General features: G+C 41.7%; 1 protein-coding gene across 1 annotated transcript; it reads left to right on the forward strand.

Moving 5' to 3' along the window:
- The first annotated feature begins 16477 nt into the window (after positions 1-16477).
- LOC146672971 (uncharacterized) lies at positions 16478-55233 on the forward strand. The gene is made up of 16 exons (XM_085401369.1): positions 16478-16581; positions 22917-23032; positions 23227-23313; positions 23396-23506; positions 23596-23733; positions 24381-24551; positions 24636-24737; positions 25131-25319; positions 27980-28058; positions 28221-28407; positions 33733-35551; positions 42334-42507; positions 43826-43999; positions 46267-46440; positions 51280-51326; positions 51502-55233. The coding sequence occupies exons 2-16, from the start codon at positions 22944-22946 to the stop codon at positions 52026-52028; spliced, it is 4068 nt and encodes a 1355-aa protein (XP_085257495.1). The 5' UTR covers positions 16478-16581; positions 22917-22943; the 3' UTR covers positions 52029-55233.
- Positions 55234-72089: the final 16856 nt, after the last annotated feature.

Genomic DNA, 72089 nt, shown 5'->3' on the forward strand with positions numbered 1-72089 from the left:
ATTGGGAGAATGTCATGTGGTCAGATGAAACCAAAGTAGAACTTTTTGGTATAAACTCAACTCGTCGTGTTTGGAGGACGAAGAATACTGAGTTGCATCCCAAGAACACCATACCTACTGTGAAGCATGGGGGTGGAAACATCATGCTATGGGGCTGTTTTTCTGCCAAGGGGACAGGACGACTGATCCGTGTTAAGGACAGAATGAATGGGGCCATGTATCGTGAGATTTGGAGCCAAAACCTCCTTCCATCAGTGAGAACTTTGAAGATGAAACGAGGCTGGGTCTTCCAACATGACAATGATCCAAAACACACCGCCCGGGCAACAAAGGAGTGGCTCCGTAAGAAGCATTTGAAAGTCCTGGAGTGGCCTAGCCAGTCTCCAGACCTCAACCCCATAGAAAATCTGTGGCGGGAGTTGAAAGTCCGTGTTGCTCGGCGACAGCCCCAAAACATCACTGCTCTCGAGAAGATCTGCATGGAGGAATGGGCCAAAATACCAGCTACTGTGTGTGCAAACCTGGTAAAGACCTATAGTAAGCGTTTGACCTCTGTTATTGCCAACAAAGGTTATGTTACAAAGTATTGAGTTGTATTTTTGTTATTGACCAAATACTTATTTTCCACCCTGATTTACGAATAAATTCTTTACAAATCCTACCATGTGAATTCATGGATTTTTTTTTCACATTCTGTCTCTCACAGTTGAAGTGTACCTCTGGTGCGAATTACTGACCTCTGTCATCATTTTAGGTGGGGGAACTTGCACAATTGGTGGCTGACTAAATACTTTTTTGCCCCACTGTAATTACTTCGCCGGCTACAACTGATCTGAAGCAGCCCTATTTAACGGTGCAGTCGAGTCACAACCAACGCTGGAACGTTGAACTAAACCGGGTAGCGTAATCGTGGCTAGTATACTCAGCTTGTGAAAGAGAGACGGTTGTATTACAGTGCGTGTGCTTTTCTCATCTGCCCTCAGGATTCAGAGATCGGAGGAGGAGCCGGCACAAGGAGCGGTTTTGGATTATTACAGCACTGTCACTGCGGGGAGAAGTCATCGTATAACTGCACTGCTCTTTCTGAATTACAGACTCGAACTATTGACTCACCTTTTCACTGTGAATAAATTCACTGTCACTCTGCAAGGAGTCTCGCACCTGAGTCCTTTAATTCCATTTCATCATGACACTTTGACAATTTCACTAATGGTTATCTCTCTATCAATTTCTGTTCTGTCATTTACAGATATTTGTGGAATCGGTAATCTATCAAGCGTTTCAGCAATCTTTTTTTCATCAACCGGATCTGAAGTATAAAGACTGGAACAGAATATTTTAAACTGGTCATTAATGGTTTTCGGATCGGACGTCTTTTCTCCAGAGGTTTTACAGATTTCAGAAATCATGTTAGCTGATATGGATTGCTTAGTTTGATGTGCCAAAAGTTTTCCGGCTCTTTCTCCATGTTCATAGAACTTTTGCCTTTGTTACACCCTGGACTAGGCAACCGGGGTGCAACGTAGAAAAACAAAGATAAGGAAAATAAAACCACGAGGAAAAACACTAAGGCTCTCCACCAAAATCCCAAAACGAAAGTGTCTCAAAACGAAAGTAGTGACAAAACCCATTTACAGCTATTTACAACAAACTATTTATTTACAACAAAACACCAAACTATTTACAACACGGGGAAGATCGCAACCATGACACACTGAAACACAAGGCTTAAATACATAGAAGGAGCAATCAGGGAATGGACCACAGGAGGGAACACAGATGGGGCAAATTAGACCTGACGAGACAAGGAAATGTAAACTGAACACACTAAGATAACACAGACTTTCAAAGTAAAACAGGAAATACATGACAGTCACGGAAAAACAAAACACTGACAACACCGAAACGTAACACCTTGATTTGAAAAATTAACGTTCTGTTTGCTGAATGGACCGAATTTTGTATTCTGAATTTAGTAATAATTTTCTCTTATAGAGGTCTGGTGTTGGATTTTCTGCATATAAGCAGTTTTTAAGCACTCTTTTATACTGTTGGCTAGGTTGTTCATTTGTTGTAAGTATTTCTTTTTTGAAATGATACATATGAAATTATCTGGCCTCTAAGATAGGCCTTTAATGCCTCCCATACAACAGTCATTTTCATCCCTTGGGTTTGATTTGTCTCTAAGAAAAACTGTATTTGCTCAGAGACCATTTTTTTTTAAATGAGTCTTTAGTTAGGAGTAAAGGATCAAGCAGGCCAGTTTTTGACTTGAGCGTTCATAAAAATTTACATCTAATTGTACTCGACTATGGTCTGAGATAACAATAGAGTTGTATTGGCAATCTAAAACCTTGGGAAGAATTCTATTATCTAAACTATTATCTTATATTATCTATATTACTATTAAACTATTATCAGCATTGTAGCAATAACTGCCGTAGGTTTCCCGGTGTTTTCAAAGCCCTCCTTCACCCCTACAATACGTGCATTGCACCGGCGTTGTCGCCCCTCGATGTTGTCCAACTTGCTGGTCAACTTAGCAACGTCCGATTTCAGCTTGCTAACCTCGTTTTCCAACTCCACTGTCCGGTCTGAAGAAGTATTCAAAGCAAACTCAACACTTTCCAAACGGGTCTCTTGCTTCTCCAGATCTTCTTTGATTGTGTCTATTTTATCATTTAAATCTTTCGTGCTTGAATCGATACGGTCCAATATCCTCTTTTCAGAGCTAGCAATAGCTCTCATAATCTCACTCATGTCATGGGGTGGTGCCTCCGGTCTGTCCTCAGCATGGTCCTGTCAGGATCTGACGGCGCCCTGACCGGTCGACCTGCCAGTGTGTGTATATCTGTGTGCGTGTGTGTGTGTTCACCCAGAGATTGACGGAGGATTTACGGACACTAAGGAAGCACTTGGAGGAGAGACGGGCACTCACTACCACGCACAGGCTTACACGGAAGGAGGGACGCACTATCACCATTGTTGCACATTTGAGCTGTTGTCACCTTGCTGCACTGTAAATAAATGCACTGTCATTATTTCTGAGCTCCGCGCCTGAGTCCACTCTTTAACAACCGTGACAGGTCCGAGGCTTTTGCGGCCTGCTCTTTCCCCGATCTAGTTTTGCTCATATTTCGTACACCGTAGCCTTGAAGATGTAAAAAGTGCCTCAGAGCAGCACACGGGCGTGTTATCGTACTGTTGTTAAAAGTTCGTTAGTTTTGGAGCAATGGAATTATGAAAAAAGTTAGTCCATTGAGGAGCCCTGTACAACACGTCTTCACATGGCTACCAGACACGCCCCCCTCCAATCTGAGTGGGTGACTTTTAAGTCACTCAACATTTTTAAATAATAGCCTTTCTTACTTCTTAAACACAGACTACTGTAATTTATGATTTTGCCAGTTTAGCTCACTATGCACCAACCTAGACCCCAATTTAAGACAACCGGCGCCAGTTCGAGTCTCACCTGCTTGACTTTGTTGTTGAAGTCTTGAATCCTCTCTTTTAGAAAATAAAATAGTATGAGCAGCGATAACCTTTAGAAGTTTCTCTTTCCCTTCGTGCTCTGTTTGTGGCAGCACTCAGCAGAGAACCAGTGTCAGGTTTCCTAGTAGGCAGTGCAGAGCAAAATGAAACTTCAAATCTCTGTCATCACAGCGACTTGTGAGATAACGACTCAAAAATACATCTATATGTGTACAGTCAGTGGGAGACTAATACATTGTTCTTCTCACAGTTTCAGTTTGGTAGAGAAATGTTTCTCTCTGCGTCATTCAGACCCGCCCCATTTTTCAACTCTGCCGTCACCAGGTTCCTCATTTCACATACTGACGCTATCACAATAATTTTAGTAAAATTCTTTCACTTTCGTTACATAAAAGAAAGAGGAATTTGGTTATCTTGGCCCATGAGAAGTCTAAAACAAATAACAATGATATGGATAAATCTCAAGTTTTTAGGAAAGTAGGAGACTGTTGTCATAAAGTGGATTGAGGAGAGTGGAGCTATGCACTTGCAAACAGAGTTCAGTTCCTTGCAAAACAAACAAGCTTAAAACAAGACAAAATCTGTTGTTCTGCAAATTAGTTTAAGAATTTAAAAAGACATGGTGATTTTTTTTTAACTACTATACTAACCCTTTTTAGTTTTGCAATTATTTGCTATATTGAGAGGGTTTATTTTATTTTTACTTTATTTTGCCCATTAATTTGCAGTAGGCCATTCAAGGATGAATTTGTTGGTGTTGGGTGTAAAGATCTGGAGGGATATTTTTGTTTTATTGTATCTTTATTTTTTATTCTATTTTTCAGTTTTATTGTTTTAAGGCTTGATGAGAGAGTTACTCCATTACACCTTGTGTCACTTAAAAATGTGAATTTGATTGATGGCTTTGATGTTTGACTAACACTTTCTGTTCTATCACATGACCAGGATTTTCCCAGTTACAAGAAGTGTGAAGGGACATGTGCAGTGAAGTGTGCCAGGCGCGTGACCAGGACATGGCCTCTCCTCTCAGACTGATGAAGTACAATCTCTGTGCATCTTAGCTGTGCATAATAAATGAATGAAAGGCAGGTTTGTGATGATGCCTGAGGTACAAAAGAAAAACAAAAGCTCTAGACCTGGGCTGCTAATTAAGTGAAGCACAACATACAGACACATTTGACTGCTTGCATCACTAAAAAAACCCACTGATACAAATGAAAAAGAGCGATAATGAAATCAGCTTGTTAAAACTCTGAAGAGGAGATGTTTGCTATGATGCAGGTAAGTAACAGCAAGGCATACCTGAGGTGATGTTGCAGGAAGTTCTGGGTAATACAGCAGATCAGTGATGTATCAGAAGCTCCAGTCAAAGCACTTATGGCTGTATATAGACCGATTGATCACTGTAGTTAGTTTACCTGCCTTCTACTTTAATTCTGTGTAATTAAAAACAGATGACAAAAAAGTAAAGACAACAATCGCTTTTGCTGAGCTAAATGAAACAAGTAATCAATCAGTAATTTAAGCTTCTTTCTGTGGAGAGTAAAGTGGTATTATATTTATTATACTATATTGCAACTAACCTTCCCACCTCTCTCTATATAACTGTATTTACCACAGGGAACAAACTCTCCCATTACCGGGAAGAACCCCAACGTACAGGCAGCAAGCCGAGGGGATATTAGGTATATATATATATATATATATATAGATAGATATATATATAGATAGATATATATATAGATAGATATATTTAGGTCACGAGCAGTTGTCCAAGCATTTCACTACATATCGTACTGTGTATGACTGTGTACGTGACAAATAAAAATTTGAATTTGAATATTAGAAAACCCAACCCAGCCCACCGCCTCTCACCAGGGGCAACTCCAGACTGAGACAGAGTCCAGCCCCTCTCCAGGAGACTGGTTCCAGAGCCCAAGCCATACGTTGAGGTGAGCCCGACTATATCTAGCTGGTACCTCTCAACCTCATGCACTATCTCGGCTCCTTCCCCACCAGAGAGGTGACATTCCGTATCCCAATCACCAGTCTTGGTAGCTGGGGTTCAGTCCTCCAGGGCCTTTGCTGCTGCCGCCACCAGGGAAACAATGCACCCGACCCCTACGACACCTCCTGTGGGTGTTGGGCCTGCAGGAGGATGGGCCCACGTCCCCTTTTCGGACTGTGCCCGGCCGGGCCCCATGGACTAAGGTCCGGCCACCGGACGCTCGCCCTGGGGCACCCTACCCCGGGCAGGGTAGACTGTTCCCTCTGTGATATTCCCACAAGGGTCTTCTGAATCGCTCTTTGTCTGGTCCCTCACCCAGGATCAATTTACCATGGGGGTTCACACAAATGCCTCCAGCACGATAAGGTAGCAATTCGCAGAGGGAATAATCTCTCTATGTAAAAGTCTAGAGCCTCTGAGGGTTATCTGAGTGCTTCTTACATTACACAAAGTAAAGGTTTCCATCATGGTGTTCATGGAACATCTGCCCACTTGTCTCTTGTCCTCACACAGTTCTCAGGGTATTTTACATCATTTGGCTCTCCAGCTCTCCAACAGGTCTTATTTTCAGTGTATTCCTCCCCCGGCAGAGACCAGTGCCACGTCCTGTTGTCTCTTCCTGGCTCGCTGTACAGTCCAATCCAGGCTTGTGTTTGTGTTTCTTTAATAAAGTGGTACTCATACAGCTGACATGTGATGAAGACACACTGACCTGAAACAGAAGAAATACTGTTGAATATCTGCTGATACAAGCAGGAAACTCATGTTCCCATCAAACTGTCCAGTTTACAGGTCAATCCTTGATTTTCTCAGTAAGAGTTCATTTGTTTAATGAGTCCTGATCAAACTAAAGGATTTCAGGTGGAAACAATCAGGAGCCCTGGTAAAATGATCACTCACCCATCAGAAGAAGCAGAAACAGACTCCACTGCATCGTCGCTCTGTCACATGAAAATGACTTTTCTTTCATTTGGAGGAAACAATGAATCCAGCAGCTCTTCAGTGTTTGATGGACACGCAGCACTTTATATTAAACACATATCTAGTTTGTCACACACTGCTGTAAGAAATATATGATTGTTCTTAATAAATGATCATCTGTTTAAAATTGTCCAAGAAGAAAAAAGCAACAGTTCAAATGTGGTCCACACAGCACCTCTGTACACAGACATGAAATGAGCCTGCAGGTTTGAAACTTACATCTGATTCTTCTCTGGTGTTCATGCAGACAGCTGTGCAGTAAATAACCATCTGTACTAACACACACTGTCTTTGTACTCAGTATTTCAATATGAACATACAGTTTTTACCCCTGACTCAAAGACACACTGTTAATATGAGTTATATACAGACTCATTTACATATTGCTATGGAAAGAAGAAACACTGGACTGTCCAACAAGCAGAAAGAGGAAGTTTCTAATATCCAAACGTGACAGCAGAGGTACACCTGAACAGGTCACCACTCTGTGACAGAAACATGAATATGAGTCTGTTGATTTTCGAAAATATAAACATAACGCTGCCTGTACTGATCAATATTGCTGGATCGCTCTGATGCTGACATGATCTTATAAACCTATCAAAGACTTTTTGCATGTACTGACGCAGCAGTCAATCCTGTTCCAGCTCTCCCTCCAAATTCACCCATCATCAGGTTATCGTCCATCGTTGAGTTAGTTGAGAACGGTATTGTAGATGTAAAGATGCATCTTAATTGAAGCAAAGGCAAAAATCTGGAATAAATTTGATGTGACTGTTCATATAAAATCCAACAAAGATGTGTGTGTGTGTCTGTGAAGGTTCTCAGTCATCCAGGTCATCGTAGTCAAAGGAGCTTGCAAAGAAAAGCGTCTGGACTTCTTTAAGTTACTTGAAGACGTTTCACCTCTCATCCGAGAAGCTTCTTCAGTTCTAAGGTCAAATGGTGGAGAGTCCCAGATATAAATCTAGTGGGAGTAACCCCCCACAGAGGGACAAAAGGACCCCCTGATGATCCTCTAATCACCTGAGCCAAGGTGTGAAACTGGGTGTGGGCCCCAATCAGACAGATTTTCGGGTGCGTTCATTGTGAAACCTGGCCCCACCTTATCATGCGAATTCCTGAGGTCAGATGGCCCAGGATGTGAGTGGGCGTTAAGGCGTCTGGGAAGGATCTCAAAACTGGATTATAGATGGCAGAGAGTTGGTGTCGTGTGTGTGTGTGTGTGTGTGTGTGTGTGTGTGTGTGTGTGTGTGTGCGTGTGTGTGTATAACCCAGTCATAAATTACATATTGTTATATTGGTGCAACCCTATAAATACAGTGTACCCCTTTGGCCTTGCCCCTTTTCTACAATTCCCCTGTGGGAGAGGTTGGTGTCATTTCTTTCCAGACACTGTAAAACACACATATAATGTATATTTAGTCACCCTGATATTTCTGAATGTGTGTCTTTAGTTCAGTTATTGTCATCATTGTGCCAGTTTTTATTAGATGCTATAAATGTGTAGTATGTGTGTGCCACAAATGTGTTTTAGGTGCCATTAACGCTAGCATGAATATATAATTCCGGCTAGCTTGGGAGTTGTGGTGGGTTGAGCTAACCCTCTCCCCCACTGTTTGTGTAGAGCGAGCAAGTTATTTACTTGGATGTCTTTCATACTTTTACTTTTACTTTTACTCTTTGTCAGACACAACGCAGAAACACACTGGTTACACGTGTGTGTGTGTGTGTGTGCGTGCATGCTCGCAGAAGGAATGTCTCGACAGGAGCCTTTTTAACCCTTTAAAGCCGGTCGGAGCGGCACGCTCTGTTTTGCGTAATTATTTTTAAATCCTGGTAGCACTGCAACTTCGTGAGCTAGGGCAATAATTTTTTTTGCATATGAAACCAGAGGAGTTGTACTTACATCTTATGCCATCAGCTTGTCCTCGGTCACGGTTTCCTTCCACATATAACTTTGCAAAAACTGCATAAAAAGCACTTGCAACAACAAAAACATAATATTCCAGAAACACGCTTTGCCGATCAGCTGTTCGTAACACTTCCTACGTTGGAATAGACGTCAGCGCGAACTTTTGCATGTCCGCCATTACCTGCCCGAAACCGGAAGTGACGTAATTTTCACGGAAATGTAGTTTTTTTTTTACAATCAAATCAAATCAAATCAAATCACTTTTATTGTCACATCACATGTGCAGGTACATTGGTACAGCACATGTGAGTGAAATTCTTGTGTGCGAGCTTCACAAGCAACAGAGTTGTGCAAAATACAGTAATGTAAACAAGCAAAATACAAGAATGGCTACATCTGAAACTAATAAATATATGTACAATATATAATAGTGTATGCATTTCTGGATGTGTATACTAAATATTTTCCTACGTGTGTGTGTGTGTGTGTGTGTGTGTGTGTGTGTGTGTGTGTGTGTGTACACATATTTTACAAATTAAATAGAGTAAACAATAATAAATATATAAAATATACAGAGTTGAATATGTGCAAAACAGTGGCATTACTGTACAGTGTGTAGTGCATAATGTTGAAGTTCCAGTAGTGGAGCTGAGGTGTCTATGAAGTGTTCAGCAGTCTGATGGCCTGATGGAAGAAGCTGTCTCTCAGTCTGCTGGTACGGGACCGGATGCTGCAGAACCTCCTTCCTGATGGAAGCAGTCTGAACAGTTTATGGCTGGGGTGACAGGAGTCCTTGATGATCCTCCCCGCTTTCCTCAGGCAGCGCTTCCTGTAGATGTCTTGGAGGGAGGGAAGCTCACCTCCAATTATCCGTTCAGAGCACCGCACTACTCGCTGGAGAGCTTTGCAGTTGTAGGCGGTGCTGTTGCCGTACCAGGTGGTGATGCATCCAGTGAGGATGCTCTCAATGGCACAGTGATAGAAGGTCCTGAGGATGCGGGGGCTCATGCCGAATCTTTTCAGTCTCCTGAGAAAGAAGAGGCGCAGCTGCGCCTTCTTCACTGTTTTGTTTGTGTGTACTGACCACGTAAGATCCTCAGCCAGATGTACACCAAGGAACCGGAAGCTGCTCACTCTCTCCACAGCAGCGCCGTTGATGGTGATGGGGGTGTGTACTTCTCTGCACCTCCAGAAGTCCACTATCAACTCCTTTGTCTTTGTGACGTTGAGGGTGAGATGGTTGTCTTGACACCAGTGGGTCAGGGCGCTGACCTCCTCCCTGTAAGCCGTCTCATCACCATTGGTGATAAGACCCACCACTGTAGTGTCATTCGCAAACTTCACAATGATGTTGGAGTTGTTAGTGGCTGTGCAGTCGTAGGTGAAAACCTATCAGGGCCTCATGAGCCTATACTGGTGTTTTTAAAAGTTATGTTTGAGTTTATGACTTTCTGTGTCGTTTCTGGGATGCTTAGGACTCATATTGCACTGCTGGAAATAGTTTATTTTGATGCATATGCTGCTTTTTTGCAAATTTGCACAATAATATTTATTTTAGTTTTTCCTGCAGTGTATAAAAATTGGTGTATTTCAAAAATAAAACTATGAAGACACTCAAAATAAATTTCCTGTGGTGGGAAACTATTTTGTGCAACTTTTTTGTACTTACAGTTTTGAAGGATAAGCCTCTTAAATTTCTCTAACTAGAAATATATGTTAAAAAAGCAAAAACGATTTTCAATTTTTTTGTAGTTTATTGCACTTTTTTGCAATTTATGTAATTACTATGCACTTAATGCAGACATATTATTAAAATCTGGGCTATAATTGTTGTATTGATGTATAGCAACTTGAAATGCTCCCAAAAATGGCACCACACCATTTAAAAATATAATATAAGCTCTGGCGGACTTGGTTCTATGGTAGGTCTTAAAGGGTTAAATGCATCCAATCAGCTTTTTTTTTTTAACAAGAGGTGTAGATCATACATTGTAATAAAAGTCTTCTTTTTCATATTTTATAAACATGAAACTCAAAAGATTTTGAATTCATGCTCTTGTGAAAAAATATATATCTCTGTGTCACAATGATTTCTATAAAAACATGTTGTTTATGGGGACAATATGACAAATCTTTCATGGCTTGAACCCAGATTCTTTCCATTTTCATAAAAAGTGACAGCTCAGACATCTGTTAATGAGAGAACATTAACATAACGTTCCCCTTAAATCCAGGCAACATTAGAGCAACCAAAAAGCAATAGCACAACCTACTGAGCAAATGATGAAATGCACTCTCGATATTTTGCTCTTTATGAAGAAACTAGAAAAAAAATCACTGATGGAAAAAGAGGAATTTATTTTTAAAAAGTGGATGGAATGGATGGATGGAAAATACACCCATTTTATCTGAATTATTTGCTTAATTCAGATACTGTAATATTCAATTCAATTTTATTTATATAGCGCCAAATCACAACAAAAGTCGCCTCAAGGCGCTTCACAGATACAGAGAAAAACCAACAATCATATGACCCCCTATGAGCAGCACTTTGGCGACAGTGGGAAGGAAAAACTCCCTTTTAACAGGAAGAAAGCAGAACCAGGCTCAGGGAGGGGCGGGGCCATCTGCTGTGATTGGTTGGGGTGAGAGAAGGAAGACAGGATAAAGACATGCTGTGGAAGAGAGACAGAGGTTAATAACAGATATGATTCAATGCAGAGAGGTCTGTTAAAACTGTCTATTAAAACCGTGTTGAGTCAAATGGGTTAGGGCCACATTACCATGTCAAATATACCATTCAACATTTGATGCTTTTACAGGTGTTTAAGAGGGAAAATGCTCTTACATTTTTGTAATGCAGAGCCTTATTCTGGTTGGTAGTGAAGTATTTACGTTAACCTCTTAATAGTTTTTTATCTTGTCCCTTTCATCTTACTTCTCTCTATCACCTTTTCTATTCCTTTGAAGAAATGAGGCTCCATAAACATAAACCATTACATCTTACACCAGCTGACAAACTGTCAAGTCAGCTTTAAACATTACTTTAAAGTTGCTGCACCGGATAAACGGTGACCATTGAAAAAGTGAAAAAACAATATTAGACAATATGCAAGTTACTTATATCACTGTCATATAATTGGTGCACATATCCTACACTGACCCATGAAAGCGTCTCCATGACAACGCGTGCTTGGCCCAGTTTGTTGGTCAATGTTAACATAATGTTTTCATGCAAAGATAGTGGAGGTAGTGGATGGGCCAGATGATGCACCGGGTGATCCAATTGAGCAGGAGGACAGGCAGGTGGCAGACGCTGAACTCCGGATCGAAACCTAGACACAAGTAGGCAGATTTAACGCAGCTCCAACAAGATATTAATGCAACACTTTCGTGGGAGTCTCGTTACCACAGAGAGTTGATTAACGGACTGGCGTGGAGCATCAGTCAGCACCGGGTTAAGTAGCTCTTCAGGTAATCACCCCGATGGAGAGCAGGTGTGCCGGTGATGGCCCAGACTGGGGGTGTGGCTACATTCCACACACAGGACCACGGACCATGACAAATTCAGAGGCTGCTTGTAGCCCGATTACGACACAGCGGCACGACGAAGGCTGCCCAAATTCATAGTAGACTCCTCTAAATGCGTCCGAGAAATACGTCCTCCTTATAATAAGCATCTCTTAAAATGTTTGCAATATTGTAACATTTCAATATAATATAGAAAAAAAAAAAGGGAGAAAAAAAGTTACCGATCGGGCTCCCCGATCCTTATTGCGCATGTGCAAAGTTGGACCGTACAGATCGGGTCTACCTGTGGAATTAGTTTTAATATTACTCTTTCTGGGTCACAAAATAAACTTTTAAGATATTTTCAGGCAATAACGTAGCTGTGTAAATTTCTAATATCTGTTCAGTTTATTAAGACAACACATATTTGCAAAAGTGCTCCGACGTTTTCGGAGACGTCTACTACCCACCAGCTCGATAGCTAGCTGGGTGGGGTGGGGTGGGGGGTTTCAATTAAGTCACTTAGATAACTTAAAAATGCTATTGTTGGGCTTTTTCAGTGTTTTACTAGTTCCATCCTCCCGGGTCCTCAGGAGGATGCAGCCTAGGCGCTTGTAGAAAATCTTAATAACACATGTAGTTAGCTTACCTGCTAGGGTAAATGGTCGGCAGCTCCCGCACTTGTCCAAAAAAATTATACACTCCAACTGCAGAAGTGAAAATCCTCAATGGTCGAAAAATTGCAATTTACATCCAAATCTAGCCACGATGGTTCAAATTTTCTTAGGAGGTTTTTAGTCTAGAACACATGGTAAACCACTATCACTCAGCTCAGGTCTGCTCAGGCTCAGTTGAAAGTCCGTTTGGTTTAGTTCAAACTTGTTCAGACCACATGTGCCAGTCATCAATGGGGTTTTCCACTGGTTCCCAACTTGACTCAAAAACTCTGCTCAAAAGTTGATAATCTTTGTTATGCTGTCTAGAAAATCTTAGTTAGGACAACAATGGGTAGACAAGCTTTTTTAGGTTGTAAATGGAAAGTTTTTTTTCCAAGTCAGTTTAATTTAAAAACTTTAATGAAATCAACAATTACTAGTTATCGTTTTTATAGTGTACTTTAATGTTATGAGCAATTGTAAGCTTTTTATTTTGAAGTTACAAGTATAAACAATGCTGTTACATTTACACTTAAAGTTTTTACTATAAGTATAGACATAGAAACAAGTTAACAACATTTTGTAATAAGTTTAATTGGAATTATGTACAATGGGGGAAAAAAAAACCCAACAACACATAAAAAAACACAATCAAACAGCCAGTGTCTTCATCTGTTCATTAATTGTCAAACCTCGCATTGACCCATAGTCCATGCTCGTCAGCACATGCTTTTAAAAAGAGGTCCATGTCCTCTGCAAACTGAAAAACAAAGAGGAAGAAGTCCCTCTACACAAAAACACTGCAGATGACAGGCCAGGCAAACATTTATTGACCTGTTTGAATGCCTCCTCATGTGAGCCTTTACGTTTTTTTAAAGAAGACTAAGACGACAGTGAGGGCATTTCATTTTCATGGACTTTCTATAAACCGCAGTTTCATTTAGCACAGAGGGAGGAGCACATGAATGTTCTACTGAAGATTCAGAAAATGGTTTAGATGCTGGAGACAAGACATTGAGAGTGAAGAGGGGAGCAGTCCTGATTGTGGTGGCTGACTTGACATTGAAGAATGCTGACATGACAATAAATGCCTTGCCATATCCCCATGCCGTATGATTGTAATCTTACAGACAAGGCAGTGAAAGTGTCCTGTCATCCTACATGGCAGCCAGCACTGGCATATCATTTTGTCTGTAAGAGTGGAAAAAACCCCCCACATGTAATCTAAATGTAGTTGTATAGAATGCAATCAGTTTATCTAACAATCAGATTGTACATATTAACAGAAAAAAACAACAGATTGTACATATTAACAAAAATATCGAAGCCATCTTCAAAGATTAAAGCAAAATGGTGTGGATCACAAGAGCTGTCAAGAAATGTGGTGAACAGGAAAAAAAAAATTATGAAAAAACGCTTTTCTTTCTCTCGCTGATGAATGCACTGAACTGTAAAATGTGAAAAGCAACTTTTAAGTCAACAAAGAGACTGCAGAGGTGCTGAAAAGAAGTGCGTATTTATAACTTTACCTATGATATTTAATACCAACATACCTTTGAAGGCAAAGCATTTTTAATGTGTCCATTTATTTGCTCCTCAATCTTTGCCCTGACAGTAGGGCTGAGAGTGGGGCACAGAGGGCAGTGAAACAGCCAACACGTGGTGCACTCCTGCAATTCTGGCTTGGAGACAGAATTCCAAATTGATATGTGCATCTAAAACAGAGAGAAACAGATAAACACCATATACACATTTAAGTTCAGGATTTAGCAGAAATAACACGATACAGTTAGCATGTAAGAGATTTGGGAGACAATTCTTTAAAATAAAAAGTTAAAGACACTTTTATTTGTGACATACGTATCTATTGACATATAACAGACAATTGAACAAAGGCTAACTAACATCTGGGCAATAAAAAAGCAGAACAGAATGGAGAATATTAGTATTTATAAATCTCTTCTTGACAAACGTTACAATGTTGATGCAGGTGGAATGAGAGACATGAATAAAGTGCAATATGCAGTAAATGGAACAATGTGCATTGATGTTACTGACAGTGAAAAGTAGTGAAGTGAATTTGTTCATAAGAAGCAAAAATCAAATACGTGTGAAACTGACCACTAAATGCTAACCAGAGGTGTTAAAAGTGCACACATTCCTTACTAAAGTTTAGATACCTCGGGAGTATGACCATTGTTGTAACGCTAACAAAGTGCCAACGTAATCAGTGTAAGCAAACTAGATGATTCCTAAAATTAAATAATTATTAATGGAAAATGTATACATGAAAGACTCTGTACCAACCTTTACAATCCACTTGCAAGGTTTCCACAGTCGATGATCCATGCAGGTCGTCACCACTGCCCTCTGCGCCTCCGGACCTGTTTCGCCTGCACCACCACTGCCTGGCTTACTGGAAGCCAAGGTCACACCATCCTGGGTAAATATCTGGTTAGAATACCATATATGTCCAAGGGGATTCTGTGTTCGCATTAACAAACTGGAGTCTGTTGGACAAATATGATTCAAACCACTGCAGGGCAGTACCTGTAATGCCTGCACCATGCTCTGATCAGTCTAATAACATATTATAGTTAACGGTATCGAAATTAAGATGAATCCACTATCAGAGGCTGTAAGAAGATCATTTTTAACTTTTACCGAAGCTGTTTCTATGCTGTGATAAGCTCTGAAACTTGACTGAAACTCTTTAAATACGGCATTCCTTTGCAGGCGTTTAGGTGGCTGTCTTGCAACTCCTATATTTGGGATTTCTGAGATAACAGGAAAGTCAGAGTTGACCTATAATTGGCTAAGATAGCTGGGTCAAGAGATGTTTTTTTGAGAGGCAGTGTCTCAGCTAGTCGTTGCCCTAAAGCTCCCTATGCTGTGGCTGTGATTAAATCTTGGTCATCAGAAAACAGACACCTTAAGAGTTAAATGAAACAGCCTGGTAGATGAGCTAGCTGAGTGAGCTATTCTAGGTATGCTTGTGTCAGCTTTATTAGATACTCCCTAAATTGATAGCTATGTAAAGATGAGTAAAGCTTTCTCTCTCTAACAGCATGAGGACAACATTTGTACTGTGCTTCCCAAACTGAAATAATTGGTGATGTTGCTAAGGAGAGTGGTGAACAGGTCAACTGGGTACAAATATTATTAACTTTGGCACTAAAGTGCATGCAGTCACAAACTAACAGAACTAAAGAACTAACGCTGCATGGGATACTCACAGGGATCCATAGATCAGTGCTCATAAACGGCCTGTACAGGCGCAGTGGGAGCTGTCAACACAACTAATGCAGTCTGCAAGGATTTTTCTGCAGGTAGAGACAGCATCTGGGTAGCAGACGGAGATGCAGAGGATCTGGTGTAGTTGGCGGCAATCTGATCATGGGAGCAAGGTGACATCAAAGTGAAACTGACGGCTCCAGGCAGCCACGCCCAGTCATGAATCATCCAGCAGTTCTAGAAACTACTGCAGGTTCCACAGTCAATGTGAAGCCATCCAGTGCTGCTTTTTTCCCTGTCTGTCATTTCGTGTGTCTGGGCTGTTTGTGCTTAAAGGCTCTACGATTTTGCTTTTTATAATTATTTTGCTGTAAAATGTACGATTTTGCTCTTCATGATTCATGATTCTGTGTATTAAACTCTGTTCCAAGAATCCTGCTGTTTTCCAGAGGATCTTGAGTGATTTGATTTTAATTGGATCCGAAAAGCTGGACCTTCACATCATGACTTAATAAGGTTATCATATTGGGTTCACAATGTGCGACCACAAGTTAACTTTATAGGTTTCACATTGCAGGAAAACAGATCAAGCAGATCAAACCAGTTTGTTCCAAGAAGTCAACATTCAGGTTTTAAAATGTGAGGTGGAGCCTGCTTTGCTGGACAGGAAGTCCTGGCAGTCGATGTGTCAGTGTTTGCAGGTGAAGTGAAGTCAGGTGAAGTCTTTAGCTCCACTCTGCGAATTCTTGGATCTGTGAGGAGAACCAGGACTCAGCGTCACTGCTGTAAGTCTCACTGATCATTCAGTAAAGTGTTTCTGTTATAAAGGGAGCAAACATTTTCTCCTCTTTTCTCCTTTTTACTGCACAATTATCTCACATTAAATGTCCTGTTGTTGCTCTCACACAGTTTGGCATCAGCTCTGATCTTTGGTTGATGATGTAATATGTTACAATCAGTGTTGGGAAGGTTACTTTTAAAACGTATTCCACTACAGATTACAGAATACATGCCCCAAAATGTATTTTGTAACGGATTCCGTTACGTTACTCAATGACAGTAACGTATTCTGAATACTTTGGATTACTTAATATATTATCATTCTTTTTACAACTACATGAATGTACTATTGCTGTGTGATTTATTACTGTTACTGAAGGTTACTCTCCAATACCAACTAGATTTTTAAATCTTAACCTGTTAGGACCTGGCGTCCACATGTGTGAAAATCACATTTTGGGTTATTTAGACCAAAATACCTAATTTTGCTCTACAAGGGCCTGATATCCATTTACAAGGACATTATACTGCTACTGTTCTATCAAAATTTTAAATGAATATCCTCATATGTGGCTCTTATTTTTCTTAAAAACAAAAATAAGGTAAAAGAAAATCTAGTAATTCTTTGTTTTTACATTCATTAGGCCCCAATCAGCCCAAATATCAAAAAGAAATGAAAAATGCATGCCGTGGAAGAGTTCAGGTCTTAGGAGGTTGATATAAAAGATATATAAGTAACAGTAGGTGGACATTAGGTAAGGCTGCACTTTTTGCAGCGATCTCGTATAGAAAACTATTCCGCACGCATATAAAACAGGTCTGTGGCTCCAAAGGGACCTCTGGCTAATGCGCCTGGTTCCGTGTCGGGCTCGTAGCCAAAAACTAGCTTTACTTTGTTGTCTGGGTCAACTTTGCTTGCGAGAGACAGAGAGAGGCATTGAAAGGCTGCTCCAATGGAACTTATTGTTTCGGAGGAAAACACAAAAAAAGTGTACAGCCGGGTCTTAGTATGTTTGCACTGAAGCACCGCAGCAATTTCCTAATGTTGTAAACCTGCTCAACATTTGGCAATAAAACCCTTTCTGATTCTGATTCTGATTCTAACAGCTTACTTACAGCTGGGCTCGTCAGGAATTCTTTTTGGCTGCAGTGGTTATTATTATATTTACATGCTTCCAGCTCCCGTTTCTGCTCGGTGATAACTCGACTTTTCCACTCTTCTTTTTCTCCCTCCTCGCTCACAGACACATAACGGGTATGGCAGGCCATTCTCCCTGCAGCACGGACTACACTGCCCATGAGGCTACATTCTTTAGGGCGATGCCTGTAACACTCTGCCTATTGCCTTCTTATTAAATCATTTTTAAAATTATTTCTTCACATCATTATGAGATGCAAGATTGAGACACAGGCATTAGAGCCTCTTAATGCGTGTTTTGTTTGGGTTTTCACCTGCGTGGAAAACCAAAAATAGAGAGGGCAACACTTAACATGTGAAACAGGAAAAGACAGCTGCCTAATCCCTTTATTTCAACAAAGCAACTGTATTCTGAATACCACCTTTTTCAGTGGTAACTGTAACGGAATACATACTCATATTTTGTATTTTAAATATGTAAAGGCGGTATTCCGTTACTCCCCAACATAATACATATATGTGTACATGATGATCCAAATGTTTCTAATCATAAGGAAGAACTGTATTTTGATGCACATTAGTGTGTTATAAGATAATCTGTGTGAACTGTAGGGGTTGTTGGTGTATACTTTCTTTGCACACTTCAGGCTGTAATGTGAGTGTGTTTGTGTTTTAGAAGCAGGTACTGTTGGAAAGAATTATTTTGTATTATAGAATTATTATGAACTCGAGATTAATTTTTTTTAAAGTTTGTAGCTACATCGTCTCCTAAAGATCGGCAGAACTGAGAACTTTAAATCCAAGCCCTAGAAACACTGGACTTGATTTTCTGGTTTAGACATGCAGATTGTTCATCATGCAGTCATGCAGTTATGTGAAAAGGTATTTCGTCCTTCCTGGATTCTAATTGTCGCACCTACATGTTTCAGATCATCAGATACTTTTTTGGGTTTTTTCATGTCATACACATAAATGTATTTATTTATTTGTTAGGTTATAATCAGAAAACTACACAACTTGAACTTCAGGCACAAAAACGTACTTTTTAAAATACATGGTGTCAGTATGAGATGTGCACTTATAATTCATTATATAAAACTAAATTAAAGACAAATACCTTAAAACAGTCATAGAACTCCCTATGAGCAAAATCCATTCTGGATTTAACAGGAAGCCAGTGAATGGAAGCCAAAACAGGAGAAATCTGCTCTCTCTTTCTAGTCCCTGTCAGGACTCTTGCTGCAGCATTTTGGATTAGCTGAAGGCTTTTCAGCGAGTTTTTTGGACATCCTGATAATAATGAATTACAGTCGTCCAGCCTGGAAGTAATACATGCATGAACTAGTTTTTCAGCGTCACTCTGAGACAGGATATTTCTAACTTTAGAGATGTTGCGCAAATGGAAGAAAGCAGTCTTACATATTTGTTTAATATGAGCGTTGAAGGACATGTCCTGGTCAAAAATGACTCCAAGGTTCCTCACAGCGTTACTGGAGGCCAAGGTAATGCCATCCAGAGTAAGAATCTGGTTAGATACCATATTTCTAAGATTTTCAGGGCCGAGTACAATAACCTCAGTTTGATCTGAATTTAACAGCAGAAAATTAGAGGCCATCCAGGTCTTTATGTCGTTAACCCTTTCATGCATGAATTGTGACAACTTCAACCAGGGTTCTTTTTCTCAAGTATTATTTTACATCTTTAGGCATGAAAAAAAGATTTTTGAACTTCATTTCATTTACCATGTACTTTTCAAAGTGTTTTTTACATGTCCACTTAGGTGGACAACATACGTTTTGACTTATGAATTTGAAAAATGAATAAATAATACACACTGTGTGAAAATAAAAAAAAAATGTAATTTTTTTCATAAACTAATGTGATAATACAACTTCTGTTGCTCTCTATTGCATTGAAAAAAAGTTGAAACTTATTCATGACTCTCAGCCCCTCTCCTCTCTATGCATCATTAAATTTCTTTCAATAGAACAAAAAATATATATATATTGTCCATGACCGTATGAAGTGACACATCAGTTTACCATCAACACTGACACAAACACAAGAAAACAGCCTTTGAGTAGCTGTTCACTGTAGTGACCACTATGCATGAAATGGTTATGAAATGGTGTAAATTCCCGCAGTTTAACTAAATGGTGTGTGTTATCTGGCTTCATGGACAGATAGAGCTGGCTGTCATCTGCATAGCAGTGAAAATTTATGCTATGTCTTCTAATGATGCGGCCTAAGGGAAGCATGTATAATGTAAACAGAATTGGTCCTAGCACTGAACCCTGTGGAACACCATAATCGACCTTAGTGTATGAAGAAGACTGTCCATTTACATTAACACACTGGATTGTGGTGGGTGGCTTCTTTTGAATTTTGAATAAGGGCAGTTGAGTCAAATAATAGATTAAATGCCATGCATTATATCATTATCAAGCTGAGGTTTTCCAGCAACGGTAGAGAAAGCAAATAATCAAGCTTTCAAATGAGTTAAAACTCTCTCTGAGCCTGTGGTTGATAAATAAATTGAATTGGAAGATTGCTGCCTCTCCCCCTCCTCAGCCTGTACTGAGGAAGGGGACTTTGAATCTCTCTCAAAGTTTAGGTGTTTATGCTGCTCATTGATTGGGTGGTTGAAGTCAGCTCTGCTTTCAGTCTTTACTGTACAGGCAAAGATAGGTAGTGTGACTAGATCTAGTAGACTGTATCTAGAAAATGAGATTGGTGAACATTTGAAGCTTTGCAGTAGAAATGTCCATATTCCATATAAAGCTAATAGTGTGGCTTTGTCAGAGCTGAGATGTGATTAGCGTGTTCACACTAGCAAATACAGCAATGTTTCATGTCTTCACACGTCAACATGTGAACTTTACTCTGACTTAGACTCAGTCTGAGCAGTCAGACGGCATATTTTTATGAGGAGTTTATCTCCAGGGTAGGTATGACACAACAATGCTGCACAGCCTCATTGTTCAGGTGTGATTCAGAGAGTGTGTGTGTGAAAAAATGATGTGTTTGTTCATCAAACTGCTTCACAGTTAGTTCAAATGTCTTGTTGCATGCTCAATCATCCAGGTAAGTAAATCACAAAAGTTTATTCTGTTCATCTGGATGTAGAGTTTTCAGTGGGAGAAATGTTTTGTCACTCATCCAAGTGGCTTCTTCAGTCTCATCTGACTGCAGGTTTCCCCATATTTATGAACAGTACATTTGCATAATGACTGAAACTAGCAGCTCTGAATGAACAATGGGTTGTGAGGTCAGTTCCTTGATCATTAATACGCAAATGGTCATGACCGTTGATCATCAACTGCTGATCAAAGACCATTAGTTAATGACAACTGATCATTTTGTCACTCCTGAGTGGCTTCATTAAAACTCTGAGTGTCATCTACACACTGTGTGCTCTACATCCTCACCAACACACAGTTAAATCTAGTGTGAAGTGAGAGTCAAAGCTCAGTTTGTACACAGACAGTAAAAAGATGCATTTAAATTAGTGAAAAGCTCTTAGTTGATTTATTGGGAGTTTGTTTATTGGGAGGGACATTTTTTCTGCATTAGCTGGAGACTCCTTAAAGTTTTAAAAACCTGCTTAATGTTCACAAACACATAGCGTGACACACTCAGACATGAGGAAGTGTTCAGTTAAACATTCCTCTTCTGACAGCTGATGATTCAGGCATCACATACACTGATTAAGCTTATGGAGCAGAACAGGAAGTGAGACATTTATTCACTTTACATAAAATAAATCTGATTTATGATCTGAATTAATGTGTAATTCAACCTCCTGATATGTGTTAGTCTTTATACAGGTCTGTTAAATAAGGTATTGTTACCGTTGGTGCTTCACAAAGATCATTGTGCTGCCAACTGAAACTATGCCCCATGCAGTTTGTAGTTTTTCTAGTTTGCTGATGGAAACTTTCATGAAAAAGTGAGTACACCCAACATCATTAAAAATACCTCTTTTTCTCTCTTATATTATGATAAAAGGCAGGGCAGAGAGCTAAAACTGTCTTTAAGCTCTGGAACCACTTCTGACCTGACTGTGCTCATGGATCGCTATAGTATTTATACCTTTAAGATTTTCGATATATTTATTTTTGAGAAAGTGATTGAGAAACGTATTACAATCTTCATCAGAAAGTAACACAGCATGCAGAGTTGTAGGAGAAATGGTATCAAATATAATTCTTGGGTTATTCGTATTCTTTATAAGATTATTAAAATCTAGTCTCTTTCACTGACTTATTGTATAAGTGAAAACGTTCTTTAAAGTATTCACAATGGACAAACAGACCAGTGGAGTTCCACAAATGCCCTGCTTTTTGACAGGAGCGTCAAAGACCACGAGTTCGATTTTACCAGAGTGTGCAGGAACTAACAGAGCAATGCCTAGTTTTGAAAAGAGCAACCTGATTGACAATGGCAAGACAGTGTTATTTACAAGAGTTAACAGGGAGCTCAAAATCATCAGAGTAAGCTTTAAAATTAAAAAGAGAAGAAAACAATAGTCATCAATAAAGTGTTTGTGCCTAATAAAACCTTGGGGAAGAGACTGAGTTGAGAGATATATTAAAAGAGACTGACTTATGGTTGCTAAAACCAATGTCATTTAAATATCTGACACTCTCCACCATTTGGTTTTTGAACTGAAGAAGCTTCTTGGATGAAATATCTTCCAGAAACTGAAAGAATGCAGTCACTTTCTTTCTAACCTCCTTAGACTACAATGACCTGGATCACTGAGAACCTACAAACACATTTGTCAAATGAAACACACACACAAATGATCTGCAGACATGAAATAAGACATGTCTTATTTAGAATATGGCTGGATTACAGAGAAGGTGAACTTAAAGGGAGAATTCACATAGCTTGTTTCACATAGATGATGATTCTACATCAGTGTCCTGGATTTTACAGAATCAAAGACGAATGCGGATGAAAACAATGCTTCAAAATCACTTCTAAGCAATGTATAGACTTATATTTACCTGATATTTGATAGAAAAATAATCTATAAAATAACTGACTAACTAAGCTCCTTGAGGCAACTGTCAGTGACTTGCTGTGTTCAGCTGACACTGAGATGAAGCAGGAAAGAAGCAGCTGATATTTGGACAACACGATGGAAAGGAGGGTTTCAGTTGATGTGCACATGAATGATTTGTGTTTCCTCTGCAGGTAGAAAGTGTGTGTGAGCTGAGCAGCATGGATCAGTGTGAGGACAGAGAGGAGGGAGTCCCTCCCTCTAAAAGCACTCTGTGTGGGGAACATGAGAGCCAGACCAAAGCTCAGAGGTGAGATGACCATCTCTAACTGTGCATGACTCTTCTCCATGTCACAGCTCAGCACTCACGTCACTGCTCCATCATTATTCCTTCTGCTCATGCTCAGCCTGCAAACCAGTTTCTCTTTGGGCTGATGAAGGTATTCTACATCTTCATCAGCTTCTGTGGCTCTAAATGAAAAACAAATTTTTCTTCTCTGACAGGATCAGACCTGCTGGACCTGGACCCAACCTTGTGTCCTATGACAGCAAAAATAGTAAATTTGGAGAAAGACAACCAGTTCTAAATAAGTATGTTAAGATCAGCTTTAAAATGTTTAAAATGTTTAATATCTGAAGTGAAGCTTTGATTTAACATATAAGCATTTTTTAGGTTAAATCAGGAATTCAGGCCTAAGTCTGACCCCCCTAGGTATCTGCTTTTGAACAAAGACAAGGTGAAAGATGCCATTAATAAATTTGAACAAATAAACGCAGAAAAGAAGTAAGTGAACGTCAGTATTAAAATATCTAAAATGGCATCCCATTGGTATATGCAATGAAACTTTAACTTATAATTGAGCTTGCTTTTAGGATCCATCAGAGATTCAAACCTGAACCTGCACTTGAAACAGGGCCTGGAACTCAACAGGGCTCTATACCCTTGAAAAGTGACTGGTGTAAACGTGTCTCCACTGATTTTAAAGGACAACAAGACTCTGCTGCAGAGAGGTGAGCTGTTAGTAAAATGAACTGATTTAAGTAAATACTGATTCTGTTCATCTGGACGTAGCATTTTCAGTGGGAGAAACCTTTCATCATCATCCAAGTAATTTCTTCAGTCTCAGCTGACTGTAGATTTTCCCAGCCTTATAAACAGTACATTTGTACATTTGACTGAAACTAGCACCACTGAAGTAACAATGGGCTTTGAGGTCAGTTCCTTGATATGTAAATATCTTTTGCAAATGCCATCACAATTGATCAATTGATCAACCTTTTGGGATTTACTTACCTGGATGTTTGTGCATTCCTCAAAACATGATTTAAATGAACTTATTGATGTTGTTTTCTGGTTTTTTTTTTTTTAACTGCATCTCAAAGGACGTCACTGATCGAGGAGTTCCTTTATTCTATAAAACATGTCCAGCATTTAAACTCCTGCTGCTCACAGTAGGACTGTCAGTAGTCCTGCACAGTGTAAATGAGTGTTTACATCTGGGTGGCGCTCTGTTCTTACACTGCCAACACTAGTCTGGATTTTCCTTCTGTTCACGATCAGCCTACAAACCAGTTTTTCTTTGGGATGGTGAAGGTAGTCTACATCTTCATCAGCTGCTGTGGCTGTAAATGAAAAATTATTTTTTCTTCTCTGACAGGATCCATGAGATACCTGCTGGACCTGAATCTGAACTCGGACCTGAATCTGGAGTGAGAGATGGAGCTGGAGGTAAATCTGCTCCTGAACCCATCTGTTTGTTGCTAAAGAATGATGGGCCTGACAGTGGTTCCTCTGATTGTAAAGTCCACCATGCATCATCTGCAGAGAGGTGAGATGACCATCTCTAACTGTCCATGACTCTTCTCCATGTCACAGCTCAGCACTCACATCACTGCTCCATCATTATTCACAGGAACCAGCCTGGACCTCCACCCAGCTCTGTGTCCTGTAAGAGTGTTGGGGCTGAAACTGGTTCCACTGATTGTGAAGGACAACAAGGCTCACCTGCAGAGAGGTTAGCTGTTAGTAACGTGAACTCTTTGATGTCAGTTTGGTGTCTGATTTAAATGAACTCCTTTATGTTGTTTCCTGGTTTAGAAACTGTGTCTCAAAGGAAGTCACTCAGCGAGGAATTCCTTTATTATTATTATTATTATTATTATTATTATATTGTTTATTCTGTAATACATGTCCAACATTTAGACTCCTGCAGCTCACAGTACGACCATCAATAGTCCTGCACAATAGTCCTGTAAATGATTTTGTCTACCTGCCATCACTAGTTTGGAGTTTCCTTCTGCTCATGTTCAGCCTACAAACCAGTTTCTCTTTGGGATGATGATGGTATTCTATGTCTTCATCATCCTCTGTGGCTCTAAATGAAAAACACCTTTTTCTCGTCTAACAGGATTGGTGGGAGTCCTGCTGGACCTGGACCTGGAGCTAAAGCTGGAGTAGAATATTTACCTGGTTCTGGAGCTGGATGTGCAGCAGAAGCTAAATTTGAACCTGAAACCAGCTGCCTGTCCTTAAAGAGTGACTCGTCTAAAGAGCCGCCCCTTAAATTTAACAACCAGTATACATCTGCTTTGGAGAGGTGAGCTTTTAAGAACACAGACTCAAGTGAAAATCAAAATCAAGCGCCTTTATTGTCATTTCAACAATATGCAGTGGTACAGTACGTAAGTGAAATGAGACAACATTCCTCCAAGACCATGGTGCTACATTTGACACACAATCAACACGGGATTACATAAACTGCAATTGTGGAAAATTGCAAAAAGAAAAAAAAAATGACAAAAAATGTGCAACATCAGACAGTGCAATAGAAATGTGCAACAATGTGCAACAATGTGCAACAATGTGCAACAATTACACTGGTGTGTGTGTGTGTGTGCGTGTGTGTGAGAGAGAGAGAGAGAGAGAATGTGCACATAAGTACTTTATGTGTTTTTCAGTTCTGTCACTGAGTGTTTAGTGTCTGACGGATTGGGGGAAGAAAACTGCAAGTGAAAGTCCAACTCCGCTTCCTATCTCCAGAAGGCAGCAGGGTGAAAAGTGTATGTGAGGGGTGTGTGGAGTCCTCCATGCTGCTGGTGGCTTTGCGGATGTAGATTGTGCGATAAGTGTCTGTGATGGAGGGAAGAGAGGCTCCAGTGATCATCTCATCTCCTCTCACTATCTGTTGTAGGGTATTGCAATCTGATACAGTGCAGTTACCATACCAGACAGATAGCTGCTCAGGATGCTCTTGATAGTTCCTTTGTAGTAGGTGGTGAGAATGGATGGAGGGAGATGGGCTTTCCTCAGCTTCCACAGGAAGCAGAGATGCTTTTAAACCTTCTTAGTCATGAAGCTGGTGTTGTAGGGACCAGTAGAGGTTCTCCGCCAGGTGGACACCAAGGAATTTGGTGCTCTTGATGACCTCCACAGAACATCCATCGATGTTGAATCGACAGTGATCTCTTCATGCTCTCCTGTCCTGAAGTCAACAATCATCTCTTTTGTTTCTTCCACATTTAGAGACAGGTTGTTTACTCTACACCAGTCCGTTAGCTGTTGCACCTCCTCTCTGTATGCTGACTCATTGTTCTTGCTGATGACACCCACCACAGTCCTGTCACCGGCAAACGTGATGATGTGGTTCGAACTGTCCATGACTCCACAGTCGTGAGTCAGCAGAGTAACCAGCAGTGTGCTGAACACACAACCTGGAGGTGCTCCAGTGCTCAGTGCGGTGGTGTTGGAGACTCGGTCACCAATCCGGACTGTCAGACTCTCCATCAGAAAGTACAGGATCCAATTGCAGAGGGAGGTGTTAAAGCCTAGCAGGCTCATTTTGATAGTTTTCTTTTTTTTTTTTTTTTTTTTTTTTTTTTGGGGGGGGGGGGTAATTTAAATGAGTGTATCAATTATTTCTCAAAATTTTGAGTTACTTTTCTCGAAACTTTGAGAAAATAACTCAGAATTTCGAGAAAAGTAACTGTGGCTTCTATTTCCTCCTTTAGCCAGCCTATTATCACATCAGCGTACCTAATCACGGGGAGGGCGTAGGTGTTGATAGCCTGGATCTTGTTCTTACAATTCAGCTGACTGCTCAGGACTTGGTGGTTGCAGATTTCCAACCTTCATTCACTGTCAATGTGGATAGGCCTAGGAAAGCCTATTTCCAAAGAACACAATATATAAACATGAATAGGAACATGTGTAAGGTGGAACTGTTTTGTGACAGCATTTTTTGCATTTCTTGTTGTGTGGTGTCAACAAAACAAAACAAAAAACATCCTCTCTTAAGAAATCTTCTTAAGAGACAACATACATGATGATTGAGGTGGCATTTTTCAATATATAAGACAGAAAGAAAAAAATACTACATTAAATCCACTGAAGTAATTATTCTATATTAAACATAATAATTAAGTAGGATCTCTCACATATTTTGTATTATAATAAAATATATCTACCATTTTCATAATGACCCTGAGTCAGCTTCAAACATTATAACAAGAATAATTTCTCTTGCCAAACTGTAAACTGCATCTCTCACTGTTAAAGCTAGGTTTACATCATCAGTTTACACACTTTTGTAGCTGCTGCAGAAACAGTCATTTAATTCATCCATTTCTCCTTGGATGTCCTTGGACATTCTGTGTGATATTATATTCTCGTCTCTTGCCCATTTCTTCTCTTGTTCTCGGCGAAGGCGGTCGCACTTTTCTCCTCCTCCTCCTCTCCCTTAGCTTCTCTGCTTAGCCTCTTGTGTCTTTGTCTAGTCTCGTGTTTTTTAAGAGTTTTTTCATGTGCTATGTGCAGAGGTGTTTTTTTCTGTTCTCAAACTGATCTCCCTGTTGCAGCTCAGTCTGGGGGTTGTTATTTTTTTCTCCTTATCTTTCCTCATGTTGTGCTTTTTCCATGTTATACCTCTCTGACCTGTCTTCCCCATGTGATGTTTGTGTAATGTATGTATGGTCGGAAGGGTAAGACGGCACTGGCACGGCTGGCAGCCTTAACCCAATTTCCCTCTGGATGAATAAAGTACGATCAATCAATCAATCAATCAATCAATCAATCAATCAATCAATCAATCAATCAATCACATGATGCTAATGTTCAAATTTTAAATAGATGAAATTGTCGTTAATAACATCAACATTTTTGATTTTGTGACACTTGAAGAAGGTTTACAGTTGGTTGGCTGCAGTCACTTACTGGACCTGTGTCCTGTTGAGGAAGTCAGTTTTCCCAATTCCTCCACAGGGTGGATCAGGAGAGCTCAGAGGTTCCCAGTGGTCAGTCTGCCCAGCAGCATCAAACACAGCTGGACTCCATATTTATGGTCTGTACATGTACAACAACTACTTTTACATCTATTCTGTTCACAGTCATCTCCATGCTGCTCTTTGTAGACCAGTGGATTGTCAGTGTGTCCAACATGGATCTGATGTTTGGCTCCATGATTTCATTCTAATTGGGTCATTTATAAAGTTTTCTGTTCCAGCTGCTGGAGGACAACATCATTGATTTTGTCAAGAACGAGCTGAAGAAGATCCAGAAGGTTCTGAGTCCAGATTACCCAGAATGCTTAGAGAGCCACAGGAGCAGCACCAGAGAGGCATTTGTGAAGATCACAGTGGACTTCCTGAGGAGAATGAAGCAGGAGGAGCTGGCTGATCATCTGCAAAGCAGTAAGAGGATTTTTGTATAAATATTTAAGCTGCTGGATGAATGAAACATATACGAATGTCTCAAGAGATGTACCAACATGTATTCAAACATGCATTCTTTATGGGAGATGAGATAATCATTCAATTCAATTTAATTTATATAACACAACAACAAGAGTCTTCTTGCCTTGGTGGCGCTGTCACTTGGTGTTCGCTCGCTCTGTGGTAGAGTATCACTTCCTGTTCCTGCTCAAACACAGTGGTGTTTCTGAGTAGCTTATTTGCTTAGCAATTTAATTAACAACTTTTAAATACATTGTTCTTTCATAGTATAATCTTCACGTGCTTCATCCGAAGCACACTTTCTGTGTACTCACTACCTAATTTATAGCCAAAGTATTCACTCACTGTCTCTGTACTGTTTCGCTAGCTTAGCCTAGCTCGTAGCCGACTCGTTAGCACCATGGCTACTTCACCTGTCCCTCCTACACTTTCTTGCTCATTGTGTCAGATGTTTAGTTACTCCTCGGCCTCCTTTAGCAGTAATGATATCTGTAACAAATGTAGCATATTTGCAGCTCTGGAGGCCAGGATTACTGAATTGGAGACTCGGCTTCGCACCCTTCATTCACCCGTAGCTAGCCAGGCCCCTGTAGCTGGTGCAGCCGAAGATAGCGTAGGCCCCGCTAGCTGTTCCCCGGCAGATCCCAAGCAGCTGGGGAAAGAGGGCGGCTGGGTGACAGTGAGGAGGAAGCATAGTCCTAAACAGAAGCCCCAGGTACACCACCATGTTCATGTGTGTTAGGGAAAATGTTCTAAAACACTTCTTCAGTAAAGACTCAGAGAAGAGAAACACACAGAACTTCTTGCTAGCAAGGGCAGCCTCCACTCTAAGAGACTCCAGTGAGAGAACTGCCCCGGTCTTTATTTATACTCCATTGAGCGTATGTGTGTGTGTGTGTGTGTGTGTGTGTGTGTGTGTGTGTGTGTGTGTGTCACTGCTGATCAAAGGGTCATATAACATAAAAACACAAAAGGTACATCCATGGTCATAAAGAGAGTAGTCTCCCCCACCCTAGATGGCACGGTGAGGAAGTCCAGCAGTTAAAGCACTTAGACTAGAACAGACGTAGCTACGTTAATCCTACCATAAAACAAGGTGCGAACTCTCCCGTGCTCCCAGGGTGTGGGGGTGAACCAAGCCTGCAGCCTGCTAGAGATCACACATCTTGTCACTACACAATTGATTATATGCCTCTAAGTATACATGGTTAAACATTTCCTAATACAAATAACTACAAACAGCATCCTACCATAAGCAAACTTATATCACTAAAAGATTATACTGACTACTAAATACAATTTTCCATTGACAATGTGTCTAACCGTTTTTCCCCACTCGGCGACACACCCGCCGGGGGTCAAACTCTGGTAATTGGTGATTCTGTTCTCAGACATGTGAAGCTAGAGACACCGGCAACCATAGTCAATTGTCTTCCAGGGGCCAGAGCAGGCGACATTGAAGGAAATTTAAAACTGCTGGCTAAGGGTAAACGTAAATTCAGTAAAATCATAATTCACGTCGGCAGTAATGACACCCGGTTACGCCAATCGGAGGTCACTAAAATCAATATTGAATCGGTGTGCAACTTTGCTAAAACAATGTCGGACTCTGTAGTTTTCTCTGGTCCCCTCCCCAATCAGACCAGGAGTGACATGTTTAGCAGCATGTTCTCCTTAAATTGCTGGCTGTCTGAGTGGTGTCCCAGAAACGATGTGGGCTTCATAGATAATTGGCAAACCTTCTGGAGGAAACCTGGTCTTGTTAGGAGAGACGGCATCCATCCCACTTTGGATGGAGCAGCTCTCATTTCTAGAAATATGGACAAATTTATTAAACCCCCCAAAATATGACTATCCAGAGTTGGGACCAGGAAGCAGAGTTGCAGTCTTACACGCCTCTCTGCAGCTTCTCTCCTCCTGCTACCCCCCCAAAAACCCATCTCCATAGAGACTGTGTCAGCTTCCAAAAAGACAAAAAACAAACTAAAAACCAGCAACAAACAACTTAAACATAAACAATTACAAAGAAAGAACAATACAGTATCCACATCTGAACCAAAGAGTAAAACAGTGAAATGTGGATTATTAAATATTAGGTCTCTCTCCTCCAAGTCTCTGTTAGTACATGACTTAATAATTGATCAACAAATTGATTTACTCTGCCTTACAGAAACCTGGTTGCAGCAGGACGATTATGTTAGTTTAAATGAATCAACACCCCCGAGTCATTCTAACTACCAGAAATCTCGAAGCACAGGCCGAGGGGGCGGTGTGGCAGCAATTTTTCACACCAGCCTATTAATTAATGAAAGACCAAGACAGACTTTTAATTCATTTGAAAGCCTGATGCTTAACATTGTCCACCCCAGCTGTGAAACTCAGAAACCAGTCTTACTTGTTATCATCTATCGTCCACCTGGGCCTTACACAGTGTTTCTGTCTGATTTCTCAGACTTTATATCTAATTCAGTTCTGAGCTCAGATAAAATAATTATTGTGGGTGATTTTAACATCCATGTAGATGCTAAAAATGACAGCCTCAACATGGCATTTAATCTGTTATTAGACTCAATTGGTTTCTCTCAAAATGTAAAGGACCCACCCACCACTTTAATCACACTCTAGATCTTGTTTTAACATATGACATAGAAACTGAACATTTAACAGTGTTTCCTGAAAACCCTCTCCTGTCTGATCATTTCCTGATAACATTTACATTTACAATAATTGATTACACAGCGGTGAAGAGTAGACTTTATCAAAGTAGATGTCTTTCTGAAAGTGCTGTAACTAAGTTTAAGAATATAATCCACCCACTGTTATCGTCTTCAATGCCCTGTACCAACACAGAGCAGAGCAGCTATCTGAACGCTACTCCAACAGAGGTCGATTATCTTGTTAATAATTTCACCTCCTCACTACGTACGACTCTGGATACTGTAGCTCCTGTGAATACTAAGGCCTCAAATCAGAAGTACCTGACTGCGTGGTATAATTCTCAAACACGTACCCTAAAGCAGATGACTCGTAATCTGGAGAGGAAATGGCGTGTCACAAATCTAGAGGATCATCATTTAGCCTGGAGAAATAGTTTGCTGCTTTATAAGAAAGCCCTCCGCAAAGCCAGAACATCTTACTATTCATCACTGATTGAAGAAAATAAGAACAACCCCAGGTTTCTCTTCAGCTTTGTAGCCAGGCTGACAAACAGTCAGAGCTCTTTTGAGCCAACCATCCCTTTAACGTTAACTAGTAATGACTTCATGAACTTCTTCACAAATAACATTTTTATCATTAGAGAAAAAATTACCAATAATCATCCCACAGATGTAATATTATCTACAGCTACTCTTAGTACCATTGATGTTATGTTAGACTCCTTTTCTCCAATTGATCTTTCTGAGTTAACTTCAATAATTACTTCCTCCAAGCCATCAACGTGTCTTTTAGACCCCATTCCTACAAAACTGCTCAAAGAAGTCCTGCCATTAATTAATTCTTCGATCTTAAATATGATCAACCTATCTCTAATAATCGGCTATGTACCACAGGCCTTCAAGCTGGCTGTAGTTAAACCTTTACTCAAAAAGCCATCTCTAGACCCAGCAGTCTTAGCTAATAATAGGCCAATCTCCAACCTTCCTTTCATATCAAACATCCTTGAAAGAGTAGTTGTCAAACAGCTAACAGATCATCTGCAGAGGAATGGTTTATTTGAAGAGTTTCAGTCAGGTTTCAGAGCTCATCACAGCACAGAAACAGCTTTAGTGAAGGTTACAAATGATCTTCTTATGGCCTCTGACAGTGGACTCATCTCTGTGCTTGTCCTGCTAGACCTCAGTGCTGTGTTCGATACTGTTTGACCATAATATCCTATTAGAGCGATTAGAACATGCTGTAGGTATTACAGGTACTGCGCTGCAGTGGTTTGTATCATATCTATCTAATAGACTCCAGTTTGTGCATGTAAATGGAGAGTCCTCTTCACACACTGAGGTTAATTATGGAGTTCCACAGGGTTCAGTGCTAGGACCAATTCTGTTTACATTATACATGCTTCCCTTAGGCAGTATCATTAGAAGACATAGCATACATTTTCACTGCTATGCTGATGACACCCAGCTCTATCTGTCCATGAAGCCAGATAACACACACCAATTAGTTAAACTGCAGGAATGTCTTAAAGACATAAAGACCTGGATGGCCGCTAACTTTCTGCTTCTTAATTCCGATAAAACTGAGGTTATTGTACTCGGCTCTGAAAATCTTAGAAATATGGTATCTAAGCAGATTCTTACTCTGGATGGCATTACCTTGGCCTCCAGTAACGCTGTGAGGAACCTTGGAGTCATTTTTGACCAGGACATGTCCTTCAACGCTCATATTAAACAAATATGTAAGACTGCTTTCTTCCATTTGCGCAACATCTCTAAAATTAGAAATATCCTGTCTCAGAGTGATGCTGAAAAACTAGTTCATGCATTTATTACTTCCAGGCTGGACTACTGTAATTCATTATTATCAGGATGTCCAAAAAACTCGCTGAAAAGCCTTCAACTAATCCAAAATGCTGCAGCAAGAGTCCTGACAGGGACTAGAAAGAGAGAGCAGATTTCTCCTGTTTTGGCTTCCCTTCATTGGCTTCCTGTTAAGTTCAGAATTGAATTCAAAATCCTGCTCCTCACATACAAGGTCTTAAATAATCAGGACCCATCTTATCTTAAGGACCTTGTAGTACCATATCACCCTATTAGAGCACTTCGCTCTCGCTCTGCAGGCCTACTTGTTGTTCCTAGAGTATTTAAAAGTAGAATGGGAGGCAGAGCCTTCAGTTTTCAGGCCCCTCTTCTGTGGAACCAGCTTCCAGTTTGGATTCGGGAGACAGACACTATCTCTACTTTTAAGATTAGGCTTAAAACTTTCCTTTTTGGTAAAGCATATAGTTAGGGCTGGACAAGGTGACCCTGAATCCTCCCTTAGTTATGCTGCAATAGACATAGGCTGCCGGGGGATTCCCATGATGCATTGAGTTTTTCCTTCCCACTGTCGCCAAAGTGCTTGCTCATAGGGGGTCATATGATTGTTGGGTTTTTCTCTGTATCTATGAAGCGCCTTGAGGCGACTTTTGTTGTGATTTGGCGCTATATAAATAAAATTGAATTGAATTGAATTCTCACAGTGCTTTATGTTGTAAGGTAAAGACCCTAAAATAATACAAAGTAAATATGTATGCATTATTGAACAGGAAGTAAAATCGTTTACTATTGTTTTTTTCTTAATTAGAAATGTTTGCTGCAGTTTGTCAGCGTGAATTTAAATCTAATCTGAAGAAGAAGTTCCAGTGTGTGTTTGAGGGCATCGCTAAAGCAGGAAACCCAACCCTTCTGAATCAGATCTACACAGAGCTCTACATCACAGAGGGAGGGACTGCAGAGGTCAATGATGAACATGAGGTCAGACAGATTGAAACAGCATCCAGGAAACCAGACAGTCTAGAGTGTACAATCAGACAAGAAGACATCTTTAAAGCCTCACCTGGAAGAGATGAACCAATCAGAACAGTGCTGACAAAGGGAGTGGCTGGCATTGGGAAAACAGTCTTAACACAGAAATACACCCTGGACTGGGCTGAAGACAAAGCCAACCAGCACATCCAGTTCATATTTCCATTCACTTTCAGAGAGCTGAATGTGCTGAAAGAGGAAAAGTTCAGCTTGGTGGGACTTGTTCATCACTTCTTTACTGAAACCAAAGAAGCAGAAATCTGCAGCTTTGAAGGCTTCCAGGTTGTGTTCATCTTTGATGGTCTGGATGAGTGTCGACTTCCTCTGGACTTCCACAAAACTACAATCCTAACTGACCCTAGAAAGTCCACCTCAGTGGATGTGCTGCTGATAAACCTCATCAGGGGGAAACTGCTTCCCTCTGCTCGCCTCTGGATAACCACACGACCTGCAGCAGCCAATCAGATCCCTCCTGACTGTGTTGACATGGTGACAGAGGTCAGAGGGTTCACTGACCCACAGAAGGAGGAGTACTTCAGGAAGAGATTCAGAGATGAGGAGCAGGCCAGCAGCATCATCTCCCACATCAAGACATCACGAAGCCTCCACATCATGTGCCACATCCCAGTCTTCTGCTGGATCACTGCTACAGTTCTGGAGGATGTGCTGGAAACCAGAGAGGGAGGAGAGCTGCCCAAGACCCTGACTGAGATGTACATCCACTTCCTGGTGGTTCAGGCCAAGGTGAAGAAGGTCAAATATGATGGAGGAGCTGAGACAGATCCACACTGGAGTCCAGAGAGCAGGAAGATGATTGAGTCTCTGGGAAAACTGGCTTTTGATCAGCTGCAGAAAGGAAACCTGATCTTCTATGAATCAGACCTGTCAGAGTGTGGCATCGATATCACAGCAGCCTCAGTGTGCTCAGGAGTGTTCACACAGATCTTTAAAGAGGAGAGAGGACTGTACCAGGACAAGGTGTTCTGCTTCATCCATCTGAGTGTTCAGGAGTTTCTGGCTGCTCTCCATGTCCATCTGACCTTTATCAACTCCAGAGTCAATCTGCTGCAAGAGAAACAGCCACCTTCCATGTTTAAATTATTTAGAAAAAAAGAATCGAGACAAACAGAACTTACAGAGAAAAACTTCTACCAGAGTGCTGTGGACAAGGCCTTACAGAATCAAAATGGACACCTGGACTTGTTCCTCCGCTTCCTCCTGGGTCTTTCACTGGTGACCAATCAGACTCTCCTACGAGGCCTGCTGACACAGACAGGAAGTAGTTCACCGGCCAATCAGGAAACTGTCCAATACATCAAAGAGAAGCTCAGTGAGAATCTGTCTGCGGAGAAAAGTATCAGTCTGCTCCACTGTCTGAATGAACTGAATGATCGTTCTCTAGTGGAGGAGATCCAACAGTCCCTGAGATCAGGAAGTTTCTCCACAGATAAACTGTCTCCTGCTCAGTGGTCAGCTCTGGTCTTCATCTTACTGTCATCAGAAAAAGATCTGGATGTGTTTGACCTGAAGAAATACTCTGCTTCAGAGGAGGCTCTTCTGAGGCTGCTGCCAGTGGTGAAAGCCTCCAACAAAGCTGAGTAAGTAAAGATGGATACAAATCAAAGTTATATGTTTAATCACAATTCCGTCATTTACCCAAAGTATGTGAATTAAACTCAGCTTGGAAGACAGTTTAGAAGGTTTTTTAGTTTTGATTAAAACTATGGCTGACAATTTTACAGTGCAACTTGAAATATCCCCAGATAATTGTATTAAATATATGCCAGAAATAATTTATATCATTTTGTAATGAACTAAAAAAAAATTTGTAAAAAAAAAAAAAAGAAACAAAAACATTTTTCTATGTTAAATTAAGTTTTAAAAAACAAAAATTAAATGCAGCAACCAACCTCCTGCTCTGAACTTGTGCACAGCAAAATACCAATAGCATGGGATTGCTTCTACTCCAGTTGTAGCCACTGATTAAACCTCAAAGATCTACTGTAAAGCAAAAAGAAAGCACCATAAAACATCCATGTCATGGTTTGCCAGGGCAAGCTGTGGGGAAGAGGAAAAAGGAGGACCCAAAACGCAGGAGTCTTCAAGGCAAAACAGTGCATTTATTTACAGTGCAGCAAAATGACAAATAAATCTGAGTCCGCTGACTCCCGTGCCGTGTCTTCTCAAAAGTCTGTGCTCCGTGTTCTCCATTCCTGTGTGTCCCCACACCCCATGCTTGCTGCCCTCCAGTGTTCCACACTCCTCCTGAGGGGAAATAACAGAGGCAGCCATGAAGACACTTAATTCCAGTAGGCATACACACGCAAACTTTAACTAGGCTAGAAGACTGACGTGGAGTCTCACGCAATAATCCAGCACGGAGGAGCGATCAGCCACACTCTTTTTTTCTTTTCTTTTCTTTTTTTCCCCCCAGTCCAGTTTAGTTCTTTTGCCATCAGAATTATTGTCTAAAGACAAAGAAAGATGCCCAATGTATTTACTTTACCAAATGGACCATGCCGTATTGGTGTGTTTGATTCACCATTCTTTTTATTGTTTATTTTATTTTCACTTGCTAAACATGGGACAGACATGACTGGGAGACAGAAAGAGAGGTAGAGAAGAGAGGTGGTGGTGCTGTCACTTCGTGTTCGGTTGCTCTGTGGTAGAGTATCACTTCCTGTTCCTGCTCAAACACAGTGGTGTTTCTGAGTAGCTTATTTGCTTAGCAATTTAATTAACAACTTTTAAATACATTCTTCTTTCATAGTATAATCTTCACGTGCTTCATCCGAGGCACACTTTCTGTGTACTCACTACCTAATTTATAGCCAAAGTATTCACTCACTGTCTCTGTACTGTTTCGCTAGCTTAGCCTAGCTTGTAGCCGACTCGTTAGCACCATGGCTACTTCACCTGTCCCTCCTGCACTTTCTTGCTCATTGTGTCAGATGTTTAGTTATTCCTCGGCCTCCTTTAGCAGTAATGATATCTGTAACAAATGTAGCATATTTGCAGCTCTGGAGGCCAGGATTACTGAATTGGAGACTCGGCTTCGCACCCTTCATTCACCCGTAGCTAGCCAGGCCCCTGTAGCTGGTGCAGCCGAAGATAGCGTAGGCCCCGCTAGCTGTTCCCCGGCAGATCCCAAGCAGCTGGGGAAAGAGGGCGGCTGGGTGACGGTGAGGAGGAAGCATAGTCCTAAACAGAAGCCCCAGGTACACCACCAACCCGTTCACGTGTCTAACCGTTTTTCCCCACTCGGCGACACACCCGCCGGGGGTCAAACTCTGGTAATTGGTGATTCTGTTCTCAGACATGTGAAGCTAGAGACACCGGCAACCATAGTCAATTGTCTCCCAGGGGCCAGAGCAGGCGACATTGAAGGAAATTTAAAACTGCTGGCTAAGGGTAAACGTAAATTCAGTAAAATCATAATTCACGTCGGCAGTAATGACACCCGGTTACGCCAATCGGAGGTCACTAAAATCAATATTGAATCGGTGTGCAACTTTGCTAAAACAATGTCGGACTCTGTAGTTTTCTCTGGTCCCCTCCCCAATCAGACCAGGAGTGACATGTTTAGCAGCATGTTCTCCTTAAATTGCTGGCTGTCTGAGTGGTGTCCCAGAAACGATGTGGGCTTCATAGATAATTGGCAAACCTTCTGGAGGAAACCTGGTCTTGTTAGGAGAGACGGCATCCATCCCACTTTGGATGGAGCAGCTCTCATTTCTAGAAATATGGACAAATTTATTAAACCCCCCAAAATATGACTATACAGAGTTGGGACCAGGAAGCAGAGTTGCAGTCTTACACGCCTCTCTGCAGCTTCTCTCCTCCTGCTACCCCCCAAAAAACCCATCTCCATAGAGACTGTGTCAGCTTCCAAAAAGACAAAAAACAAACTAAAAACCAGCAACAAACAACTTAAACATAAACAATCACAAAGAAAGAACAATACAGTATCCACATCAGAACCAAAGAGTAAAACAGTGAAATGTGGATTATTAAATATTAGGTCTCTCTCCTCCAAGTCTCTGTTAGTACATGACTTAATAATTGATCAACAAATTGATTTACTCTGCCTTACAGAAACCTGGTTGCAGCAGGATGATTATGTTAGTTTAAATGAATCAACACCCCCGAGTCATTCTAACTACCAGAAATCTCGAAGCACAGGCCGAGGGGGCGGTGTGGCAGCAATTTTTCACACCAGCCTATTAATTAATGAAAGACCAAGACAGACTTTTAATTCATTTGAAAGCCTGATGCTTAACATTGTCCACCCCAGCTGTAAAACTCAGAAACCAGTCTTACTTGTTATCATCTATCGTCCACCTGGGCCTTACACAGAGTTTCTGTCTGATTTCTCAGACTTTATATCTAATTTAGTTCTGAGCTCAGATAAAATAATTATTGTGGGTGATTTTAACATCCATGTAGATGCTAAAAATGACAGCCTCAACATGGCATTTAATCTGTTATTAGACTCAATTGGTTTCTCTCAAAATGTAAAAGAACCCACCCACCACTTTCAACCCCGGAGAGCAGCCAGTTGGCTTTTCTACCTTTAAAACCCTCCTACCAGCCAAATGGCTTTTAGCTAGGCTTTAGCTTCAGCCAAGTGGAAGCTAAATTGGCTAGTCATTCATATGTAAATTAGGTTGTTACCTGGGAATTCTGGAGGGAGGGGAGTGGGGGTGTGTGAATGAGGAGGTGGGGGAGCTGCTAAAAGCTGTGAACTTCCTTTTGTGTTCGTCTTGATGCATTCTCAATCATCCAGGGAAATAAATCTCCAAAAGTCACCAACTTGGAGTGTTTCAGTTTGTCTGTCTTTCTTGGGTCGGATCAAGAGTATACGTATCAATGTATTGCCAAGACTTCTATACCTTTTTCAAATGCTGCCTATTAACATTCCCAACTCTACATTTGATGATTTAGATAAACTTTTTTCCAAATTTACATGGCAAGGCAAGCGCCCAAGGATCAAGTTCCAAACATTAAAACTGTCAAAACTGCAGGGGGGATTGGCTGTTCCAAATCTGAAATATTATTTCAGATGAGATGAGACCCCTGACTGAATGGGTGCGGGATTTGTCTGAAACTCAGTGGCTAAACATTGACAAGACAATGTGCGAAAGATCATTGGAATCCCTGCTTTTTTCTAACATTTCAATTAAAAATTTGCATATGGGGGAATGGACGAGGGTCACACTATAGATTTGGCATAGAATCAAACAATCATTTGGTCTTCCAAAAGAAATTTCAATTTTTCCTCCCTGCAGGGTTTTTCTCCTATTGTGGAAGACTGGCTTCAGATCATGGTCAAATAGCGGGCTTTATAAACTATGTCATGTTGTGAGGAACGGGCACCTGAGCTCATTTGAACAGTTGAGAGGTCAGTTTTGGCTTCCTTCTTCTGACTTTTTTAGATTTCTGCAGCTAAGAAGCTTTTTGACCAGAGATGGGCAGTAACGCGTTACTTGTAACGCGTTACTGTAATCCGATTACTTTTTTCGAGTAACGAGTAAAGTAAGGGATTACTATTGCAAAAACAGTAATTAGATTACCGTTACTTTCCCGTAGGAACGCTGCGTTACTGCGTTACTAAAACCGTGATTTTTTTTGCGAGAATGTCTCATGACAGTGACGTAAGCGAGTGCGACGTTTGTGACAACAGCTGTGTGCAGATCAACAGTGGATCATATATCGATTGTGGGAGAGAGTATGAGCGTGCAGCGTTTAAAGCGTGGAAGTACTGACCTTACTTTGAGTTTGATTCCATAAAAAGTGACAAAAACATTAGTGTCCATCGTGCGTGGGAAGAAAACTTCTTTTTACAGCGAAAAAACCCCCTAAACTTCCAAGCAAGCACCGAGTAGCTACGACGTAATGGGAAACTCACAGAGCTGCCATATCCTTCCACTGACTGCTGCGGCACACCTGCACCAGGGTAAACCTCCGCCTGCCCAGCTCCTGCTTTACAGGTGAAAATAGAGCAACAGGACCACTGAGTCTTTGACTTTATTTATTTTCTGCTGTGTTTTACTTGCATCTATTTGAAAGAGTGAGTGTAAACACAAAAGATATTTTATTTTATGTGCAGGAATGTGCAGAAAATAGGTTTAAATATTAAACAAATTTCTTCCAGTCAGAGAATGTTGCATATAATTACATTTTTGCTTGATGCATAAAGTTAAAAGATTAAAACTGATAAAACAAGTTTTAAAAAGAGACTTTTCCATTTGATTACATTTTGTATGATGGATTATGCAGAAAAAGTAGAATTGGGCTGAAAGATCTATCGCTTTATCACCTATTCAGGTTGTAAATCGTGTTTTTAAAAGTAACTAAGTAACTAAGTAACTAAGTAATTAATTACTTTTGAAAAATAAGTAATCAGTAAAGTAACGGGATTACTTTTTTGGGGAAGTAATCAGTAATTAGTTACTGATTACTTTTTTCAAGTAACTTGACCAACACTGTTTTTGACAAAACATAAAGAATGGAGGCAAGTTTTGGAGCCCTCACCCATTGAGGAAATATTTCTAAAAATATTTCAAAGTCATTCCTCCCCAAAATTAATCAGTAATTTTTATAACGCATTTATGAGTTTCAATGCAAATGCAACTTTGGATATTAAGCCAAGGTGGGAAGCTGAGACTGGCACTCAAATCTCAGAGGACACCTGGGAAGAGGTGTTCGGTGAAGCCCATCTGGTGACTAATTCTGGGCTGTGGAGAGAATTTAAATGGAAGGTGGTCATGAGATATTTAAGAACCCCAGAGATAATGGCCAAAATGAAGCCCACAAATCCTGACACCTGCTGGCAAAATTGTGGTACTTATTTAGGAACCCATTCACATATATTCTGGTCATGCCCAAAACTCTGCTCAAATTGCAATGACATATTTAAAGTTCTCAATACAGTTTTCCAGCAACCGTTAACAAAAGACCAACAGCTAGCCATTTTTGGAGTATTACCAAATGGTTTTGCGGGAAACAATAAGAAGTACCTCTTAAGAATCTTGCTTACAGCAGCACTAAAGTGTATTACTGTTAAATGGCTGAATCTTGACCCACCTTCATATATAATATGTGGCTTGATAAAGCAAGAGAAATTTACCGGATGGAGGAAATAACATACGCTCTGCGGATTCAGAGAGAATTGTTTACTGAGCGTTGGCGACCCATACATGCTTTACTGTTTCAATAATTTAGCATAGGTCTGTTTCGTTTTCTTCATTTATGGCTAAGTTTGTCACATGTTATTTAATATTACATAAAGTTTTTGTTTTTGTTATGTTTTGTTTTTGTCTGTTTGTTTATTCGCTTACTTGGGTTTTGTTTTGCTTCCCAGTTTTGTTTCGTGCTTCCTAATTGCAGTTCTTATTTTAATCTACATTTCTGCATTGCGGTTCCTGTAACTGTCCTACTTGTGAACATTGACAAGTACAAGTTGCAATGTTGTAAATTATAATAAAAATTGAGTTTAAAAAAAAGATCTGAAAATGTTGTGTAACACTACAACCTAAAACGACAAATAGATTGCGTTGGCCTGTACAGGAGATAAAGGAAAAAACAACAGCTGTGAAATGGAATAGTCCAAATCACCAAAGTAAACTGGAGCTGGGCTTGTTGCAGGATCTGAAGTTTCTAAACATTTTGTGAGTGTATGCACTCACACTTAGGACCATATAATAATAAATATGTCCGTGATGAAAGCTGGTCAGCACGCTAACGTCCTTACTCCACTCTGTATGCTCGTATGGGTCTGATCCTTTCACTCCTTAGATTTTTTTCGTCGTCCTTTTTTTTTTTTTTGCCTTTTTGTCAAGTCTGTCTTTGTACAGACTTGACAAAAAGTGTTCTCAGTCGTTTTGTACATAACTGTTTTTGGGGCAAACCCAGGACATGGTCTAGAGATTATGTATCTCGGCTGGTCTGGGAATGCCTTGGTGTTCCCCTGAACAAGAAGGAGGAAGTGACTGGGGAGAGGGAGGTCTGGGCTTCTCTTTTTAGGGTCCTGCCCCTGTGGCCTGGCTCCGCATGAGCGAATGACGATGGATGGCTGGATGGAAAAGAAAAAATTACAAAATAATGCAAGAGTACATCCAGGCATAGTAAACAGTAAACTTGATGCTGTCTTCAATTGGGACTGCACTTGGTTGTAACTAACATTTCAAAACACATTGACAAACACCCCCATAGAAGTATAATGTAGATTTCTCCAAATAGAACTAAACTCCCTTTTTTTTATTGTTCCAGAGTTAACTTTCATGGCATTTATTTGACCATAATGATGAACCAAAATGTTTTTATATAATATCAAATGTAATTGATATAATAATTAATTATAAATTAATTATCTCTTCAGATTGAGTGGCTGTAACCTTTCAGAGAGAAGCTGTGTAGCACTGTCCTCAGTTCTCAGTTCTCAGTCCTCTAGTTTAAGAGAACTGAACCTTAGTAACAACAACCTGCAGGATTCAGGAGTGAAGCTTCTGTCCATTGGACTGGAGAATCCACATTGTAAACTGGAAACTCTCAGGTAACAGTTTTTCATCAATTCACAAAATTATTAAGAATTGTAGCAAATTCCATTCCATACCTTTGCTTTTTTAGTTTCACTTTTTACTGTTTCAGTTTAAGCCACAGGATAATGCTCAGTTTCTGACACGTTTAAGAGCAATAAGGATTTTAGCTAGTCATGAAGTAAAATTAAATATTGGGTCATTCCATCTCAAAGCATCATGTGTCTTCTACTCAGCCATCACACTTTTCTATGGTAAAAAGTTTGAACATATTTAATGATTTCTCAGACATTTTAGCATCAGATATCAAATTATTTTCAAGATGTGTACTCTTCAGAAATGGTCTGTCAACCCATATCTAGGCTTTTTTTTTTACACAGTGAAATTTGCAGCAATGTTTGAAAATGAAGAAAAGGTAAAAGACTGAAATTTGCAGTGGTCCTTGTTACAATCAATGAATTAGGATATGTAACTTGGACAGACTCACAGGGTTCCATTCTAGGACCAATTCTGTTTACATTATACATGCACTGGCTAGGCAGCATAATTGGAGCGCATAGAATAAATTTTCTTTGCAAGACAGATGATATCCAGCTTTATTTATCCATTTATCCAGATGACATATGCCATTAAAAAAACAGCAGTGGTGTCTTGAAAACCTGAATGACTTCTAATATCCTGCGGAACAGAAAATGTATTTGCTTTATTTTTGTCACCTTGAATTTTATGTTGCACAATATTCTGCGTGCTTTATTTTGCAATTGGTTGCTGTTGTTTAGGAAGTAAGAGCATGTCATCTGCTAATTGAAAGATTTTTGTTTCAATTCCTGGCTACATCCCAACTTCACTAATTCATTTAGGCCTGTTGCTTTAACATCTATAGTGATAAAGTCCTCTGAAAAGATCATATGGAAGAAATACTGCAGCAGGTAGAAAAGCTTACTGAACCACTGCAATTTGCACAATTTGCACACGGGCCTTGTAGGGACATTGAAGAGGACCCTACAAGGCCTGTGTGCATCATTACTTTATTACATTTCCTATATCGTCATCTGGATAAGACCAGAGAATGTGTTTTGCTACTATTTATAGACTTTTCTTCAAGTTTTAATATATCCAGGTACATCTTTTCATTGACAAGCTTCTTAACCAGTTTAAACTTGATTTTAATCTTGTTGGTTGGTTTTTCATCAGTTCAGTTTCATATAGCATAAGGCAATAAGGATTCCAGCCAGTCTTGAAAGAAAATTTTATATTAGCTAATCAAGTAACTCCTCACCACACCATTAATACATTTCAACACTAGAGGTTTTGTCTTTTTTTTTTGTCTTTCAGATTGAATGGCTGCAACCTCTCAGACAGAAGCTGTGAATGTCTGTCTTCAGTTCTCATCTCCCAACCCTCTAGTCTGAGAGACCTGGGCCTGAATGACAATGACTTGCATGATTCAGGTGTGAATCTTCTGTCTGCTGGAGTGAAGAGTCCTTTCTGTAAACTGGAAACTCTCAGGTCAGAATTGACTCCACTAATGAACATTCAAAATCTGAATTACATCAGTAAATAAACACCTTACTCAAGTAGAACTTCTCAAATTACCTTTTAACTAATTCGAATGGTTCTGTAAACTGCCATGTTAATATATATGTTAGTCTCACATATGCTAGACTGGATATTTTAGGTTTCATCCCAAAGTATCACACAGATGGTATTTGAACCATAGTAGAATTCAATTAAATTGAATTCAGTTTTATTTATATAGCGCCAAATCACAACAAAAGTTGCCTCAAGGTGCTTTATACTGTAACGTAAAGACTTTACAGTAATACAAAGGAGACAGAGAAATCCCACCATTCATATGACCCACTATGAGCAAGCTTAATATCAAAAGTGGAAAACTCCCTTTTAACTGGAAGAAACCTCCAGCAGAGCCATTCTCTAGTAGACACAGCCATCCACTATGAGTGCTTTAGGGGTTAGGACATGAAGACAGGACAAAGCAGAGATGAGATGCTGAGACCACCCAAGTGGAAGCCTTCTGCCACTTAGTTACACTTAGAAATTCTTTCCCAAAAAATTATGAATAGAATCAATGACAAAAGACACCCCTGGCGGAGTCCAACACCCACTGGGAAGGAGTCCAACTTACTGCTGGCAATGCAGATGAAGCTCTTAAAATAGTTGTATAAGACCAAATGGCTTGTATCAGGGGGTCAGAAAGCCCATACTTCTGAAGCACACAGAATACTCTGAGGGACATGGTTGATTCCTTTCTCCAAGTCAGGAAAAAAATGTAGGCTGGTTGGGCAAACTCCAATGTACCCTTAAACATCCTTGGGAGGGTAGCTGATGCAGTGTTCCTCGACCTGTATTTGGTGCACACCCTCCAGTCCCCTTCTTGAAGATGGGAACCACAACCCCAGTTTGCTAATCCAGTGGTCCCACCCCAGATCCCCACGTAACATTGTACAGGTATATCAACCAAGACAGTTCTACAACATCCAGACCCCTCAGGAACTCAGGGTAAACCTTGTCGGCCCCAGACTATGCTATTGCAGACACGTCCGTGTGATTAAGGAGGTCCTCAAAGTATTCATTCCTCCACCTGACATTATACTCAGTTGAAGTCAGAAGTGCTCCACCCATGCTCTGCACACTGCAAGGACTCCTTCTTCACCAGTGTCCACCACCTGGTTTGGGGTTTACCACCATGACAAGCACCAACCTCAGCATTGAAAGTGCTGAACATGGTCCATTCGCTTCAATATCCCCAGTCTCCCTCAAAATGCTGCCAAAGCCCTGCTGAAGGTGGGAGATGAAGATTTCATGGACCAGGGCCATTGCTAAGAATTTTAGCAATGGCCCTGGTCCATGAAATCACCCTCACTTTATGTTTAGGTGTGTCAGATCTGTCCAGCATTATTTTCTGCCACCTGATCCAGTTCACCACCAGCTGGTGATTAACAACTCAAAATGACTCAGCCCCTCTCTTTGCCCAAATGTCCAGAACATACACCCACAGATCAGATGGTACAATAAAAAAATGTATCACTGACTTGTGGCCGATGTTGTACTGGAGGCACAAACCCCCATCTTTTAACATGGTGTTCATTATGGACAAACTTTTGTATTCACAGAAGTCCAGTAACAGAACACTGCTTTGATTCAGGTCAGGCAGCCTTGATCACACCCCTCCAGGTCTCATTGTTTTTGCCCCATCATCATTGAAGTCTCCCAGTAAGACCAAAGAGTCCCCAGGTGGAGTGGCTTCAAGAATCCCCCCACAGGGGCTCCAAGAAGTCTGGATACTCTGAAATCTTGTTTGGCACATAAGGGCAGATAGCAGTCAGGACCCATGGGTCTGCTGGTCTGGTTCCAGAGCCCACATTGTGTGTTGAGGTGAGCCAGAGTATATCTACCTCTGGCCTCACACAGTCCTTCCCCACCAGACACACAACCCCCTCCACCAGGTGGAAATTCTCAGGGGTGGAATTCCTCGGTTTAACCTCACCAATATGCTTCAGGAAGACTCGTTAAAAATCCTCATAAACCTCGACAGAAAACCTGCTTTTTCTCTGTGTAAGCCTGGTTGCGATTGTTGTTTCAGCTGGTCTCATGTTGTTTCAGCTGGTCTCATGTTGGTAGTTGGTAGTCTTCACAATGATAAACAGTGTTTTTATTAGTATTTTGAATTGTATTAACAGACTGATACAGGGTAGATAGTGCATTCTCATGCACCTTCAGTGAAGGGTTCACAGATGGACTTGTTGTGTCTGCAGTCTGTCAGGATGTGTGATTGCAGAAGACAGTTGTACATCTCTGGCCTCAGCTCTTAACTCCAACCCATCCCACCTGAGAGAGCTGGACCTGAGCTACAATCATCCAGGACAGTCAGGGATTAAGCTGCTGTTGGCTGGACTGAAGGATCCACAGTGGAGGCTGGAGATTCTCAGGTATGGAGAAAATGTCTGAAAGAGGGGGAAGAGCTGGAAACATTTCCTGTGTCTTTCACTCCCTTCCGGGTTTTTTCATGCAGATGTGACATGAATAATCAGACATGGAGGAATATTTTCCTTTTTCCAAGAAGAACTTCTTGTTTGTTTTATGTAGATGTGAAACAAACAAATAGAGATGCAGAAACATTTTCCATAAACTATATCAAGAGATATTCTTGCAGGAGGACAAGAAGAATAAATTCTTCAGAAGCAATAATTAAAACTGTCTGATTCTCCTCAATTAGTCATCACGTTGAGAACCTATTGTATGTTTAACTGTACAGAAGAAAAAAACCTTTAATATCTGTAAATTGAAGGCAAAGAACATATTATGTAACCTATCTTAACAGAGAGACTGGAATCTTGTGTATAAAAGAGGAATGGTCACAGCTGGAATATAGACATAGCTAAGTCCAGTGAAGTGGTCTGCTTTAAACTAGATAAAAAACAATAATGGTCTTAAAAATATATATATATTTAAAATAAAATAATTAAACATACCAACAGAAAATGCATTTAGCTACATTCTGGACTCTGTTTCCAGATTGCCGTAGCTAGCAAGCTGATTGGAGACTGTAACATGCCAATCAAAGTTTTTGCATCCAAGTCTGTGATTGGTTGGTTTTATAATCATAATCATAATCAGAATACTTTATTGATCCCTAGTTGAAATTATTTTTGGTTACAGTGCTCCAGTATAAACAAACAGTAACAAAGACAGTAAACTAAGTAAGAATAGCACAATATATACATGCATATATATACATAAAAGTCACTTATTAATAAATAGCTAAAAAAGGAAGAACATGTGCAAAAAGGGTGTAGCTATTGCAGTAAACAGTGTGTTAAGTGGATGAGTTGTACAGGGAGATGGCCACAGGCAGGAAAGATTTCCTGTGCCGTTCAGTGGTGCTTTTCGGTAATCTCAGTCTCTCACTGAACGAGCTCCTGTGACTGACCAGCATGTCATGGAGTGGGTGGGAGGTGTTATCGGCCACAACAGAATCATAGAAAATCCTCAGCATTTTCTGGCAGATGTTGAAGGACCTCACCTCAAAAAATAGAGATGACTCTGGCCCTTCCTGTAAAGTGCTGTGGTGTTTTTAGCCCAGTCCAGTTTATTGTCAATGTGTACTCCAAGGTATTTATAGTCCTCCACAATGTCAACACTGACCCCCTGGATTGAAACAGGGGTCAAGTGTTTCCTGGTCTTCCTGAAGTCCACGATCAGTTCCTTGGTCTTTGCCACGTTGAGCTGCAGATGATTCTGCTCACACCACGTGACAAAGGAGTCGACCACAGCCCGGTACTCTGTCTCATCATCCCTGCTGATGCATCCAACCACCGCAGAGTCATCAGAAAACTTCTGAAGATGGCAGGTCTCTGTGCAGTGGCTGAAGTCTGTGGTGTAGAGGGTGAAGAGGAAGGGGGAGAGGACAGTCCCCTGTGGTGCCCCTGTGTTGCTGATCACCTTGTCAGACACACACTGTGGGAGACGTACATATTGTGGTCTTCCTGTCAGGTAATCAACAATCCAGGACACCAGAGAAGCATCCACCTGCATCGCTGCTAACTTATCACCCAGGAGGGTCGGCCTGATGGTGTTGAAAGCACTGGAAGAGTCAAAAAACATGACCCTCACAGTGCTCGCCAGCTGGTCCAGATGGGTGTAGACACGATTGAGCAGGTAGATGATGGCGTCCTCAGTTCCGAGACGAGGCTGATAAGCGAACTGAAGGGGATCCAGATGTGGTCTTACTATGGGTCGCAGCTGGTCCAGGATGAGCCTTTCCAGGGTCTTCATGATGTGGAAGGTCAGTGCCACGGGCCTGTAATCCTGGGGGCCACTGGGACGTGGCGTCTTTGGTACAGGGACGAGGCATGATGTCTTCCACAGCACTGGGACCCTCTGCAGACTCAGACTCAGCATGAACAGCTTATGAAAGTCTCCACACAGCTGGGGGGCACAGGCCTTAAGGACGCGGGGAGTCACGGGGTGGCTGTAGCTCAGGTGGCAGAGCAGGTCAGCCACTAATCAGAAGGTCGGTGGTTCGATCCCAGGCTGCATCCTGGCTGCATGCCAAATATCCTTGGGCAAGATACTAACCCCATGTTTGCCTACTGGTGGTGGTCAGAGGGCCCGGTGGCGCCTGTTTCCGGCAGCCTCGCCTCTGTCAGTGCGCCCCAGGGTGGCTGTGGCTACAATGTAGCTTGCTATCGCCAGTGTGTGAATGTGTGTGTGAATGGGTGAATGACTGAATGTAGTGTAAAGCGCTTTGGGGTCCTATGGACTAGAAAAGCGCTATACAAATGCAGGCCATTTACCATTTACCATTTACTCCATCTGGTCCAGCAGACTTGCCTAAGTGGAGTCTCCTCATTTGCATCCGAACCTGGTATTGAGTGAAGGTGATGGGTGGGGGAGGGGTGTCAGGACTGTCACAGGAGGCAACAGTGCTATAGGGCTTTGAAGTTGATGTCACGCCGCAATGTATTGTGGGAGCGCGGCGTCATTTTCTGGGTCCACAAATCAAAACAAACACACTGTGTTGGAACGATGATGACAAGAAACATGCTTAAAAGCAGCTCAAAAGAAAACGGACGGTATAGAGACCGATTGCGTCCAGAGGCAAAGCAGCAGTACTTGAAAAAAATAGAGTGCATCACAAATATGGACCCATATGAAATACTTCAGTGGAGTAAAGACCCAGACGACTTACTGCCACTGTCCTACCCCGATATCTTCACGTATCTTGTTAACCCTAACCCTCACGTTCGGATTTCTGAGTGCCCCATGTGAAACGTTGGTACCCAGTCTGGATTTGTTTGATCCATTTCATAGGCAGACTTCCCTACAGTTGTGCGAAAGAATTAGCGAATTGTTACATAGCACGTATGTCTGCACAGTCACTCAATTATATGTTTGTTGGCAATTTCTACAACCTCCGAGAGCCCCAACGATAATATTATTAAGCTATAAAGAGTGATATGAACATATATAGAACTTACCAGAGTGAAAATGTCTGGAGAACACCAACAGATATCAGGAGATGGAAGCGAACTGGATATCAGCTCGTCTCACGGCTGCTATCCAGGCAAGACGCCTTCGTTTTGTAAGGTCCGCCATATAAGCTCCCTCATGTTGCTTTAAGGTTGGGAAAGAATAAAAAGACAAACCCTTTTTAAGCTTATTCCCGTGTCGGTCGTGCGATCAAACGTTGCAGCCGACCACACAGCAAGGACGAACAATGCCTTTTTTGCTTGCGCTTTGTTTGGACCTGGAAAATGGCGCATCGGGCCAAAATCCTTTCCACGCCAACTCCTGTGACATCACGCTCCAAAGCCCTATTTGAAGAGAGAGGCTGGCACAGCGATGTGGCTCTGGATTCCAGGCTGACTACAGGTGAGGTTGTGGGGGTGTGAGCAGACACTGCAGTGTTGAATCTTTTGAAAAACAGATTCAACTTGTTAGCTCTATTCTCACCTCCCTCAGCTCCCCTGGTGTTGGTTGGCCTGAATCCAGTGATGGTCTTCATGCCCCTCCACACCTCTCTCATGCTGTTCTGCTGGAGTTTCCACTCCAGCTTCCTCCTGTAATTGTCCTTAGCCTCTCTGATCTTGTCCTTTAGTAACAAGAAGTTTGTTTACATGGGCAGATTGGCACATAAGCACAGAAAAGAGATGTGTAAAAGCAAAAGACATTGTTCATTCTCGAGTGAGTGAATGAGTGAGTGAGTAAGTTGGGGTGGTGTGTAAGGGGATGTTTTCTGTCTGATGGATAGTCTGGATACATTCAATTCCTATGTTGGTCACTTTTGAGTGGGAACATGTCCTTTAAAGCACATATTAAAAAAAAATGTAATACTGCTTCCTTCGATTTGTGCTTCTATTTGTGCAATATCTCTAAAATTAGAAACCTTATGTCTTAGAGTGATGCTGAAAAACTAGTTCATGCATGTATTACTTCTAGGCAGGACTACTGTAATTCGTTATTGTCAGGGTGTCCTATAAACTCACTGAAAAGCCTTTTGCTTCCCTTAATCAATTCTCCATTTTGAAATACTGCTTCAACGTGTTGAATAATCAAGACCCATCTTATCTTAATTTTTTTCAATTCAATTTTATTTATACAGCACCAAATCACAACAACAGTCGCCTCAAGGCGCTTTATATTGTACGGTAGATTGTACAATAATAGATCCAGAGAAAAATCCAACAATCATTTGACCCCCTATGAGCAAGCACTTTGGTGACAGTGGGAAGGAAAAACTCCCTTTTAACAGGAAGAAACCTCCAGCAGAGCCAGGCTCAGGGAGGGGCGGCCATCTGGTGATGCAGGGGGTTTCCTCTTGTTAGAAGGGAGTTTTTCCTTCCCACTGTTGCCAAAGCACTTCCTCATAGGGGTCTTTCACCTGATAAATCCTTCAAATCCTACATATACATAGAAAAACTGAATACCTTTAAAATGAAAAAGAATATCGCTACTAAAATATAAAAAACATTATCTTCAAGTTAAAAACATTTTAAGACTCAAAGTTTAAAGTCTTCTAAAGCCATTGGAAAATAACTTTTAAAGTTTTAATCAGTCATATTTCATTTAATACAGTGGTGTGCTGACAGATCCAGGATCAGTCCAAATCATCAGCAGTTTGATCCATGTATAGATTGAAGTATATTTGTGAAAATGTTGGACTGTTCCTTTATCAGTGTCTAACATTGTGTGAATGAGAGCCATGTAATGTCCATGTGTGCATGCTGAAAGAGACTGTGCTGCTCTGACCCCCCTCCTCCTTTCAGGGTGGAGCCTGCTGGAGTCCGATGGTTGAGACCAGGTCTGAGGAAGTGTAAGTGTGTTTTTAATGGGATTCATAAAAATGAAGCAGCACACATTCAACCATCTTCAAACTGTCACATCACTCATTCACATCTCTGATGTCAGGAGTCATCATCAAAGTGTCAATCAATGAACAGATGATGGATCAATAACTGCAGCTGGATTGTGTTTGTTCTCTCCATCAGATTCCTGTCAACTCACAATCGACAAAAACACAGTTCACACAAACCTCCAACTGTCTGACAACAACAGGAAGGTGACACATGTGAAGGAGGTTCAGTCATATCCTGATCATCCAGACAGATTTGATGTTTGTCAACTGCTGTTTAGAAATGGTCTGACTGGTCGCTGTTACTGGGAGGTCGAGTGGAGAGGAGACGTTTGTATATCAGTGAGTTACAGAAATATTGGAAGGAAAGGAGGAAGTGATAATTGTGTGTTTGGAGGAAATGATCAGTCCTGGAGTCTGATATGCACTGATGACGGTCCTCATTCTGTCTATCACAATGACAGAGAAACACCCATCTCCTCCTCCTCTTCGTCTGTCTCTAACAGAGTAGCAGTGTATGTGGACTGTCCTGCTGGCACTCTGTCCTTCTACAGAGTCTCCTCTGACACTCTGATCCACCTCCACACCTTCAATACCACTTTCAATGAAACTCTTTATCCTGGATTTTTGGTGGAATCTGGTTCGTCAGTGACTCTGTGCTGAGTTGAGTGTAAAGAGCATCTTTCTGTTAGAGAAATAATCTGACTGTTGAACAGATAGTTTACTCAGAAACACATTTCCAGATTAATGGATTCAAACAGTTGATGTTTAAACTGTTCTAAATGATTCTTTGTAAATCCCCAAAAGTTGATTTTGTTCATCTGGACGTAGCGTTTTTAGTGTGAAAAACGTTTCGTCACTCATCCAAGTGACTTCTTCAGTCTCATCTGACTACAGGTTTCCCCAATCTTATAAACAGTACATTTGCATATTAACTGAAACTAGCACCACTGAACGAACAATGTGCTGTGATGTCAGTTCCTTGATCTTTAATATGCACATAATAACCACTGATCAAAGCTCATTGATCAACAACCACTGATCAATGACCATGAGTACCATTCACAGAGAGTTGGGGAATGGCTACAATCACAGCACTGTAAGGTGGCGAAACATGTACCTTTAGGCCCCGTTCTCGATTCAGAGATGGTCTCTCCCTTTTAACGTAAATGGCCTTCTTAACTCCCCGCTCAAACCAGCGTTCCTCCATGTCCAGGATGTGTACATCCTCATTATTGAAAGACTGTCCACTGGCCTGTAGGTGTAAATAGACTGTGGAGTCTTGACCTGACGAGGTGGCTCTTCTGTATTGTGGTCTAAGGAGCTTGGAAAGAAAAGCGTCTGGAATTCTTTAAGTTGCTTGAAGACATTTTACCTCTCATCTGAGAAGCTTCTTCAGTTCTAGGGTCAAATGGTGGAGAGTCCCAGATATAAGCTCTGTGGGAGTGTTCCCCCCAGAGAGGGACAATGGACCCCCTAATGATCCTCTACCTAATCACATAAGCCAAGGTGTGAAAATGGGTGTAGGTCACAATCAGCCAAGGGTTCGGGTGAGATCATTCTATATTGTGCCACCCTCTTAGCCAGAGTTTAAGAGGAAACATTAAATACCGACACATCAGCTTTTTACCCAATTACTCATGGAAATCTCACAGTCTAAGAAGGCTAACCTGTCACTTTTCAAATCCTCCCTGGTGAATTTGATGTGTCGTCTACGGAGTTTATGTGATCCGTGAATTGTGGGACATCCTGAGATTTGATTTTCACCCAGGTGTTAAACATACCTGAACCAATGACTTGGTGGTGTTCCAGGGTTGGATAACAAAGCCCTCTGTTCCACTTCCTCAATGTACAAATTGGCCACAATGGGTGAATCTGGGGAGCCCATGGCAGATGAACAGAATCCAATTTTGGGGTTTTATTTACCTGGATGAAGGAAGCATCAAGACGATTCCTTGTAAACTTCTTCCTCTTCAGTCCTTTAAAGATGGAAGCTACCATTATTCCAGGACCACATGTTGTTTTTCTGTCTTTTTACACTCAAAGCTTCACAGTATCTTGTGTTTTTCTGAAGCTCAGTTCACAACCAGCTCCTCGGCATTTTCAACAAGTCTGAGCTCATTAAAATGAATCCAAATGTTTGATTTCTTTTTCTTAATGGGATGTTTCCAAGCTCCCCATGCTCTTACTGTTTCACTCATTGTTGGAAGCTCATCATCTGAAAATGTTTCAGCCAAATAAGTTGAATATATTGGCTCAATAGTTTTGAATGCAGTTCTAAGCAGAATCTGATTGTATTGAGTGATCATAGTGCATGCGGCTTATCTAGTAAACAGCAAAGGCTTCAATCCTCATTTGAAACTTGTGTTGTGTTTTTTCCCATCTTGAACAAGAACATGGTGCAGGTTGTTGGTAACAGCTTGGTTATCAGACTCAGAAACATGTAAAAACATGTGTATAGCACTGCTTTTGTTGTGTATCACTTTAGTTTGTATGAAATATGAAAACTATCAAAAAGTGTCCTGGTGAATAATCTGCTGGAATTTGGTGACAGACATTCAATTTGCTTTGATGTAAAACTTTAAGATGCTGTTTCATTGTTATGATTTCTGCTCTGAATTTTATAAAACACTGCATCAAAAACAATAAGAAAGTAATGTCAAATTGAACTTTACATGAAGATGACAATATGCAAACATTTTTTAAAGAATTCACAGTGTGACCATTTCTCTTTGACGTTTTTGACATTCTCTTAATTTTGTTTTTTGTTGACGTGGCTGGGCAAAAGTAATATTATGCTTTCATCTTTACATAATCATCTCTTACATATATTTTTAATAACATACTTATATAAAATAATAATACATTTTATTTGAGGGTCACCTTACAGAGAGAAAAGATATCAGTAAAAAAAGTTAAAATACAAAAAACAACAAATGACAACAAAATACAAATACACAAGATTTGACAACAAGTAAGATCTGTATTAAAGCGAGTAAGCCAATTTAAACAAGTAGGTTTTGAGCTGTGACATAAGTAAGAGAAGGAAATGTATATTTCTTAAGACTGAATGAAGTGAGTTCCAGAGCCGAGGAGCAGAGCAACTGAAAGCTCTGTTCCCTTTAGTGACAAGACAATCAGAAGAAACAACAAGATGAGTGGCAGATGAAGATCTGAGAGAGCAGGAAACTGGTGATATGAAGCACATCACAGAGATAGGGAGGGGCAAAGTTATGGATGCACTTAAACATGAGAACTAAGATTTTAAAGTTTAATTTCTTCTATGGGCAACTAGAAGAAGAATTGGGGTTATATGGTCTCTTAAGGGAGTACGAGTTATGACCCGAGCTGCAGAATTCTTAAGAGTTGAAGTTTAAGTTCATGGAGGGACTTGTTGGGGAGACCAAAAAACAGGGAGTTGCAATAATCGATTTGGGAATTAATAAGACTATAGGGCTTTGGAGTTGACGTAACGCTGCAGTGCATTGTGGGATTGCGGCACCATCTTAGAAGGCCACGAATCAAAACAAACACACTGTGTTGGAAGGACAACTGCCAGAACCATGCTTAAAATCAGCTCAAAAGTCAAAGGACTGTATTGAGACCTTATCTGCTTAGTAATTTTATTAAAAACTTTTAGATACCTTTTTTCATAGTCTAATCTTCAAGGTGCTTCACCCGAAGAACACTCTCTGTGTAATCGGTACCTAATTTATAGCCAAAGTATTCACTCACTGTGTCTTTACTGTTTCGTTAGCTTAGCTTAGCTCATAGCCAACTCACTAGCAGGATGACTAGCAGCTGTTCCCCGGCAGACCAGAAGCAGCTGGGAAAAGAGGGCGGCTGGGTGACGGTGAGGAGGAAGCATAGTCCTTTTTTTTTTTTTTTTTTTTTTTTTTTTTTTTCTAAATGACATCAGAAACAGCAGTATGCGACATTACGTGATGGCAGAGCTTCAGTTCATCCTTTGTCTTTTTTTTTTTTTTTTTTTTTTAATAAATAGGACAGGGGGAATGAATGAGAGAGAGAGGGGGAGAGAAAGAAAGAAAACCAAAGGGGAGAAGAGACGGTGAGAAGGGGGGGGAAGAGAGAGAAAAAATAGAAAAAAAAAACTCCTGGGTCACCTGTATGGAGAAAAAAAAAACAAACAAACAAACAAAAACAAACAGAGGAGACAGCAAACAACAAAGAGCAACATAATAATAGAGAAAACAAAGCACCATCACAATAAACTAGCTAGTCATAGATATCAGTATTTACTAAGTAATAAACGATATTGTGCAGCATGCAAGATAGACAGCGCACAGTGTGCTTTGAGGCAGCAGCCAAGAAAGCTTTAGTCCGCGTCTGTGAATACCCATGTGTGCATACCTGTGTGGATCAGCATGCTTGCATTCCAAAGGTTTCTCCATGTAATGATCTGCTAGGGAGTGTGGGGGGGCCACAGCCCCGTCCTCCAGGGTGTGAAGCGGGTATGGAGGAGATCAAAACTCCAGACATCCAGAGGCCCCCAGAACACAAGAGACCATGGAAGACCAACAGAGGGGCAGCCGCGCCACTGTCCCAGTAAGAGCTGAGGAGAGTCCCAGATGAGGGCTCGCCCAGCAGCCGCGGAGCAGAAGTCAGGGGGAGTTGCAGTGACGCGCCCGTGAGCTCCGCCGGCCCCCAGCTGCGCCTGAGTGACCGAGCCCTAGGCCGAGAGGCCGGGGGCACCCCACCTCCAAAGGGGCCCGAGCGAGCCCCAGGCCCCAGGCCCCGACAAGCGGCCGCCAAGGAGTGAGCCGGTGTGTACCCGGACGCCCACCCCCAGACACAAAGAACCACCAACACACCGACACCTGAGGGAGTCCGCCACCGGCAGGGGAAGTGGTGGTGGGTGGAGATAGGCCTCCAAACCTTGGAGGGCCTGAGGTGTCCCCAGAGAGGTGGCGTCTGATACCCAACCTGACATATAGACACAGACATACAGGCACACACAGACACAAACATCCATTCCCACCCTCATGCTCTCATATGCACTCACTCCACACTCAACCAACGTGGAGACAGACATAAAGAGACGCTGTACACACAATCACACTCCCCAAGCGTACTCTACAAACCGGGTCTAGGTACCCTTGCCCCTGGAGGGGGGAATTGCACCCAGACTCAGGTGGTGTTACCCTTTTCCCTGCGGTGGGGAGAGGCAGACCACCCCGACTCCGCAGCAGCAGGGAGGCCCCACACCCCAGACCGCAGTCGGACGGCTAACTCCTCCTACTAGCCCTCCCGCTCCAGCAGGCCGCAGAGAATGGGGGTGGGAGAAGACTCCAAACCTCCCTCCACCCGCTCATTGTAGTGTTGATGCATGTGTGTTCTAAGGTGCAATTAAAACCCAGGAGGGCATGGAGCTACCTGCCAAGGAGCAGCAGGTAAGCGCATAGTCCCTCCTGCTAACCCTCAATGACTAAGTGTATTTAAAATTGAGAGGTGGGCAACGAGGAAGCATAGTCCTAAACAGAAACCCCAGGTACACCACCAACCTGTTCATGTGTCTAAACGTTTTTCTTCCCCACTCGGCGACACACCCGCCGGAGGTCAAACTCTGGTAATTGGTGATTCTGTTCTCAGACATGTGAAGCTAGAGACACTGGCAACTAGTGGTGCAACGGATCAAAAATCTCACGGTTCGGATCGGATCATGGTTTTAAGTCATGGATCAGATCAATTTTCGGATCAGCAAAAAATAAAAAAATTAAAAAATTTAACATTTACTTATTAACTTATTTAAGTATTTTTTGCCTATTAAAAACATTCAACTCAAGACATTTTCCACACAATTATATAAAAACAAATAAAGGCGCGATATAGGGCAGTATAGGGCTTTGTATCTAACACTCTGCTGTAATGAGCGGTCATGGTCACGTAGCTTTCCGTTGACCTGGAGGTCCACCCATTTGTAGTTGGGCAACAGAAGATGCCAGGGACAGTTCACCCATAACTTTAAACTTTTCCTGCTCATACATGCCTGGGTACGATCTTGTCACTGAAGTGGACGTGCAACGGGATATCATAGCGTGGCTCAAGCACATTCATTATAGTTTAAACTCTTTGTTTTGCACAAGGGAATACAGCCTCCCGTCTGCAGCTAAACATCCCAGTAGCTTTTGTAATAGCTGTTGGGTCTGTCTAGCACAGGCCCACCTCTGGAACGAGACAATTTAACTACACAGCAAAAGCATTGAACACCAAGTAGGCAAAGTTCCTTATGGTACTCATGCATGAGGGAGACTTGCCTAGAGCCAAGTGTCGTTCCACCCACTTGACCTCCGTCAGACTCTCAGCCAGGTTCCCCATAGCACTCCTTTTATTGTGGTTACATGAATATGCAGTGCTTTTTTTTTTTCCTTTTTTTTGTTGATATTTTTTAATAAACAACCTATAAGAACACAAATAAACCAAAATAAACAAATAATCAAAAATAAACAAACGGGTGTACCATTGTTACGGATTCAAATATTGGGGTGGATACAGGAGGAAAAACCAAAATAACAACACTGGTCCGGCCGGGTTGAGTCAAACGATGATTTAATGAATACACGCATGGGAGATGGACACCGTACGCAGACAGCATCAGATCTCACCTCAAAAACCACACAATTGTTTTATGAAATCAGGGTATTAGAACGCCCCCTCATGCCTAAGGCAGGTACAATACAATCAATGTTGACTACTTTTGACACAGCAAAGGAACATTCTCTCCTTCTCGAGGACAGGCACTGACTCCCACTTATCTCCTGTAGCCAACTGTCCCTTATGGAGACACAACATTGCAGCTACAAGGTTCTGCAGATTGTTAAGTTGATCTGTGTGTAATGCTCTGAATCAAGTATGTAATATTAAATTAATGTTGTTTAATCAACTGCCACTACTTAAAACTTAACAAAAGATATAACTGATTAAAAGATCACAAAGAATAACATGATATCAGTGTTATGTAAGCGCGTGCGGCCCTCTATGGGTCACTCCACTCCATAGATCAGCCAAACATCGCGCTGACTGTAGCTTTTAACCCTTATTAACTTGAGCACAACTCTATAATGAGCAACAAACTGCAATATGTCTAAAAATGATCATGGTTACACCTGCAATGAAAGATCATATGACTATCCTGACACCTGTAAATAGAAGATCAACCTGAGGTTATAACAATCACTGTAATACAAATGTTAATGTAATGTCAAAAGCTTCAATAAATGTTTAATGCAATGCTTGTTATATGATTCTGATGTAATAATAATGCTGATGCTAAAATAACAGTAAAACACCCCCTTTTATCCCACACCATCTAGTGTGTATATACATATATTAAACACACACACACACACACACACACACACACACACACACACACACACACACACACATATATATACACATATATATATAACCACACACACATACATACGTACACACATACATATGCACATATACACCCATATACATACACATACATACATACACATACCTACATACATATGTGCGCATGCGCCAACCAGCGTGCAGCCTGTTACAGTCGCTCCTGCTTTTCTCTTAGTTTAGCTCTTTTTTCTTACGTATTCTTTTTTTTTTCTGACTTGTATTTTCCTCCGTTTTCTATCTCTTACTCAATCATGTGGATTGAGAGAGTTTTTGTTCTTCTGGTGGCCGTGGAACTGTTACTTTTATCATGGAACGGGACCGCGGCACATCTCCTACACGCACGGACTGTTTACTCCAGAGATCAGCTGATCGCCCTGATGCCGGCCGGCTCGCTGGCCAGGCCCGCAGAAGTGCCCGCAGAAGTACCAGCTGAAATTTGGAGGAAAACACATCGGGGATGCAGAGGTCAAGGACAGAAGAGAAGAAAAAAGGTGACGGTGAGACAGCGGAGGCTCGAAGCGAGGAGGAGGTTTAAACCGTGTCTGCCGTCTATCGTGATGGGAAATGTGCGATCGTTGGCAAGTAAAATCGACGAGCTCTCAGCACTGGTACGGAGTCAGAGGGAATACCGAGAGTGTAGCCTGATGTGTTTCACCGAATCATGGCTGCACCAGGTCATTCCCGATGAGAATGCTTCCGTGGAAGGCTTCCACACTGTTCGGGCGGACAGGGACAGCATCGCTAGCGGTAAGCGTAAAGGAGGTGGGCTTGCTGATTTAGTTAACAACCGGTGGTGTAACCCTGCCAACATAACAATCAAAGAAAGGATTTGTTGCCCGGACACTGAACTGTGTGCTGTTGGACTCAGGCCGTATTATTTACCCAGGGAATTCTCTCACGTCATCTTGGTGGCTGTTTATGTTCCCCCCTCTGCTAACCCCACAGCTGCATGTGACACTATCCACTCTGCCATAGCTCGGCTACAGACTCAGCACCCGAGTGCCTTTATTGTGATCTCGGGTGACTTCAACCATGTATCACTGGACAATACACTACCAACATTCAAACAATATGTGGACTGTCCCACCAGGGGAGAGAAAACTTTAGACTTACTGTATGCTAACGTCAAGGATGCATACAGCTCCTCCTCCCTCCCCCCACTTGGTAGGTCAGATCATAACCTGATTCACCTCACCCCCCGCTATGTGCCAATTGTGAGGAGGGAACCTGTGACCACCAGGACTGTTAGGAGGTGGTCAGAGGAGGCAATAGCGGAACTACAGGGCTGTTTCGAGGTGACCGACTGGGAAACACTCTGTGAGCCTCACGCCGAGGACATCAATGGGCTTACTGAGTGTATCACAGACTACATAACTTTCTGCACCGACTCCATTGTTCCAGCTCAGACTGTTCATTGTTACCCAAATAACAAGCCGTGGGTGACTAAGGACATCAAAGCCCTCCTCAACAACAAGAAGAGGGCTTTCAGAGGGGGCAACAAAGAGGAGGTGAGGAAGGTCCAGGTGTTACTAAAGGACAAGATCAGAGAGGCTAAGGACAATTACAGGAGGAAGCTGGAGTGGAAACTCCAGCAGAACAGCATGAGAGAGGTGTGGAGGGGCATGAAGACCATCACTGGATTCAGGCCAACCAACAGCAGGGGAGCTGAGGGAGGTGAGAATAGAGCCGACGAGTTGAATCTGTTTTTCAATAGATTCGACACCACAGTGTCTGCTCCCACCCCCACAACCTCACCTGCAGTCAGCCTGGAATCCAGAGCCACACCACTGTGCCAGCCTTTCTCTTCACATGTTGCCTCCTGTGAGATTCCTGACACCCCTCCCCCACCCATCACCTTCACTCAATACCAGGTTGAGATGCAAATGAGGAGACTTCACTCAGGCAAGTCTGCTGGACCAGACGGAGTGAGTCCCCTTGTCCTCAAGGCCTGTGCCCCCCAGCTGTGTGGAGTCTTTCATAAACTGTTTATGCTGAGTCTGAGTCTGCAGAGGGTCCCGGTGATGTGGAAGACATCATGCCTCGTCCCTGTACCAAAGACGCCTCGTCCCAGTGGCCCCCAGGATTACAGGCCCGTGGCACTGACCTCCCACATCATGAAGACCCTGGAAAGGCTCATCCTGGACCAGCTGCGACCCATAGTAAGACCACATCTGGATCCCCTTCAGTTCGCTTATCAGCCTCGTCTCGGAACAGAGGACGCCATCATCTACCTGCTCAATCGTGTCTACACCCATCTGGACCAGCCGGCGAGCACTGTGAGGGTCATGTTTTTTGACTTTTCCAGTGCTTTCAACACCATCAGGCCGACCCTCCTGGGTGATAAGTTAGCAGCAATGCAGGTGGATGCTTCTCTGGTGTCCTGGATTGTTGATTACCTGACAGGAAGACCACAATATGTACGTCTCCCACAGTGTGTGTCTGACAAGGTGATTAGCAACACAGGGGCACCACAGGGGACTGTCCTCTCCCCCTTCCTCTTCACCCTCTACACCACAGACTTCAGCCACTGCACAGAGACATGCCATCTTCAGAAGTTTTCTGATGACTCTGCGGTGGTTGGATGCATCAGCAGGGATGATGAGACAGAGTACCGGGCTGTGGTCGACTCCTTTGTCACGTGGTGTGAGCAGAATCATCTGCAGCTCAACGTGGCAAAGACCAAGGAACTGATCGTGGACTTCAGGAAGACCAGGAAACACTTGACCCCTGTTTCAATCCAGGGGGTCAGTGTTGACATTGTGGAGGACTATAAATACCTTGGAGTACACATTGACAATAAACTGGACTGGGCTAAAAACACCACAGCACTTTACAGGAAGGGCCAGAGTCGTCTCTATTTTTTGAGGCGACTGAGGTCCTTCAACATCTGCCAGAAAATGCTGAGGATTTTCTATGAGTCTGTGGTGGCCAGTGCGATCCTCTATGCTGTTGCATGCTGGGGGAGCAGGCTGAGGGTCGCAGATGCCAACAGACTTAATAAACTGATCCGTAAGGCCAGCAATGTTGTGGGGATGGAGCTGGACTCCCTCAAGGTGGTGTCGGAGAGGCGGATGCTGTCCAAGATAAAGACAATGTTGGATAACACCTCCCACCCACTCCATGACATGCTGGTCAGTCACAGGAGCACGTTCAGTGAGAGACTGAGATTACCGAAAAGCACCACTGAACGACACAGGAAATCATTCCTGCCTGTGGCCATCTCCCTGTACAACGCATCCACTTAACACACTGTTTGCTGCTACAGCTACACATGTTTCTTTTCCAAATATTTATTTATAAGTGACTTATGTATGTATGTATGTATATATATGTATATATTGTACTATTCTTAGTTAGCGTATTGTCTGTCTTGTCTTAATGTTGGTTTAAAATGGAGCACTGTAACAAAAAATAATTTCCCCCAGGGATCAATAAAGTATTCTGATTCTGATTCTGATACACATACCTACATACATATGTATTCGCCTATACACTCATACATACTGACATATACATATATACACATAACAATTCAGAAATATGGCATACATAATTACAGAGATTCAAACTAAATCGGGTCTCCTTGACAAAATTTAATGTTTCCATTTATCCCAAATATCACTAAATATGTCATATTGGAGTCTATTAATGAAGGTAATTCTTTCCATTTTAAACAACCCATAAACAATCTCATACCAGTCATTTAGTGATGGGATTTTCACACTTAGCCATTTCTTAGTAATAGTCTTACGGGCAGCCAGACTCAGAATACCATACAACAGCTTGGACATTTTATCCACATTTACTGAGTATAAATATCCAAACAAAAGTTCATCCCAATTAAAGGGGAGTTGCATACTAAAAATGATCTGTAACTCAGAATGAATCGATTCCCCAAAAGTGTTGATTAATGGGCAAGACCAAAACAAGCGGAAGTGTTTTATTCCTTGGGCCCCACAGTTTCTCCAGCAGCTAGAATTATTAGAATAATGTTTACTTTGTGCAGGAGTAATAAAAAAACCTACAGAGACTCTTCCAACCAAAACATTAGAACTAGAAATTCTCCACTGAAAAGCACACTGCTGATACCAAATGTCATTTGAAATTGCTGTATTTGTTTCCCTTTCCCATTTTTTTTAATGTAGGTAGTATTCCGCTTCTTAACCTCTTGTAGACCCTTAAACAATCTAGAAATCACCTTGAGGCCAGGGTCTGCCTGGTAAGCCTTGACAAATATATTCAAAACAGGAAGAGAGAAAAGATCTGTTCTCTTAGGTATAAAGTTATGTAGGTGATGCCTAATTTGAAGAAACCTAAAAAAATACATTTTACTTAACTGGTATTGATCTTTTACTGACTGGAAGTCCCTAAGAATTCCCTTATCATAAAACATACAATATGCCATTAAGCCTTGTCCTGCCCATTTTTTATATCTTACATCTAACTTATTGGGTAAAAAATCTAAATCAATCTTAAAATCCTGGCCTCTTCATTCCAATCATTCTTATTAAGAAATTGTAACCAAAAATTTATAGGCAAGTTAATCCATTGATTTCCTTGATAAATTTTTTTAATAAGTGTTATATCCCCTAAACTTGTCTGAATTGGAAAATCTCTTAAGGCCACTGTTTCTGTTTCTATTTCTTTCCATCTCGCTTGGTAGTCTACATTACACCAACACACTAATATCCTCAATTGAGCTGAAGTATAATAATCTTTCAAACATGGGAACCCAAACCCCCTTTGTCTTTAGCCAACTGGATAGTTTGGTACTTAATCCGTGGTCTTTTCCCTGCCATATGAACCTCGAGATTTTTTTGTCCCACTCCTGAAATTGTTTTGTTTTGTTTTTGTTGTTTTCTTTATTTTTTAATTATAAGTTAAAATGTGACAGCAAAGAAAATGTAAAAAGGCAAACTGTTATGTTCAACAGCTGTCCCAATAAAATAGATAATAGTAAAATAAAAAAAAGAAATTGTTTATCAGTTATTTCAACTGGGAGTGTTTGCAGATAAAGGATCCAGGGCAAGATATTCATTTTAACTGTATCAATACATGATTCAAAATTTAAAAATGGTGCAAAGTTCCATCTTTTAATATCCTCATTTATTTTATAACACAAAGGATTAAAATTTGCATTATATATTTTAGAGAGATCTTTAGTGATATTTACTCCAAGATACTTCATCTGCTCCGACTCTCGGTTCAAATTGACTTTAGACTTAATTTCCTGATTTGGCTTATAATTAAAAGTTAATATCTGAGTCTTCGATATATTTCGTTTATAACCTGATAGTGAGCTAAAGGTCTCCAGAAGTGATAACAGCTTGGGAAAAGTAATATTTGGATTTGTCAAGTAAATCAAAATATCATCAGCAAACAAGGAAATCTTGTGCTCTCGACCCATGATCTTGACTCCAGTAATATTGCTTTGTATAACACTTTGACTCTCTTTGAATATACATAGGTTCATTAACATATGATGTCTACATACACACAAAGAGTACCTTGCTTGTGCGTTGTGTAAGTGTGTGTGTGGTCAGAGTGTGACCCCATAAAGACTTCCCTAAACCTGCTGGTCTGGAAGTCCAGCAGTTCATCTAAACAAAAGGCACTTAGCCTAAAACAGACATAGATACGTTTATCCTACCATAAAACAATAAGAGAAGGTACGACCTCTCCCATGCTCCCAGGATGTAGGTGTGAATGCCAGAACACTCTGGAATGAACACAAAGTCTTTGCAGACTATAAGGATCAAACCTCTACCAACATGACATTGATTATACAACTCTAAGCATATATGACTAGATATTTCTATTGCATAAATGACAATCAACAATACAAATCTAACAATAGCTTTAGCCCGGTCGTATTGGGGAGAAAAGGGCTGCTTAAATGCCGCAAACTCCTCTGCTCCACCACTTGGACCGCTAGCACTGGCCATAACTATCGCTTGACAGACTGACCACGCGCACCATACACATACTTTTTTTCCTTCTTTATCGAATCTTCGGATCACGTGCGTGCTGAACCGTGGAGTGGGATCAGTTCGGATTACGGATCAACCGTGATCTGTTGCACCACTACCAGCAACCATAGTCAATTGTCTTCCTGGGGCCAGAGCAGGCCAGCAGATGTCAGCCTAATGTGTCGAACATAATAGTGCAAAAGTAACATGACAAATCTCTGTTCAGACATTGAATGGAGTGATCCTTATACAGTGCTTTTCTACTCTCACGGATTAGTCAAAGTGCTCTATATAACAAGCCACATTCACCAAATGACACACTTTCTCTAAACTGAGTGCTACTTACCCCAATTCATATACATTCACACTCTTGAAATGCAGACTGGAGGAGCCAGGGATCAAAACACTAACCTTCCGATCAGTAGATGACCTGCTCTACCTCCTGAGCTACAGCCACCCAGTGGTAAATGTCAATAACCCTCACTAGGTATTGGATAAAGTGTACACTCACAAACCTGTCAAACCTGCATTTGAAACGTTGGCTACCATAGCAGTATAGTATTGCAACATGGCATTTGGGTCTTCTTTTTTTTCTTTCCGCCTGTCCCGCTTGGCTCTTTTGCCATCAGAATTATTGTCTAAAGGCGAAGAAAGATGCCCAACGGATTTTACTTTATCAAATGGACCATCCCAGCCTTGCCATAATGGTCTATTTGATTCTCCTTTTATTGTTTATTTTATTTTATTTTCACTTGCTAAAGACAGGACAGACTTGACTGGGGCAAAGAAAGGGGAGAAAGAAAGAGGGAAAGAAAAACAGTGGGTTAGAGGAAAGGTGATAAAGGGCAACCAACAAAAAACAACAAAATAAGCAGACAAAAAAATACATATATCAATCACCTGGATCACCTGTTGAGAAAGAAAAAAGAGAAAACGAGCAGAAGACGAAAAAAGAGCAATAGAATAAACAACATCACAATGATATATGGGAATATGACAGTAAATACTAAATATTAAACATTATTGTGCAGCACATAAGATCAACAGAACACAGTGTGCTTTGAGGTAGGAGCCAAAAAGGGTGTAGTTTGTGGGTGTGATCACCCGTGTGTACACCTGTGAGCATGGATGCGCTTGTTTTTAAAAGGTTCCTTCATGTAATGATCTGCTAGAGGGTGTGGGGGGGCCACAGCCCCGTCCTCCAGGGCATGAAGCAGGTATGGAGGAGATCAAAACTCCAGACATCCAGAGGTCCCCAGAACACAAGAGACCAAGGAAGACCCACAGAGGGGCAGCCGCACCACTGTCCCAGAAAGAGCTGAGGAGAGTCCCAGATGAGGGCTCACTCAGCAGCCGAAGCCAGGGGGTAAATAAAATGGTAAATGGCCTGCATTTGTATAGCGCTTTACTCAGTCCCTAAGGACCCCAAAGCGTTTTACACTACATTCAGTCATTCACCCATTCACACACACATTCACACACTGGCAATGGAAAGCTACGTTATAGCCACAGCTGCCCTGGGGCGCACTGACAGAGGTGAGGCTGCCGAACACTGGCGCCACCGGGCCCTCTCACCACCACCAGTAGGCAAACATGGGGTTAGTATCTTGCCCAAGGATATTTGGCATGCAGCCAGGAGGCAGCCTGGGATCGAACCACCGACCTTCTGATTAGTGGCTGACCTGCTCTGCCACCTGAGCTACAGCAGTGACGTGTCTGTGAGCTCCGCCGGCAGCCAGCTGTGCCAGAGTGACCGAGCCCCAGGCCGAGAGGCCGAGGGCACCCCACCCCCGAAGTGGCCCGAGCGAGCCCCAGGCTCCAGGCCCCGACTAGCAGTCGGTGCGTACCTGGACGTCCATCCCCGGACACAAAGGACTACCAATGCACCGATGTCTGAGGGCGTCCTCATAGGCCTCCAAACCTTGGAGGGCCTGAGATGTCCCCAGAGAGGTGGCGTCTGATACCCAACCTGACATATAGACACAGACATACAGGCACACACAGATACAAACATCCATTCCCACCCTCATGCTCTCATATGCACTTACTCCACACTCAACCAACGTGGAGACAGACATAAAGAGACGCTGTACACACAATCACACTCCCCAAGCGTACTCTACGAACCGGGTCTAGGTACCCTTGCCCCTGGAGGGGGAAACTGCACCCAGACTCAGGTGGTGTTACCCTTTTCCCTGCGGTGGGGAGATGCAGACCGCCCCGACTCCGCAGCAGCAAGGAGGCCCCACATTCCAGACCCCAATCGGACGGCCAACTCCTCCTCCTAGCCCCCCCGCTCCAACAGGCTGCAGAGAACGGGAGTGAGAGAAGACTCCAAACCTCCCTCCACCCGCTCATTGTAGTGTTGATGCATGTGTGTTCTAAGGTGCATTTAAAACCCAGGAGGGCATGGAGCTACCTGCCAGAGAGCAGCAGGTAAGCGCATAGTCCCTCCTGTTAGCCCTCAATGTCTACGTGTATTTAAAATTGAGAGGTGGGCAACGACGCCAGGGGTGAGGTGTACACCCTGATGGTCTTCTGGACACCGTGTAGCATGCCCACCCCAAGGTCTTATATGTATGTGTTATGAGAGTATGAGTAATGTGAATGTCTAAGTTGTGGGATATGTACCACCTCCTCTATCTGCCGGTGGTACATACCGTGCAGGGGCCTGTCCTTCCATGATGGTTCCTCAACTCCCTCCTCTTTCTTGGGTTTCTGCTGCCTGAGGTATTCACTGAGCACTTGGTCAGTTGGGGCCATCTTCCCAATGTATTCTTGGATGTTTGTTGTCTCATCCTGGACTGTGGTGCTGACACTCACCAGTCCCCGGCCCCCTTCCTTCCGCTTAGCGTACAGCCTCAGGGTGCTGGACTTGGGGTGAAACCCTCCATGCATGGTAAGGAGCTTTCTTGTCTTTATGTCTGTGGCTTCTATCTCCTCCTTTGGCCACACTGTATATATATTCCCACCTGGTGTTTCACTGTAAATAAACGCACACTCTTTTGCCAAGGATTTCTGGTCTGCGCCTGAGTCCGTCTCAAACACTGACAGTTTCTTGCAAGCGTTTGCAAGTAAAAGTGGTTCTAGCTATGTTAATGGCTCCTTTCCATGCCTCTTCAGTATATTGAATATTAAGATCTCTCTCCCATTTATGAATAGCGCTCAGTTTGCTGCTACTGAGAGTCTACAGAAGAGTATAAAACACAGAAATACAATGAGTTCTGGCTTTTCACTTAAAACGAAATGTCTCCATATCATCATATAAAACTATTTCTGGAGACTATGGAGTTTTGGAATGAACAAAATTATAAACCTAGAGAAAGTCAAAAAAATGGTCTCTATTAAAATTTGACTGCAGGTGCTCAAAGTTCATCAGTGTGTTGTTGTAAAACAAGTCACCAATTACCCTTAATCCGTTTTTATGCCACTTATCGAGCATACTGCGAGACATTCCTGGAACGAAGTCTTTTTTTCTCAATAAAGGAGTCACGAATGAAGTGCAGTCTTCTCTACCCAACCTTTACACATTTCCCTCATCCTTATTGTATTATAAATAATTGGCTTCTTCTTAATCTCTGTTTGTAATTTTTTTTGGTCACAGACATCTAAGCTCCAAAGAGAAGAAGGTGAAGAAGACCAAGAGTGAAGGTGGGAATGAGAGTTTAGATAAGCATGTAGCCACTCCCATAAGAAATGGCTATGATATTATGCCCAATTATAAAAACATAATTTTAAAAAACTCTGAGGTAATCTTAATAAACATGTCAAAGAGTTTTTCTGTGTAGTGATGCAGCAGCAAGCCCGCCCTCCACCATCACTCATCACCAGGTTGTCATCTATTATTGGGGTTGCAGAGCTCAGGCCTCGTTGCCTTCTTCCTGTCAGATAATCAGCTGCAGTACCTAAAAGAGTTTAGTCACTACAATCTGCCCACTCCCACCCACTCTCTCCTGCCTGAACACAGTTTCAGAGTGTGCCCTTTGACACTCTTCTGTGTTTGACCTTGTTGCAGAAAAATAAACGGAGCACTCAACCCAAACAGAATTTTGACAGAAACCTGCGAAGGCATGAGTCCATCATGAATAATGATAACAGCTCCTTTATGATCACTGTGTGGAGACAATCTTTGTTCATCTGTCAGCAGGTTAGCTCCACAACTCCCATAACTACAAACCAAACCTTTAAGTCCACCAGACTGACTGTTTAAACACATCTGTGTTCCTCGTGGGTGACTCAGACTTCAACTTTGCGCTCTCCGGTTGGACGAGGGCAACTCGCTGACCTTAAACCGCCATTCGTGCTAAAAAAAACCTCCAATGTGTCTGAATTCAAACCATCCTTCAAAGAAGATAAGACGAAAATCCACACATGCTTGATTGCAGTTCTCGATGCCAAGGTTGACACAAGGTACAGACTTTTGCACACAGGTAGGTTTGGATAACATTTTCCCTTAATAAAATTATCATCTTTTAAAAACAACATTTGTATTACTCAGGTTATCTTTGACGAGGTGGTGGCAGATACCTGTTAAGAACACTGCATAATGTGTTTCTTATAGGCTCATGATTACCTCTGCTCTTCAGTATCACCACCTAAATCCATAAATGACACTTCTGCTTCTCTGCAGAGGAACCGAATTCATTTAAACCCAAATTTCCAATAAAAATATTCAGTCACAAACAATATTTTCACAAAATGCAGATGCATTTTTTTCCACACATGGATCATTTGAGCAATTTGAGCTGTCAGTATTAAGCCTGCACTCAATACTCACTGCAACCCAAAGACGTCCAACAGAAAGTGTCATCATCCATGTTAAAGGATGGAACAATATCCTCCTCATGATGCTCATAAACAGAAAATCTCCTTCACGAGTTTTTTCTCTTAGAGCTCAGACACTCACCTGCTTCCTCTGACAGATCCAGATCTTACGTGTAACTCTGACCGAGGGAGCAATGATCTCTTCAAAGTCTTCATCACCACAGTATGAGAAGAAAACATCATCAGCTCAGCCAGTAAAAGCAGGAGCTGGTGTTTCACTTGAATGTGTTTGTCTCATTGCTGACGGCAGGTCAGAGTAACTGATGATGATTTAGTTTTGGAGTCCAGCGATTCTGTGGCTCAGAATACCAGAACACAAACTCTGTGTCCTTCCATTAGTCGAGGTTTTCCACACATGCTCAGCAAACTGAACGAGGTGACCGTGGTCGGTCCTGCTCTACAGCAAAACCAGCAAAGTATGACTTTTATTCTGTTGGGTTTGCTTACATGCTTTCCTTTGTTCTTTGTGTGACTACGTCATAGCCCATCCATCCATTTTCTTCCACTTTTCTAAAGCAGACAATATACAGTCGGGCAAAAAAGTATTTAGTCAGCCACCGATTGTGCAAGTTCCCCCACCTAAAATGATGACAGAGGTCAGTAATTTGCACCAGAGGTACACTTCAACTGTGAGAGACAGAATGTGAAAAAAAAATCCATGAATTCACATGGTAGGATTTGTAAAGAATTTATTCGTAAATCAGGGTGGAAAATAAGTATTTGGTCAATAACAAAAATACAACTCAATACTTTGTAACATAACCTTTGTTGGCAATAACAGAGGTCAAACGTTTACTTTACCAGGTTTGCACACACAGTAGCTGGTATTTTGGCCCATTCCTCCATGCAGATCTTCTCGAGAGCAGTGATGTTTTGGGGCTGTCGCCGAGCAACACGGACTTTCAACTCCCGCCACAGATTTTCTATGGGGTTGAGGTCTGGAGACTGGCTTTGCCACTCCAGGACTTTCAAATGCTTCTTACGGAGCCACTCCTTTGTTGCCCGGGCGGTGTGTTTTGGATCATTGTCATGTTGGAAGACCCAGCCTCGTTTCATCTTCAAAGTTCTCACTGATGGAAGGAGGTTTTGGCTCAAAATCTCACGATACATGGCCCCATTCATTCTGTCCTTAACACGGATCAGTCGTCCTGTCCCCTTGGCAGAAAAACAGCCCCATAGCATGATGTTTCCACCCCCATGCTTCACAGTAGGTATGGTGTTCTTGGGATGCAACTCGGTATTCTTCGTCCTCCAAACACGACGAGTTGAGTTTATACCAAAAAGTTCTACTTTGGTTTCATCTGACCACATGACATTCTCCCAATCCTCTGCTGTATCATCCATGTGCTCTCTGGCAAACTTCAGACGGGCCTGGACATGCACTGGCTTCAGCAGCGGAACACGTCTGGCACTGCGGGATTTGATTCCCTGCCGTTGTAGTGTGTTACTGATGGTGACCTTTGTTACTTTGGTCCCAGCTCTCTGCAGGTCATTCACCAGGTCCCCCCGTGTGGTTCTGGGATCTTTGCTCACCGTTCTCATGATCATTTTGACCCCACGGGATGAGATCTTGCGTGGAGCCCCAGATCGTGGGAGATTATCAGTGGTCTTGTATGTCTTCCATTTTCTGATGATTGCTCCCACAGTTGATTTTTTCACACCAAGCTGCTTGCCTATTGTAGATTCACTCTTCCCAGTCAGGTGCAGGTCTACAGTACTTTTCCTGGTGTCCTTCGAAAGCTCTTTGGTCTTGGCCATGGCGGAGTTTGGAGTCTGACTGTTTGAGGCTGTGGACAGGTGTCTTTTATACAGATGATGAGTTCAAACAGGTGCCATTCATACAGGTAACGAGTGGGGGACAGAAAAGCGTCTTACAGAAGACGTTACAGGTCTGTGAGAGCCAGAGATTTTCCATGTTTGAGGTGACCAAATACTTATTTTCCACCCTGATTTACGAATAAATTCTTTACAAATCCTACCATGTGATTTCATGGATTTTTTTTTCACATTCTGTCTCTCACAGTTGAAGTGTACCTCTGGTGCAAATTACTGACCTCTGTCATCATTTTAAGTGGGGGAACTTGCACAATCGGTGGCTGACTAAATACTTTTTTGCCCCACTGTACATACAGTCTGTTGTCATAGGTTACGTGGAAACGTGCTTTGTGGTCAGTTAGGCTTTTGAATTGTTCCACCACGGGACACACACTAGCTCAATCCTAGAGCGAAGCTTCGTGAAACTGTGAAACATCTGAAGCATTTGATGATGCTGTTCTGTGAAACAGTGAGGGGACAGACTAGTTAAACCAGACTGGTAATAACTGTGATCATCAGGTGCTCTGAAGAAATCCTCACACACACAGAAAGCTGCGACTGTAATGATCAGTCAGTAAAATCCTTCCTCTGTTAACATTTGTGTTGATCACAATAAATCAGTTTATAAGTCAAACACAGAGAGGAAAAACCGCTGCGTTTACTGTAATAAGCACACAGGGTTACAGATTTCCATGGACTCAGTCAGCTTAGTTTG

Source organism: Rhamphochromis longiceps, linkage group LG3 (genome assembly GCF_057381845.1).
Source record: "Rhamphochromis longiceps isolate RC_006_pf linkage group LG3, R_longiceps_female_GT1.1, whole genome shotgun sequence".
Classification (NCBI taxonomy): domain Eukaryota; kingdom Metazoa; phylum Chordata; class Actinopteri; order Cichliformes; family Cichlidae; genus Rhamphochromis; species Rhamphochromis longiceps.

Excerpts from the sequence above, each read along its gene's own strand:
- LOC146672971 (XM_085401369.1), top strand. The coding sequence starts at position 22,944 with ATGGATCAGTGTGAGGACAGAGAGGAGGGAGTCCCTCCCTCTAAAAGC. Across the intron at positions 46,441-51,279 it reads TGGAGGCTGGAGATTCTCAG|GGTGGAGCCTGCTGGAGTCC; the intron begins GTATGGAGAAAA and ends TCCTCCTTTCAG. Across the intron at positions 51,327-51,501 it reads GAGACCAGGTCTGAGGAAGT|ATTCCTGTCAACTCACAATC; the intron begins GTAAGTGTGTTT and ends TCTCTCCATCAG.